Below are 72,089 nucleotides of genomic sequence, written 5' to 3'. Positions count from 1 at the left end.
CGCACAATTTAGTATAATTAATAAGGAATTTGTAGAGAGTAAAATAGGTCCCGGTGTACCGGTTTCAAATTACCCCCTCCAATTCTTACCCCCAGGTAGTTTGAAACCGGTTTCAGGCTACCGGGGGTTAACTTGAAACCGGTTTCAAGCTACCCTGATGTAAAGGATTCAAGCTACCCCCAGTTTCAAGCTAACCCCCGGTAACTTTAAACCGGTTTCAGATTAGCGGGGAGGTAGTTTGAAACCGGTTTCAAGCTAACCCCCATGTTTTCAAGTTACCCCCTCATCGAAATAGGAAATAATCTATGACAGTGCACATATGCATCATGCATTTATTACCGACTTCGCTGCAATAGAAAAAAAGTTTATTTTCGTATTTAAGAAAAAGAGTTGTTTTCTTTTATCATCTCAAATAGATGCCATTCATGTGCTTTAGGTGATGAGCTTTACAGGTCAATATGCGTGGAGAAATTGACACAAATATCCACAACGAGAAGTGTACTCTGTTGCTATACTCTTTCAAATTTACGGAGTTTGAGATGTACAGTCACTCATATAAATTGATGGATGTCCGGGTGTTTGAGAGAGATTTCCATTCTCACCCCTTTCTGGACGACAGGTGTCTGGGAGTGCGAGACCAGTCGAATATTGAACTACCTAACTCTGCTGTAGTAATTGTTAACTTTTACGAGTATGTTATTGATCTGTTTTTTTTTTTTTTTTCACGTAGATATAAATTACAGAGGTTCTGTTCTTTCCTTCTCTTCTGCCCTGTTGTTTTTCTCTCGCCTTTCTACTTGTAGTCAGGGTGAATTAAATGGGATGGTGGATCAGTCCAGAAATAATTAGCAACAAGAAGTATTTCATGACAGTGGATGGAGAATTTTGTAGCATACCATGAAAAAACCTCCCTCTGGATCTTAATTTTTTTTTCCAAAGACTCATTAAAAAAAATGCTAAGATGTATGATTTTTCCCTTTTTCAAAATTGGATTAAATGGGCACTGCTAGTCTTCTGTTATAAAGCTTGACTCTCTGAAAAAGGATTGTTCATTAAACTATTCCATTGGAAGCCTAATTTGATTTGCACAGGCTCACATTGTTAGCAGTTGTCTGTGTCATTTAGACCATTATGCCAAATGCTAGGATCTTTATTGTCATTCCACACTACTTACACCTACCCTAGAAATAATTTTTGATATACTGAAATTCAATTATCTAACGCCACGATCGAAATCAATGGGACTTGAACCCGGTTGTGCCAAGCAGTACACAGAAATTAAATCCCATTGTTAGTAATATTGATCGTAATGGCAAAGGACTTTGCGGGCATGGTGAAATGATGTATTTTTGGGGATTAATTTAATAAACGAAACATGTCAGAGTCAAGCTCTTGGGAGGAATGTATTGTATAGGCTGAGGATTGGCCATAGTTGGCCAAAGCACAAAATCTTTTCGTTTTTTTTCTTCTTTTGAGCGATATTCATGCACAGTTTAAGAGTACTTCAAGTTTTGCTTATTATAATTTTTACTTCTATGCTTGCTTTATCAGTCAGTTGAATTTATAGCTATTATTATTATTATTATTATTATTATTATTATTATTATTATTATTATTATTATTATTATTATTATTATTGCAGTTGTTGTCAATTACTTATCTTTTCAAAGTATTTGGTATTAATTTTCACCAACAGATTTCAGTTATGTTTAATTAATGATAATTTCTACTTATCCTCTTTTTTTTCAAATACTTTGGTAATCATTATTTGATGCTTCTACTGATAGTGGAGAAGATATCAGAAAATTTTCCGGAGAATCTTCTATTTCCGGAACCAGACACCAAAATTAGCACACAGACTCGTCAGGGATTGCTCTTTTTAATAAAAAGGATGCTATTGAATTTACAGAAATATTGCATTTCGCAATAAGATCGCAAAGACTTGCCTTATCTGAATGCTCTTGATGTCAAATCATACATTTTTTTTTTACTGCGTAGAATCTGAATTTAGAAATATGTACTTACCCATTTCCTATATAAGCTATAAAAACTTTAACAAAACAAGAGGAAGAGAAACTACATAGAACAGTGTGCCCGAGTGTACCCTCAAGCAAGAGAACTCTAACCCAAGACAGTGGAAGACCATGGTACAGAGGCTATGGCACTACCCAAGACTAGAGAACAATGGTTTGATTTTGGAGTGTCCTTCTCCTAGAAGAGCTGCTTACCATAGCTAAAGAGTCTCTTCTACCCCTACCAAGAGGAAAGTAGCCACTGAACAATTACATTGCAGTATTTAACCCCTTGGATGAAGAAGAATTGTTTGGTAATCTCAGTGTTGTCAGGTGTATGAAGTCAGGGGAGAATCTGTAAAGAATAGGCCAGACTATTCGGTGTCTGTGTGGGCAAAGGGAAAGTAAACCGTAACCAGAGAGAAGGATCCAATATAGTACTGTCTGGCCAGTCAAAGTACTCCATAACTCTCTAGCGGTAGTATCTCAACGGGCGGCTGGTGCCCTGGCCAACCTACTACCTACACACACACACACACACACACACATATATATATATATATATATATATATATATATATATATATATATATATATATATATATATATATATATATTAGTTTGCCTAAGTATATTATACATAGAAAATAATGGTGTCATTTGAAAAATGAAATTATTTATTACCTGGTTCTTTAATATCTTTAGACATTTTCGTCTTTTGAGACTTACTGAGGATTTAGTTAGACCCAACTTGTGAAGGTTTAAATGCTGTTTGCCCCTCCTTGCCTTATTGTTATATGGGACTTGAAGTTGACACTTCTGATTTTATAATTCTTATGAAACCTATAGGCCTAGAATTAAAATGAAGAAGAGACTGTGGAGAAATTTCACAAATCGTAACTTTATGCCCAGATAGACACCTTTCATAAATGACAAGATTTGATGCAAATATTTATTGTTGCTACCAGACATATAGCCATGCCCTAGTATGTGTTAAAGACAAGACGACAGAGCCATATTATTATTATTATTATTATTATTATTATTATTATTATTATTATTATTATTATTATTAATACCGTTGTTGTTGTTGTTGTTGTTGTTATTCGAGATACGTTGCTATTTTAGAATCTGCCCATTATAGGTGTGGGGGAATATGTCTGACCCGATTATAGCTTTCCCTTCGTAAATTAAAGTTGGATAATATAGGTAGATTTAATTGTATTTCTGGTACCGAAGATAACACACCACTTCGCTTATTTACTTATTCATTTATCATTATTACTTCTCCCTTAATATACTCCTCAAGAGATTAGACCTATATAGGCAGCGTTGACTGTTATCTAAGCTTTGGCTTGAAATAATTTATTGCAAGTTTCGAACCACGACCCTAATTACCTTTTGCTTCATACACAAAACGACATAAGGAAAATCAAGTAATAACTTTGAACTGATAACCCAAATGCATAGATGGTTATTATTATTAGACAACAGGACTAAGCTTAGATAATTTTCCCTCTTGAAGCCCTCTTTCCCACTCCGACTATCTACAGACACAGTTCCAGGAATAGTCTCACGGAATCAAGGTGTTCAGAGGGATTCGTGTTTCATTAATGTATTACTTTTTTTTCTGAAATATTATTGTAGCACAATTGTTTTAACTATCTAATATTTTTTCAATAATAAAATTTTTCATAACAGTTGAGCAACTTTGTGCATTCATACACATGTTTACAAAGTGAAATATAAGATTTATTACTAAGTGACAAGATATGTTCAACGCTGTCCAATGCAATAATAAATAAATAGCAACAGTCTGGCTGCATACTGTAGACGGGAATCCCCCCCCCCTGACCTCGTGCCCTTTATTAGTAGAGGAAGAGAAGAAGGAAAAGGATAAGAAAGGGTTACTAATGAGAGAGAGAGAGAGAGAGAGAGAGAGAGAGAGAGAGAGAGAGAGAGAGAGAGAGAGAGAGAGAAGAAGAAGAAGGAAGAGGAGAACTCAACACCAGACGAAAGTAAGCCTGTTGCTGTTTTGCTGGATAACCGGGGGACGTCAGTGGCAGGATACTATCTTTCTATCCTGCCTGTCTCGGAACCCCAAACCGAGAGGTAGTCCTGAATCGGAAGACACCCAAGAGGAAGGGTCCTCAACGGAGTCGATTTCTTAGGGCTTGACCCGACCCAGGACTCTCGGAAAACCCGAGTCTCTTTACTTTAGGTTATCCAGGACGATACAGACATCACTGCCATTACTTGTCGGAAAATATTCTCTATTTAAGAAGACTCAAACATTTTATGTAAAGTTTATAGATTTGTTGATAAATTCATAATTCTTTTATAAAGTTTGATAATTAAGAATTTAGTTGCCTTTCATTATAATCATCATTATAGCTATTTATGAATTTTGAATATTCTTCTAGCATATAGATCAGTATTTTGATGGCCATTGGTAGGCACCCATTGATACTATTGCGAAAGTTATTGGGTACTGTCAGATCCCTCTCTGGATAAAGCACATTTTCCCTTTACTTAATTTTCGAGTCAACACAATATGAATCTCTTTATTAACTTTTAAAGGACAAAACTGGATAATACTATTCCTATTTAAATATGATTTCAAAAAAATAGTTTACTTATAAAATCATTGATTAAAATTTTGTTTTAATGTAGGCTACTGTACAAAAGAGGAAAATCAAATAAATAGATTCGAAGAGTAGACTCGAGAAGCCGACCCGATTATACAATGGGAATAATGAGGTTGAAAGATGCAGACAGTTACTTGAATTGCTAAACTCTTCTAGAGTCGATGCTTTGCAATGAGAGTATAGCTGTTAGGAACCTTGTTTTCAATTATGGCTCAGCAATAGCTTATTAGGAAGCCGCGGGTTCTCGGGTGTGTTGCAAGAAGTCTTAAACGATTAAAACATATCATTATTTACAAGAACAATATCAAGTCGACCTTTCAGGGGTCGGAAGTTTAGTCTGAACACTGTGTCACTGAGATGTGCTTTAAAGATAAAAGACTTTTCACCCTCAAATTCAATACTCCGTATTTATTAGGCCTATAAACATTTCCATTCCTTAACCTGAATATCCAGCCTAGAATTTCCATCGAACAGTCACAAATAGTTTCCCAGATTTCACTATAACTATTGTTTGTTTGTTCGTAATTAAGACTGTCTAAGGTCCAAACAATATCAGTAGACCATGTTTGATAAAATTCTTTGGAAACTTCAATTTTACAGCATGTGATGTATGAAGTAGGAGATGATGAATGGAGAAGTATTGATTTAAAAGCTCAAGATGGAGACGGCTGGCGAAATGTAACCGGGGCCGTTAGGGTCAATAGGCCTAGGAAAAGATGATGACCATATATATAATGAATTTTAATTCAAACTCTTTAAAATATTAAGATATTAAAACTGGTCAGTTTAATTCATGAAAAGTAACTCATCAAAATAGTTTCTCTTAATTATTTTTTTCTCTTGGAATCTGAAGTTGTCTAAATTTCTGGGAAATTGCGTAATCGTTTGTACACTGAAATAGATCATATTTGCTGCTACTGAAGAAACACAAGAGGAATATAAATGCTTGATTTTAGAATACTGCACAAAAGCAACGATGTGCCGGTAATGTCAGGTAGGCCTACAATGCAAGGCTCTATAGCTGCAGAAGCTGTGATGTCATATAGTCGTACTATGCAACGCTTAAAACATGTAAATGCAGAAGCTATAATGTCAGATATGCCTACAATGTAACGCTTATAACATGTAGATGCAGAGCTGTAATGTCATATAGGCCTACAATTCAACGTTGAAAACATGTAGATGCAGAAGCTATAATGTCAGATATGCCTACAATGCAACGTTTAAAACATATTGATGTATTGTAGAAGCCATGACTCCGTTTTCTCTCTTTCCTCGGATGTTCTAATGGTATTTCTTTTAAAAATTAGTATGCCTTCACCTAAATGAAAACTTACTATGCAGCAAATGTAAATTAAGATAATCTGCCTTTAGGAGATATGATTATTGTGACAGACTAAAAGAAAAATGGCATCTCATCCGTCTGGGACTTTGACACCACGAAGGAAACGCTATCTCTTCATAGTGATTTTCTTTTTTCAGGTTTTTTTTCGTAACTCATTGATAAAGCCAAGGTCTTAGTAAGGTCTACAGATCTTGGTTAAGTAAAAATTTTGTTTGATACTGGAGGATCATCGGTGCCATGATGGTTGAGGAGGCTCTAGAGGTGGTGCTTTTGCTTTTCTATCCTCACTTAATATGCAGCATATTCAAAATTCATAAATAGCTATAATGATGATTATTATGAAAGGCAACTAAATTCTTAATTATCAAACTTTATAAAAAAAATTATGAATTTATCAATAAATCTGTAAACTTTACATAAAATGTTTGAGTCTTCTTAAATGGAGAATATTTTCCGAAAAGTAATGGCAGTGATGTCTGTATCGTCCTGGATAACCTAAAGTAAAGAGACTCGGGTTTTCCGAGAGTCCTGAGTCGGGTCAAGAACTAAGAAATCGACTCCGTTAAGGATCCTTCCTCTTGGGTGTCTTCCGATTCAGGACTACCTCTCGGTTTGGGGTTCCGAGACAGGCAGGATAGAAAGATAGTATCCTGCCACTGACGTCCCCCGGTTATCCAGCAAAACAGCAACAGGCTTACTTTCGTCTGGTGTTGAGTTCTCCTCTTCCTTCTTCTTCTTCTCTCTCTCTCTCTCTCTCTCTCTCTCTCTCTCTCTCTCTCTCTCTCTCTCTCTCTCTCTCTCTCTCTCTCTCATTAGTAACCCTTTCTTATCCTTTTCCTTCTTCTCTTCCTCTACTAATAAAGGGCACGAGGTCAGGGGGGGGGGGATTCCCGTCTACAGTATGCAGCCAGACTGTTGCTATTTATTTATTATTGCATTGGCCAGCGTTGAACATAACTTGTCACTTAGTAATAAATCTTATATTTCACTTTGTAAACATGTGTATGAATGCACAAAGTTGCTCAATTGTTATGAAAACTTTTATTATTGAAAAAATATTAGATAGTTAAAACAATTGTCCTACAATAATATTTCAGAAAAAAGTAATACATTAATGAAACACGAATCCCTCTAAACACCTTGATTCCGTGAGACTATTCCTGGAACTGTGTCTGTAGATAGTCGGAGTGGGAAAGAGGGCTTCAAGAGGGAAAATAATCTAAGCCTAGTCCTGTTGTCTAATAATAATAACCATCTATGCATTTGGGTTATCAATTCAAAGTTAATACTTGATTTTGCTTATGTCGTTTTGTGTATGAAGCAAAAGGTAGTTAGGGTCGTGGTTCGAAACTTGCAATAAATTATTTCAAGCCAAAGCTTAGATAACAGTCAACGCTGCCTATATAGGTTTAATCTCTTGAGGAGTTTATTAAGGGAGAAGTAATAATGATAAATGGATAAGTGAATAAGCGAAGTGGTGTGTTATCTTCGGTACCAGAAATACAATTAAATCTACCTATATTATCCAACTTTAATTTACGAAGGGAAAGCTATAATCGGGTCAGACATAGTCCCCCACACCTATAATGGGCAGATTCTACAATAGCAACGTATCTCGAATAACAACAACAACAACAGTAATAATAATAATAATAATAATAATAATAATAATAATATGGCTCTGTCGTCTTGTCTTTAACACATACTAGGGTATGGCTATATGTCTGGTAGCAACAATAAATATTTGCATCAAATCTTGTCATTTATGAAAGGTGTCTATCTGGGCATAAAGTTACGATTTGTGAAATTTCTCCACAGTCTCTTCTTCATTTTAATTCTAGGCCTATATGCTTCATAAGAATTATAAAACCAGAAGTGTCAACTTCAAGTCCCACATAACAATAAGGCAAGGAGGGGCAAACAGCATTTAAACCTCCACAAGTTGGGTCTAACTAAATACTCAGTAAATTTCAAGAGACGAAAATGTCTAAAGATATTAAAGAACCAGGTAATAAATAAATTCATTTTTCAAGTGACGCCATTATTTTCTATGTATAATATACTTAGGAAAACTATATATATATATATATATATATATATATATATATATATATATATATATATATATATATATATATGTGTGTGTGTGTGTGTGTGTGTAGGTAGTATGTTGGCCAGGGCACCAGCCGCCCGTTGAGATACTACCGCTAGAGAGTTATGGAGTACTTTGACTGGCCAGACAGTACTATATTTGATCCTTCTCTCTGGTTACGGTTTACTTTCCCTTTGCCCACACAGACACCGAATAGTCTGGCCTATTCTTTACAGATTCTCCCCTGACTTCATACACCTGACAACACTGAGATTACCAAACAATTCTTCTTCATCCAAGGAGTTGAATACTGCAATGTAATTGTTCAGTGGCTACGTTCCTCTTGGTAGGGGTAGAAGAGACTCTTTAGCTATGGTAAGCAGCTCTTCTAGGAGAAGGACACTCCAAAATCAAACCATTGTTCTCTAGTCTTGGGTAGTGCCATAGCCTCTGTACCATGGTCTTCCACTGTCTTGGGTTAGAGTTCTCTTGCTTGAGGGTACACTCGGGCACACTGTTCTATCTAGTTTCTCTTCCTCTTGTTTTGTTAAAGTTTGTATAGCTTATATAGGAAATATTTATTTCAATGTTGTTACTATTCTTACTTTTCATGTTTCCTTTCCTCACTGGACTATTTTCCCTCTTGGGGCCCCTGGCCTTATAGCATCCTGCTTTTCCAACTAGGGCTGTAGCTTAGCATTTAATAATAATAATAATAATAATAATAATAATAATAATATATATATATATATATATATATATATATATATATATATATTTATATAAGTGCATATATATACATATTCATATAGGTGCAAATATATATATATATATATATATATATATATATATATATATATATACATATATATATACATATATAAATATATATATATATACATATTATATAAGTGCACACATATATATATATATATAATATATATATATATATATATATATATATATATATATATATATATATATATATATATATATACACATTTATATAAGTGCATACACATAATATATATATATATATATATATATATATATATATATATATATATATATATATTATTATTATTACTATCCAAGCTACAACCCTAGCTGGAAAAGCAAGATGCTATAAGCCCAGGGGCTCCAATAGGGAAAAATAGCCCAGTGAGGAAAGGAAATAAGGAAATAAATAAATGAAGAGAACAAATTAACAATAAATCATTCTAAAAAAAGTAACAACGTCAAAACAGACATGTCATATATAAACTATTAACAACATAAAAAGCAAATATGTCATAAATAAACTATAAAAAGACTCATGTCCGCCTGGTCAACAAAAAAGCATTTGCTCCAACTTTAAACTTTTGAAGTTCTACTGATTCGACTACCCGATTAGGAAGATCATTCCACAACTTGGTAACAGCTTGAATAAAACTTCTAGAGTACTGCGTAGTATTGAGCCTCATGATGGAGAAGGCCTGGCAATTAGAATTAACTGCCTGCCTAGTATTACGAACAGGATAGAATTGTCCAGGGAGATCTGAATGTAAAGGATGGTCAGAGTTATGAAAAATCTTATGCAACATGCATAATGAACTAATTGAACGACGGTGCCAAAGATTAATATCTAGATCAGGAATAAGAAATTTAATAAACCGTAAGTTTCTGTCCAACAAATTAAAATGAGAATCAGCAGCTGAAGACCAGACAGGAGAACAATACTCAAAACAAGGTAGAATGAAAGAATCAAAACACTTCTTCAGAATAGATTGATCACCGAAAATCTTGAAAGACTTTCTCAATAAGCCTATTTTTTGTGCAATTGAAGAAGACACAGACCTTATATGTTTCTCAAAAGCAAATTTGCTGTCGAGAATCACACCTAATATTTTGAAAGAGTCATACAAATTTAAAGAAACATCATCAATACTGAGATCCGGATGTTGAGGAGCCACCGTCCTTGACCTACTTACAATCATACTTTAAGTTTTGTTAGGATTCAACTTCATACCACATAATTTGCACCATGCACTAATTCTAGCTAAATCTCTTTTAAGGGATTCACCAACCCCAGATCTACATTCAGGGGATAGAATTGATGCAAAGAGAGTAGCGTCATCTGCATATGCAACAAGCTTGTTTTCTAGGCCAAACCACATGTCATGTGTATATAGTATGAAAAGTAATGGGCCAAGAACACTACCTTGTGGAACACCGGATATCACATTCCTATAATCACTATGGTGCCCATCAACAACAACTCTTTGAGATCTATTACTTAAAAAATCAATAATAATGCTAAGAAACGACCCACCCACTCCCAACTGTTTCAGTTTGAAAACAAGGGCCTCATGATTAACACAGTCAAAGGCAGCACTAAAATCAAGGCCAATCATACGAACTTCCCGACCACAATCAAGGGATTTCTGTACAGCATTGGAGATTGTAAGAAGGGCATCACATGCTCCAAGGCCTTTACGAAAACCAAATTGCAAACTAGGGAGTAGATGATTACCTTCAGCAAACCTATTAAGACGTTACATATTTATATAAGTGCACACACACCTATATATACATATATACATATATATATATATATATATATATATATATATATATATATATATATATATATATATATATATATATATATATTCATAAAGAGTCGACTCTGTCGAGAATTAGAAAAGATTAGAACCACTAGATTACATGCTCTCATTTCATGTAGGCTTCCATCCCAATGCGTACATACTGACAAATAGCCCAACAAAAGTTTCTTTCCAATATAGGTATTTTCAAATGTATCTCTAATTATGAGAGCAAAGGTAAAGTTGCTCAAAATAAACTTGCAGGGATGATGTTTGTGACCTGTGCAAAGAAAGTAATACAGAACATTTTGGAACATGAAGAGAACTTCAGAGGACGGCCAGGAATCAAGGATATGGTTGGAAAAGCAAAACAGGTTGTCAAAACTAATTTCATCACAACCGAATTCAGGGTTAATGGGAATAATAAAATTACTCTTAAACTTACATCATGAAAGGCAGTTGTTTATGGTCAAAGAACGGAATGAAGTCTTGGAAAGAGGTCTAAGACCACTATAATTGTTTTAGGCTATGCATAAAATGTAGCTTTTATTAAAAATGATGATGGTTGATACCAAAAATAACAGACATGGAAATTGGAAATTTTTAGAGTAAAACCTATGCATTGAAAACTACACGCAAAATACCGATCAAAATAATTTCATAATAAATCGATATTAGAAAATTCTATGTGATTTTTTTAATTATAAAACCATCAAAATTTTATTTATTTTCAGAAATTAATGTGAATGATACGTTTGTAGAAATAACATATAATAATTATTAGGTGATTTTATTATTCATATTATATGGGATAACTAATTGTATAAGCAATTTTGTCCCTGAAATCGAGGAGGTAATTTGCTTGTGTGCAAGTTGCTCTAAAGTGAGAGGAGCAGAGGTAATCCCAAGTGTTTCAAGAATCTATAGACAATTTAAATACGCTAATTAAAGAATAAAATCAGTTAGATGAAAGCCACAGATAAGGAAACAAGGCAGAGCGCCAAAATAGAAAGAAAGGTTAGAAAATAGCTTACAACATTCAGTTAAGCGTCAGCTGCCTGACATAAGTAAGACTGTTTTGCCACCTCGTTCGGTTGAAGAAGATTCTTCGAATGCTCCTATATCAAAGCATAAAAACCTAGTCATGTTTTCCTTTTAAATGCTTTCAACTCTTTTGCGCCAAGGATTATGCTACGTCAACGAGATTTCAATTTTGTTTTTTCACTTTTTCCATCATTATTATTATCATCATTTCCAACAGGGGTTGCAGCAGATTAAGTGAGGATACAAAAGCAAAAGCAACATCTAGAGCCGCCTCAACCATCACGGGACCGATGATCCTCCTATATCAAACATAAAAGCTTTACTTAACCAAGATCTGTAGACATTAATCAAGACCTTAGCATTATCTATGAGCTACGTGAAATGACCCAAATTATGAAGAAAGAAAGTCAGTGTTAAGAGATGGCGGTTTCCTTCGTGGCGTCAAATTCCCAGACGGATGAGATGCCATTTTTCTTTTAGTCTCTGTCACAATAACCATATCTCCTAAAGGCAGATTACCTTAATTTACATTTGCTGCATAGTAAGTTTTCATTTAAGTGAAGGCAAATTCTCTCTCTCTCTCTCTCTCTCTCTCTCTCTCTCTCTCTCTCTCTCTCTCTCTCTCTCTAAGTCTTAAATTTGAATAAAGTGATCAAGAACAGTTCTCTTTATCTCTCTTTCACAAATTAAGAAAAAATTCACTAATGAAAGGAGTATTTTTTAAAAGAAATACCATTCGAACATCCGAGTAAAGAGAGAAAACGGAGTCATGGCTTCTGCAATACATCAATGTTTTAAACGTTGCATTGTAGGCCTATATGACATTACAGCTTCTGCATCTACATGTTTTAAACGTTGCATTGTAGGCATATCTGACATTACAGTCAGCAGGAACATCGTTGCTTTTGTGCATTATTCTAAAATCCAGCATTTGTATTCTTCCTGTTTCTTCAGTAGCAGCAAATATGATATATTTCAGTGTACAAACGATTACGCAATTTCCCATAAATTTAGATAACTTCAGATTCCGAGGGAAAAAAATTAATTAGAAGAAACTATTTTGGTGAAGTTACTTTTCATGAATTAAACGGACCAGTTTTAATATTTTCATATTTTATAGAGTTTGAATTAAAATTCATTATATATATGGTCATCATCTCTTCCTAGGCCTATTGACCCTAAGCCACGGTTACATTTCGCCAGTCGTCTCTATCTCGAGTTTTTAAATCAATACTTCTCTTTTCATCATCATTCGTCATCTCCTACTTCACACTTCACATTTTGTAAAATGGAAGTGTCCAAAGAATTGTATCAAACATGGTCTATAAATATTTTTTGGACTTTAGAAAGTTATAATTACGAACAAATAACAGTTATAGTGAAATCTTTGAAATTATTTGTGACTGTTCGATGGATATTCTAGGTTGGATATTCAAGTTAGGGAATGGAAATATTCATAGGACTAACAAATATGGAGTACTGAAGTTAGGGGTGAAAAGTATTTTATCTTTAAAGCACATCTCAGTGACACAGTGTTCAGAATAAATTTCCGACCCCTGAAAGATGTACTACATATTGTATTTGTAGATATGTTTCAATCGTTTTATACTTATTGCAACACCAGAGAACCCGTTGCTTCCAAATAAGCTATTGCTGAGCCGTAATTGAAAACAAGGTTCCTAACAGCTATGCTCTCATTACAAAGGATCGTCTATAGATGGGTTTAGCTATTCAAGTAACTGTCTGCATCTTTCAACCTCATTATTCCCATTGTATAGCAGGGTCGGCCGCTCGAGTTAACTCTCCATCTATTAATTTCATTTTCCTCTTTTGTACAGGACCTAAACACAAAATTTTGATAAATGATTTTATAAATAAACTATTCATTTGAAATCATATCAAAATAAAATAGTATTATTCAATTTTGTCCTTTAAAAGTTAATAGAGAGATTCATATTAAGTTGACTCGAAAATTAAGCAAAGGAAAAATGAGCTTTAACCACAGAGGAATCTGATATAGTACTATTTTGCGGTCGTCACAGTACCCAATGACTCTCGCAATGGCATCAGCGGGTGCCTACCCTCGGCCATAAAACTACTGATTTCTTTGCTAAAAAAAAAATATCAAAAATTCATAAATAACTATAATGATGATTATTGTTAAAGGCAACTAGATTCCTAATTATTAACCTTTATAAGAAATTATGAATTCATCAACAAATCTATAAACTTAGCATAAAATGTTTGAGTCTTCTTAAATAGAAAATATTTTCCGAAAAGTAATGGCAGTGATGTCTGTATCGTCCTGGATAACCTAAAGTAAAGAGACTCGGGTTTCCGAGAGTCCTGGGTCGGGTCAAGCCCTAAGAAATCGACTCCGTTGAGGATCCTTCCTCTTGGGTGGCTTCCGATTCAGGACTACCTCTCGGTTTGGGGTTCCGAGACAGGCAGGATAGAAAGATAGTATCCTGTCAATGACGTCCCCCGGTTATCCAGCAAAACAGCAACAGGCTTTCTTTGGTCTGGTGTCGAATTCTCCTCTTCCTTCCCCCCCCCCTCTCTCTCTCTCTCTCTCTCTCTCTCTCTCTCTCTCTCTCTCTCTCTCTCTCTTATAATTATTTATTTTTGCATTGGGCAAGCGTTGTTCGTAAGTTGCCACTTAGTAATAAACCTTATATTTCACTTAGGAGATGTGTGTATGTATGAAACAACGGTGGTCAACTGCTATGAAAAATTCTATCATTGCAAAATATTGGATCGTTAAAGAAATCGTGCTAGAATATTTCAGAAAAAAAAATAAATACGGTAATGTAGCCCGAATCCCTCTAAATACCGTGATTCCTGGAACTGAGTGGAAAAAGGGCGTCAAGAGGGAAAATAATTCAAGCTTAGTCCTGTTGTCTAATAATAACAATTTATGCATTTGGGTTATGAATTCAAAGTTATTTAATTTTGCTTGTGTCGTTTTGTGTATAAAGCAAAAGTTAGTTGGGGTCGTGGTTTCGAAACTTGCAATAAATCATTATAAGCCAAATTTCAGGTTATAGTCAAAGCTGCATATATACTGTAGGTCCAATCTCTCGTGGGGTTTATTCAGGGAGAAGAAAAAATGATAAATAAATAAAACTATAATTAATTCTACCTCTATTATTTAATTTTACTTCACGATTGGAAGTCTATAATAGGGTCAGACATATTAACCCAAAGCTGTAATGGGCAGATTCTACAATAGAAACGTATCTCGAATAATAGTAGTAGTAGTAATAATAATAATAATAATAATATGGCTCTGTAGTCTTGGCTTTATAACATACTAGGGCATGGCTATATGTCAGATGGCAACAATAAATATTTGCATCAAATCTTATAACTTAATAAAGGTGTCTATCTGGGCATAAAGTTGCTATTTGTGAAATTTCTCCACAGTCTCTTCATCATTTCATTTTTAGGCCTATAAGCTTAATAAGAATTATAAAATCAGAAGTGCGAACTTCAAGTCACATATAACAGTAAGGCGAGGGGCAAACTGAGCATTCAAACCTTCACAAGTCGGGCTAACTAAATAATAAGTAAATCTCAAAAGACGAAACTTTCTAAAGACATTAATGAACCAGGTAATAGACAATGATTAAGACTGATAATACAAATATTATTGTTTAAGTAAATAGTAGACAGCAACAATTCATTAAAACATATGTATAATTCTTTGTAATACATAGGCCTATGTGAATAATAAAACACGCAAATTCCAGTAAAACAATTAGAATAAAGACAATTTCATGTTTTAAAAGACGTCATTATTTTCTTGGTATAATATACTTAGGCAAACTATATATATATATATATATATATATATATATATATATATATATATATATATATATATATATATATATATATATATATATACATATATATAATATATAATATAATATATATATATATATATAATATATATACATACATATATATCTATCTATCTATATATATATATATATATATATATATATATATATATATATATATATATATATATATATATATATAGTTGTTTATCCTCCTGGGAATAATGTCAAGCAATCTATTACAAATATTTTCCTCACGCACAGACTCCCAAGATGATAAGCATTCGCTAATGATTGCTTGTCTACTATTGCGAACGGGAAACGATTATGAAAATGAACGCTTGGTTATAAAAATGAGTTAACTCTTTGTTTCCTTCTTCGGTTGTGTAGCTGTATACTGTACATATAGGCAGTAAGACTATACTTACTTGCCACATATTATTCATCTTGCTGCCTGAAATAGTACACTCTAAACCTCGTATCTGTAGCCGCACAGTGCTGTGTAGGTCAGACCAAAACAGTAGCATTCTCGTCGACTGCAGCATTCCGACTTGCACCTACAATTAGTCTGCTACCGGCAAATCTCTGCAATGGGTGGAAGCTTTGTCCAAATTATCTTTTCTTAGTCTAGCACAAGTTTAAGGGAATTTTTCCTTTCCTTGTCACCCTGAGTCTCACCCCACATCCTCGCTTTGATCTAGTTTCAGCTTTCATACTAAATGGCCAGTAGAAATAAAAAACAATGTCTGCTCTCTTGTATTTGGTAGAGTGTGCTTGTATTGTAAGAAGTACATCGAGCATTGCTTACTCTTCAAAAGTTTTTGAACTTCATGAGGGCCAATCACCCACTAATGCTACACCAGGGTTGTAACTTGGCTCTCAAGAATAGTAATGAGGTGGGATTTTTGACATGTGTGGAGCTTTCTGCTATCATTGGAGGGAAGAAGTCTGTGATTGGTTCTCATGACGGAAGAACTCCTTCAAGTCATACTCTCTGCCCTGGCATGATATGAACAGCTTGGAGAACAGACGATTGTTTGCTTTGAAGAGTCAACAGATACTGATACCTGTAGTAAAAAGTCAACCCTGTTCCTTTTGATTTGTTCATAGATGGTAGATTCTTCTTTACTTCCCCGTCTCTTAATAAACTCCTGGAAATTGACATTTCCTTTCTCAAAGTGTGCGCTAACCAGCTCTGAAAAAACTTCAGTGAGCAATGTTCTTTGCATCAAGTGAAAGCAGGTCTCAACTCTCAGCCTGGAGAAGATTGCTCACATATTGCATGCCTTGTGAGAGCTTTTATATTCTCTCAAGGAACACTGTGCTCGTTCTGTTTTGTCATGCTGGATGGTGTGTTTAGAACCCCCTTGATCCCACTTCTTGCCTCATACTGTGTACCCAAGTGGCTGACTTCAGTACCAGCTACCATCCACCATCTCAGTACTGATAGGTCTTCAGTCATGCCCATTGCACTCCCGCCTGCCTTGATGACAGTGATGGACCCAGAACAAAAAGCATCTCATTTATTGCATGGAAGAGGGAAATATTAGTCACATAGTGTAGCCATTATGTTTTTGTGGTTGTTATGCACATGGTGATTTGAGCTCTTCACTCTTCTTCTTCTGGCAAGAACAACAATTGCTTCAGTCAGTCTGGAATTTACAGCCCTGGGTCTGTTACTTGCCATCTTGGTGAATGGCATTCAAGGTATCATACTATGGTAATTATCTTTATTCCGTGAATCGAAGCCGAGGATTTATCCTTTTACCACCTTGATCTCAATCATTTAGAATAAGGTATGAGATACGACTAGGTTCGAGAATAAATATAAATGACTTACATCTAGCTTGATCGTTCATACAGTATCGTTCAAGTCATTTGCAGTCTGTTCAGCAACCAAGACACTACATGCAAAGGGCTATAGACCTGTTAATCTTAGCTCGGCTCTCCTGCGCTGGTACAACCGGTAATATATGGTTGCTTTTTGATCCAGGGCTTATTAGACAGCATCTGGGACGCTAAAATAATGATTTAGGCACACTAAATAATCATTCGGCTGATACTGAGCCCCATACTGAGGTTCACAACAGTGGTGCCATCCAGCGTGTCCTGATTGAGTGTTGACATTGCTCTACTGCAATGAGGAAGTCAATGGGTAAGTACATATTTCTAAATTCGGACTCTACGCAGTAAAAAAAAAAATGTATGATTTGACATCAAGGGCATTCGGATAAGGCAAGTCTTTGCCATCTTATTGCGAAATACAATATTTCTGTAAATTCAATAGCATCCTTTTTATTAAAAAGAGCAATCCCTGACGAGTCTGTGTGCTAATTTTGGTGTCTAGTTCCGGAAATGGAAGATTCTCCGGAAAATTTTCTGATATCTTCTCCACTATCAGTAGAAGCATCAAATAATGATTACCAAAGTATTTGAAAAAAAAAGAGGATGAATAAAAATCATCATTAATTAAAGATAACTGAAATCTGTTGGTGAAAATTGATACCAAATACTTTGAAAAGATAAGTAATTGACAACAACTGCAATAATAATAATAATAATAATAATAATAATAATAATAATAATAGTTATAAATTCAACTGAATGATAAAGCAAGCATAGAAGTAAAAATTATAATAAGCAAAACTTGAAGTACTTTTAAACTGTGCATGAATATCGCTCAAAAGAAGAAAAAAAACGAAAAGATTTTGTGCTTTGGGCAACTATGGCCAATCCTCAGCCTATACAATACATTCCTCCCAAGAGCTTGACTCTGACATGTTTAGTTTATTAAATTAATCCCCAAAAATACATCATTTCACCATGCCCGCAAAGTCCTTCGCCTTTACTATCAATATTACTAACAATGGGATTTAATTTCTGTGTACTGCTTGGCACAACCGGGTTCAAGTCCCATTGATTTCGATCGTGGCGTTAGATAATTGAATTTCAGGATATCAAAAATTATTTCTAGGGTGGGTGTAAGTAGTGTGGAATGACAATAAAGATCCTAGCATTTGGCATAATGGTCTAAATGACACAGACAACTGCTAACAATGTGAGCCTGTGCAAATCAAATTAGGCTTCCAATGGAATAGTTTAATGAACAATCCTTTTTCAGAGAGTCAAGCTTTATAACAGAAGACTAGCAGTGCCCATTTAATCCAATTTTGAAAAAGGAAAAAATCATACATCTTAGCATTTTTTTTAATGAGTCTTTGGAAAAAAAATTAAGATCCAGAGGGAGGTTTTTTTATGGTATGCTACAAAATTCTCCATCCACTGTCATGAAATACTTCTTGTTGCTAATTATTTCTGGACTGATCCACCATCCCATCTAATTCACTCTGACTACAAGTAGAAAGGCGAGAGAAAAACAACAGGGCAGAAGAGAAGGAAAGAACAGAACCTCTGTAATATATATCTACGTGGAAAAAAAAACAGATCAATAACATACTCGTAAAAGTTAACAATTACTACAGCAGAGTTAGGTAGTTCAATATTCGACTGGTCTCGCACTCCCAGACACCTGTCGTCCAGAAAGGGGTGAAATGGAAATCTCTCTCAAACACCCGGACATCCATCAATTTATATGAGTGACTGTACCTAAAGACAAAAAACCCACATGCCATATTTCTGTCATTGTGTTTCGAAAATAAAGAGAAAAGGTTGCAATTTGATGGTTATAATTAATGCCATAACTTTAAGTGTTAAACTTTAATTCTATAAAAACTCAACTTCAAACTGTTATCGTTTTGTAACATTATTTAGTCGTACTATAAAGAAACGAGACACAAAACTGCCACTTTTTGGATATAGTTTCTCAGGTCAGCGATGGACATTCGTTAATCGGCTTTCGTCAGAAAGCATCCCTTATTAAACCTCCTTGCCTTGCGGGCAGGTAATGGCAGGAACCACCTGCGACGAAAGTAGCTTGCTGCTTGCGCTGCACATCCAGATGTAGGAGAGAGAGAGAGAGAGAGAGAGAGAGAGAGAGAGAGAGAGAGAGAGAGAGAGAGAGAATTACAAACGAACGCTGTAACAGAGATGCCTCAAAGAATATAGCCAATCAAGGGAGACAACCAAAAAGCACCACAAACTTCTCGTCAGCTGGAATGTAAGGTCATCCATCCCCATACAGAGCAACAGTAGGGATACAATACATACTGGTCAAACACGAGAGATTGTTTATAATGTTTCGAAATATTTTGCCTTAGAAAAACAGAAAGGAGGTCCTATTACTGATGCTTGTAAAGCCGCCCCCCCCCCCTTTTTTTTTTGACACAACAGAAGCAACCAATGTAGGCAAAGCTACTATCACAGTTAAATGAACTGTGACGTAATTCTGGACAATAGTTCCGTAAGCAGTTGCTACCGAATATATTCCCATCTTCCATAATTGTAATGGTAACGCATCTTATCATAGAGAAAAATTAGATAAACCTCCAACAGCATCAAACAACAAGGCACAAACAAGATAATGGCTCATCAAAAAACCATATCACCAAGAGACAATATGCAAAAATTTAAACTTTTGGCACCGTGTGGTTTTGTCTTTAGATGCACCTTGACCTTCGTAAATTTAACATAGTATAGTCTTCTAAGATTAGCTTTTTCGTTTTCCGAAGCCACTTTTGGGTACTTGGTATTCACTACGTAGTCAAAAATTATATCGAGGTTGTCCGATTTCCGTTTAGCAGCCCTACTGACGACTTTTTGGACAAGTGATGCTGTGATCAGGTTAGCCTGGATTTATGTACATCCGAAAACACCAGAAATCAATGGCTTACTACCGCATACAAAATAATCAGATAACAAAAAAAGGGGGTTTGATTAGGGGACCACGGACGAGAAATGGTCATTATAACTATCGTCCTCTTTTTGGTCATCCCGACGAGTTAAGAACGCTGGACTTATATGCACTAGTGTTATATATCATGCAAATCTACTCACTGAATGTATCTTAAGTTCGTTTTGGAAAAAAAAACCACATAAATGATGGCCGTATTGACCGTGCTTTTTATCACTTGAAACCGCTTTCAAACTACCTCCCCGGTAATCTGAAACCGGTTTAAAGTTACCGAGGGGTAGCTTGAAACTGGGGGTAGCTTGAATCCTTTACACCGGTTAGTATCTTCCTTTGGTATGCCTATAGCTGCGAAAGATGGTTTCAATTATGTCGCAGATCTGACCTTTCCCAATGGACACAGAACTTGGTGTTTATTTTTTGCCATGGAAGGGTTCAGTTTAACTGTTGAAGTTCCTAAATTGACAAGTATTATTCAGAGTATGAATGATAATGATTTGCATATATATCCAGATTTTCCCAGGGTCAGAGGTGAAGACACGAAGTTGTTTGGTATTATAGGTAATGATATTCTCCAATATTTTAGTCAGTTTAGTTTACAGCCGGCTGTAATTTATGGTAAAAGCTGCAGGGTCATTAGGTTAGCTAATGGTTATATTCCAATGGGAAATGGTATGAATTTTATGCCACTACATGAAGAGCAGGATTATGGAAATAAGATCTGTTTAAGGTCGAGTCTTCCTTCAGTTCTAATCCTGTGGAAACTGAATTTCATAAGCTTTGTGAAGAAGAGAGAGTCTTAAAATTTAATCCTCATGAAATTAATTTAGAAAATAATTTAGAAACTCGGGTGTTTCATAATTTTAATATTGAGAAAAAACTAGTTAAATCTAGATAATCTCCCCAGAAAGGCCTGATAGACTTTATTCCTCCAAAGAAGTTAGGAAGAGAGGTTATTTGTTAATTTTGCAGTCAATCCTGTTGGTTACCAGTTTGACAACCTGCAAAAAATATTCTCTGACTCAAGCGTAGAGTATGGTTTAGATAATTCCTATAGTCTAGAGAGTATAAGGATACCAGTTAGTGAGTAGAATAATTTAGCCTATAAAAATGATCAAGTACAGAAATCTAAAGAGTCCATATCCTATAAGGATGAGCATTATCATATAGCTCTGCCTTGGAAAGAAGATCTAATTAAAAAAGTTCCTTCTAACTTGAAAATATCTTTAGCGGTAGCCTAAAGAGTGTATGAGAAGCTAGAAAGTAAGGGTATCCCGGGAAAATATGAAGAGGTATTCAACCAGCAAGAGGCATTGGGGATCATGGAACCTGTAGAAAAGAGAGTGCCAGGTCAGATATTTATTCCCCATCAACCTGTTATCAAGATGGATGAGTTGACTACCACAAAAATAACGCCTGTATTTAATTGCTCTCTGAAGGTCGGAAAAGCGCCTTCGCTTAATGAAGCTACATTTTCTGGCTTTGACCTAATGAACAACCTATTATCTTTGTTGATCTATTTTAGAACCAACGATTTTGTCCTTGCTGACATAATGAAGGATTTCCTTCAAATTAGACTCTCTCTTGATGGGGACAGATAGAGATTTTGTTTTTCGAAAAATTAACGGTAAATATGTCCCCTATAGGTATAATACCATAATATTTGGTTTTGTGAGTTCCCCTTTCCTCTTGAATTATATTGTTCAGCACCATCTGATGGTGAACTCCCACATTGAGGTATCCACTTTAATTAAAGATAAATTTTACGTTGATAATTTGATCTTTACAACCAACAATGTTAATGAGCTTAGTCATACAGTTGATAACATAAATAAGGTTATGAACTCTGGAGGTTTACCATTAAGGGAATGGTCTTCCAATGACAAGTCTATTCTTTCTCACCTTAAAGAGGAAGAAAAATATCTTTCTCCAGAGGTTAGTGTATTAGGATATTTGTACAATAAGGAAGAGGATTCTCTAAAACTTAAGGAGGCCTCTCTTAACTGCAATGCCTCAACAAAAAGGAAGATTTTGTTTTCTTTGGCCTCTGGATTTGACCCAATTGGAATATTTGCACCAGTGTTGTTGCAAGGGAAACTCTTAATAAGAGAGATGTGCCAGAAATTAATTGACTGGGATCAAGATTTAGATGGCGTAGATTATGCAAAACTTTCGAAGTAAGTAAGTAGTGTCCCCTTTAAAAGGAAGTCATTTAATGTAGACCTTCCTGTCAACTTATACATATTCGCTGATGCTTCTAAGGAAGCGTATGGGTGCGCTATTTATGTTGTTCAGGAGCAGAATTGCTCCCTCTTATTCTCTTAAGGTTAAGGTCTCTCCTATAATAGAGCGAACTCTTCCTACATTAGAGCTGTTAGCTGCTCAACTATCCTTGAAGTGTCTGAAGACAATATTTGACAAGGGTCAAATTTCTGGCTGTCTACTCCGTTCCATTGTAGTATTTGTAGATAGCAAAGTAGTTTTATGTTAGATTCTGGGGAAAAAACTCATAAAAAGAATTCTTTTGTAAATAATAGGATTACCGAAGTCAGCTGCTTGATGAACTAAAATGTAAATATGGCCAGGTGTCTTTTTCCTACATTCCTTCTCTTCATAATCAAGCTGACTTTTTGACTAAGCCTTGTACGGCTAAGGTATTTTTGGATAATTAAATTGGTGGACTAAAGGTCCTGAATGGGTATTATCACCCCCTCAGGGGTAGCCCAAGGGCCAGTTGGGATATATTCCCTGTGAGGTTAAAGGAGAGTTAGTGTCACCAGTGCTTAGTCCTGTTAAGGCTGCACCTCTTGTTGACATATGTAAATTTTCTAGTTATAGTAAGTTGTTTGAGGTTACAGTAAATGTCTTTACTGCTTCAAGATATAAGAAATCAAATGCTGACACTTCTGAGGCAGCTATTAATCATTTAGTAGGTTTAATGCAAGCTGAAGCCTTTCTTATAGAATTGAGTTACTTAGAGGATCCTAGATCCACAAGTGCTGTGCCTCAGTTAGTTAATCAGCTTAATTTGTTTTTGGATAAGCATGGGATTATCAGATCTAGAGGTCGTATAGACAAGAATGTCGATCTTGAGTACCATGTGGTAAATCCCATTCTCATGTCTAAACACCACCATTTGACTAAATTGTTGATTTACTTTGCTCATTGCAAAACTATGCATATGGGTCTGCAAGCTATCCTTAATTTCCATAGAATGCATGGATTCTGGATATTGAAACCCCGTCAAGCTGTGCTTAATGTACTTAGGGATTTTATAGCTTGTAAGAGGTACAATGCTCGGCCTGTATCTTATCCTTCACCTTCTTCTCTCCCCGCTTCCAGAGTTAATTGGAGTGTGCCCTTTTCTCTCACAGGTGTTGATTACACTGGTCACTTGTGGGCAAAGGATAAAGGGGGGAGAAAGGATGAAAATCTATATTCTGATTTTCACATGTTTTAACACTCGCACAGTTCACCTTGAGGCTGTGCACTCCATATCTACCTCTAAGTTTATTCTGGCTTTTGTGAGATTCGTAAATAGGTATGGAATACCGTCAGTAGTTTATTCTGACAATGCTAAGTCTTTTATTCAAGCTAGCAACATTATAGAACAGCTTTTAACTTCTTTAGAGTTTGAAGAGACGTTTAGAACCGCTTCAATTGGCCATAAAACTATTTCCATATATGCCGCATGGTACGGTGCTACATGGGAAAGGTTAATTAAAACTGTTAAACATTATTTGTTTAAAGTCTTAGGTAGGTCAACTCCTACCACTTCCGAATTTACTACCTCTTTGTCTGACATTCAAAAAATCTTGAACAACAGACCATTAACATATCGCTCATGTGTAAATGAGATAGACATTATTACTCCTAGTCACTTTTTGGTTGGAAGACCTATTCCTTCCATAGTTTTCGGAGACAGTGAACAACTCCCTGAATGGGAATATAATGAAGAAGATGATTACTCGACTTGCTTAGCTCGTGTCCTCAACCTCCGTGACTTCTTATTTGAAGAATTTAAAGATAGATGGTCGTCTGAGTACTTGGTGAATTTGAGGGAAAAAGATGGAGCTGCTTTTCGGAATACAAAGGTCTGGGAAGAAGGAGAGATAACCTTATTGAAATTGCCCTATAGGACTAAGCCGTACTGGCCACTTGTGCGAGTTGTAGATACCTTTCCTGATCAGGATTTTGTGATGCGCACAGTTGAAGGGGCAAAGTCAGATGGTAGCCATGTTAAGGTGAATGTTAAACATTTATTCCTCTGGAATTGTATTGCGAGTTGAATACTCCTAATGCAACTTCAGAGGATGATTCTAACACTTGAAAATATTTAAGTTTTTGAGCCCAGTGAAGAAGCTGATTCTTTATTTGAGGTACAGCCTGAACCCATTGACTTTAGCAGGACCTCAAATCAGACTAAGTAGGAGACCTACGAGAAGGACTGCTCAAGCTTCAAGAGCTCAAACAAGAGGTCTTACTTCAAAAGGTCTCTTGTAACTTGACCTAATTTTTATAGTGTTATATATAAAAAGCACTTTTCTTTTTCTTGTAGGGGAGGATATTTAAATTATTTAGTAACTTTATCAATTTTGACTATATCGTGCCTGTCCTTGATAAATTAACTTACCTCATAATGGAAATAAACTTTCTCTTAGAAGTCCTTTAGTTTCTCTTTTTTTAGTTCTATTGGTAGGTTACGATGGTTTTAACTAGCAATTGCTTGTTTTGCTCTTTATTGTATAGCGTTGGTGTTTGTCTATGCAATTTTTGATGTTCCTATCCATTTTGTTCATATTAATATGTTTAGTTTTGGGCATTATTGTTGAAAATAATAGTCTGGGGTTTTATTTCTATATCGCCACTTTCCTTTTCTCGATCGGTGTATTTCTTTTGGTTATAGTCCAGTTATAAATTTTGTTTACTGAAGCCAAGGTCATGCATAAGGTGAGGTTCTACGAAGAAATATATACAGGTAAGAAAGTGGTATGATTTTCTATATTTAATTGAAATGCATTGCATTAGGCATATAATCGTAATAATATATCATTGGCTGTTACCAGTCCACTGCAGAACAAAAGCTTCAGACACGTACTTCCACTTGGGTCTCTCTCTCTCTCTCTCTCTCTCTCTCTCTCTCTCTCTCTCTCTCACACACACACACACACACACACACACACACATATATATATATATATATATATATATATATATATATATATATATATATATATATATATATATATATATATATATATATATATATATATATATATATATATATGTGTGTGTGTGTGTGTGTGTGTGTGTGTGTGTGTGTGTGTGTGCACTTTGCCTTGGCTAAAGTAATGGGAACAAATTACCCACTTTATTGACGAATTTCTAAATGACATTTCGTCGAATGGACTTCATACCCTCTCGAGAAACCGGACTGTCGTTACCGAAGCATATGTATTTTATAAAAATGGCTTTTTCTTAAGAATTACAAAATCCGGCACCATTTTAAGGTTTCATAGCATAAAAATAGTAAAATTCTCAGGGAATGCTCGACTCTAACTTATTGCAAATAGTGTAATTTGTCTTATACGGAATAGAATTCTGTAACATAGTGATCATCTTTTTATTTCTTTACTTAAGAGCAATGCGATATGTTAAAAATACAGTGACTGTTTAAAACAACAGTAAATTTAAATCAACATTTAGGAGGTAGTATTTTGTGAACGAAAGTTTGTTTACAAACAAAGCGGCAATAGTATGACGTTGCCAACTAGTTTATTAATCACAATATTGACGTCTCGGTCATGTAGAGATGTTACCTGTCCCATTCACTCATGAATGAACTAAATAATTGACGCCGAGTCTCGTTGCTCTGTGAAGTTACGCAGGTGTATTGTGAACTTGAAAAATATAAAAAATCTAAGACAGAAATGCAGTTACTGAAAGCGGTATTCATTATAAGTGCAGTGGTAATCGGTGTGATTGCCATTCTTCTGCAAGTATATCCTAACGAAGAAATAACCGCATTCCTTTCGAAACCATCTGTTGCCGCTGTCCATAAAGTTATTCAGGGAGTGAAAGGAATTTTCCTTGGTTCAAATATTCAGAAATCCTCCAAAGAGGGAGCGAAGGATAAATCAGACAGACCGAGGCCCAAGGAAAGGTTGTTTACAGCTGAGGAGTTGAAACAGTATGATGGACAACCTGGTAGTAAAGGGATTTATTTGGCTATTTTAGGACTTGTATACAATGTTAAAAAGGGCAAAAAACATTATGGACCCGGTGGTGGATACGAATTTTTTGCAGGTACAGTATGTCAGTTTTGAGTTAGCGTAGATGGTAAATATTTACTCCTGTGCCCAAGCTAGCAAAACGGTAAAGTTTTAAAAGTCTACAGGGTATCAGTTCGATCAGAAAATATGTGTTTTCCTGTAGCAAAATATGTGATTTAACAGAATTTTGCCTTCATTTCAACCGCAAACAAACAACAACCAGTTTGATTAACTTCAAGTAGGCGAACTGGTTGTTATTGCGGTTGAAATGGACAGGTTAAATCACGTTATTTACAAGAGGAAAACATATATATTCTGTTAAAATGTTTAATTATAATGGCTCTTGTTCCACCGCGGGCTCGCTTCGCTCGCCAGAAAACAAAAACATCAAGCTCGTATCTACTGGCAAGCGGTAATGTTGAGCTGCGCACGCTAACATTAGCAACGCTAAGTATAATAGTTCTTGCTTCGCTAACATTAGCAGTTATGTTAACATATATATATATTTCTGAAACTATTAATTTCCGACAGGAACGAGTGCCATTTTCGAAGAGAACGGACCTTTTTCTATAGAAAGAAGTAGTTTTTTACCTAGGTTACATTACCCTGTAATAAACTACAATAAAACCAGCAAAACATCATAACTTCACAGTCCCACCTGCCTAACCTAGGTCACTATATCCTAACTAGTCAGGGTCTCTGAAACCTTACCTTTATTTAAACTAACCTGGGAGCTATTGTATATCAGCAGCCAGTTCCTCCTGCTTGCATAAATAATGGACATCAATTAACCTAAACTGTCTCTCCTAACCTAATCTACAAGCCATGTCCTTACCTACTTATCTAATGGGGGGCTATCAACCTCCTGCGACCTCCCTTAGACTGCCGTATTCTAAGTCGGCTGTCATCATACATGCAGGTGGCTGCTATCATACATACAACTCCCTAACCTGGAATACCATGCTCTTACTTATCAAGTATCTTGGTGAATGGCACAGGGGTAATGTTGTTTAAGAAATCTTACCCTATGGGGAGGATTAATTGCAATTGAGTTGTTTATTCTGAAATGGGAAATAAAGGTTTAGTGACATGTTTCATGTAACTTGAATTTTGATTCCTGACAGCTTATGAGATTCTCAATTTGGTATTTATTGCCATGAAAATGATTGGTTAACCAATTATAACCTTACCATATACAATAATCATTATGCCTCCTGTGGTGGAAAACTGGTTTATGGGGAGGGCAGAGGAATGAAGAAAAATGAGGGAAAACTACAGTTACCGAATTAAACTTAGGATGTTTGGGACCTACTTGATTAGTACTGCCCCTGGATTCCTCTCCTCACTTGACCTAACTCTCAGGTATGTCTTCTTAATGGGGTTTCCCCACATATTTGGTATTTGGAAATCAATTTTTAATTTTTTTCCAATCCCTTAACAAACTATCAGTTGTAGGACTAAATTGCCCCAAACTTTAGAATAATAATGTCTTTGAAAACTATTAAAAATTGGCTGTATGAAAATGGGTAGACTTGTGTTTCTTAGCTTTGTAGAGGAAGAAATGATAACAAATGGTCACACACAACCAAACAGTAAGTTAAAAGAAAGATGTAATTAAAGAGTTATGATTTCATCACATAAAAAGAACATACTGACCTTGAAAATGTTCTAAAAACAAATTAAGCAACGCTACGAAGGCAAACTATTGTACGTGTACCGTATACTGTACAATTAATTCACGAGTTCTACCAAGCAGTATTATTATTATTAGTATTACTTGCTAAGCTACAACCCTAGTTGCAAAAGCAGGAGGCTTTAAGCTCCGGAGCCCCAACAGGGAAAATAGCCCCGTGAAGAAAGGAAACAAGGAAAAATATATTGGAAGAACAGTGACAACATTAAAATAAATATTTTATGTATAAACTTTAAAAACTTAATAAAACAAGAGGAAGAGAAATAAGATAGAATAGTGTGCCCGAGTGTAACTCCAAGCAAGAGAACTCTACCCCAAGTATATATGGGAAGACTATTATTAGTGAATATGATGTCGTAATGCAGACAATGTACATGCTTACAAAGGGCATAAATTACTGTAGATAAGATGGCCAGTAAAGTTAGAAATTTTTTTCGGAAAATATTTGGAAATCACTAATAATAAATTACAGTACAGTACATGTATTAGTATTTTCCAAGAATTTATGGAAAGGAGAACAATGTCATCATTTTGCTCTTCCTACTATTTTATTTCTTTACTTTGCTGTTTCATTTTAGCATTTTACTGCTTTTCCTATTGGTACTTTAGGACTTGTTGCATTCTGTTTTTCCCACTTTGAATGCCGCTTGGCTTGTAATAATGGAATAATGGAATGCAATACTGTATATTAAAATCATTTTTGCATTCTTTTCTAGTTTATTATCCTTTTTGGCATATATAGCCAGTAACTATTTCATTTTTTTTAAATTTTATCATTTTAAGCCTAAGAACCTAACAACTTGAGGCTTTTAGGCTCCAAGGATTTTAATCTTACATATAATTTTACCTGGTAATAGGCCTTATTTTTCCATATTAAATATTTAATTGCTGTTCTACATACCTCATGATAATGTAGTAAGCTTTTTTTATGCAGTATTCTATTTCAGGTCAAAATGCAAGCAGGGCCTTTGCAAGTAGAGATATTTAGTGAATAAGCTTTTTTATATTCCATTTCAGGTCGAGATGCCAGCAGGGCCTTTGTAAGTGGAGATTTTAGTGAAGAAGGATTGATTGATGATATTACTGGTTTATCTGGCACCGACTATATTGGACTGGATGAATGGGACAAGTTCTATCAGAGTGACTATAAATATGTGGGTATGTATTTTATAATAAGTTTTACAGTACGTTATATAGCCTTACATTCTATCAGGAAATCATCACTAACAAGCTTTTTTTATCCTCAACGTACTAGTAAGATGCTTACAAACACTACTTGTTCCCCACTGTTGAGAGCCAACATATTTTCCTCATAAGAATTTAACATTAGTTTGGTGTAATTCCCATCAAGTTATTGAAAACAACCACTTGCAAGATTAAGTACTCAAAAACTTCATGTTAGTCTGGGATGATTTTTTGGTGCCAAGATTAAATGACGCTTTAAACCAAGTTAATTCAAAGGTTCTCTCCAGGATAGAAACAGTTTGAAGTCAATTTGGATAATTATAAGAGAAGAGAACATGAGAATTTCTCTTGACAGACAGAAGACTTATTTCTAGATTCTGGTATATGAAACTGTGAATTACCTTCGATTTTTATGGAGAGAGCAGTTTTCCTGTTAATAAGAGTAGCTATCATTAGTTTAGTTTTCAAATTATTAACATTTATCAAAGTCTACAAAACTTTATCCTTTGACTTATTTCAACAAAGCTCTCACAAATCAGCTGGGTGCAACTATATTAAATGCTGAAGTCAGCTAACACATCTTTGAAATACTGTACTGTATTTAAGAAAATTATCAATGTTAGACTAAGACACCTTTTTAACACAAGGTAGATTTAAAAAATGGAGAAATTTCGAACTTCAAATCTCAAACTTTCAATATCATGGATGAAGGACCAAAGAAAGCATGTTAGAATGCAGTATACTCTACTGTACTGTAGTACTATAGGATTTCATGAAAAATAAAAAATTATTACTTTACTAGTCTTAAAATGCCTAAATATATGATTATAACTTAAATTACGAAATGGGTCAGTATAAAGAGACAGTGTTCTATTCACTGGTTTGCTTAAAAATGAATCATATTAGTAAAAAATATGGCCCTTTCCAAAACTTGAAGGGCCCCTGAATGATATTTATTAAATTTAATGATCTTCACTTGAGGAATGTGAGGTAAGTGTATTGTATTCAGCTTTTTCTTCCTTTTAAATTTGGTATTTAAAAACATCTTGTGTTGTATGTGCTACAGCATCTTTTACACTTCTTTTTATTTACAGGAAAACTGATAGGTCGTTACTATGACCAAAATGGTGAACCAACGGCTTACAAAATTGAAGCTCTGAAGTGGATTTCAGAGGCATACAAAGAAAAGGAAGACAGCAACAAAGAGAAAAAACTTTTTCCCCCATGTAATTCTGAGTGGTCGGCAGAATCTGGTTCACGAGTTTGGTGCACTCCTCTCAGGTACATTTCAGGGTTTTTTTTTCTTTTTTGTTACTGATCAGTGGTATAAAGATTTGGTTTTCTACTAGATACAGTTCTATCCAGGTTCAGTGTACAATATTGACATTAGAAGAAATTGTAGCCCTTTTCAAATAGAAAGTTTTCATTTGAATGAATTTTAGCCTTTGGAAGCAAATAAGGAAAGATATTCTTCTTAATATATTTTTTTTCCTCATACATTATTTGACTTATGGACTTACAGATTAAGAAATTTAAAATCTTATATTTTTAAATATTAAACTTAGCCGGTGAATATATAATAGCTGCAACTCTGCGGCTCGACAGACAACATACTCAAAAAAACTCGCGAGCGATCGCTATGCAGGTTGCGGGTGTGCCCACCAGTGCCAACTGTCGGCCAGATACCACTCTTGAATGTAAACAAAACCTTCAATTCTTCTCTGTCGACGTTGACGACAAGACGTACTTATACTCGCTGTAGAACCTGGAGTTTTCCCATCATATTTGGTGAAGTACTTTATTTTGGTTTGAGCTTTCGCAGTACAGGTGTTTTTCCTCAACATAAACTCTTGAACTCTTTATTGAATCGGATTATTTGTTGATGACTTGGATTGTTTTTGGAATTTTCTTTGACTAATTCAAAATGGCTGACCCTTCTCAAGTACCTAGATTTCGAAAGTGTAATGCTAGGGACTGTAATAGGCGTCTTCCAAAGGCTTCTCTCGACCCTCATACCGTTTGTTCCAATTGTCGGGGTAAAACCTGTCAATTGGGAGATCGGTGTGAGGAATGCGTGGGCCTTTCGGAATTCGATTTTATCGAATATGATAAGTATACACGCAGACTAGAGAGAGATAGGGTAAGGAGAAGTTCATCTAGGTCCGTAGATTTTTCCTCTCCACATGCCCCTGAACCTAATCCTTCCCCTGTAGTGGTTGTTCCTAACCCCCCTTCTAGCACTCAGGAACCGTCTATGCAAGACATGTTACGTGCTATTCATGCCTTGGGGGAGAGAGTTGAAGCGTTAGCAAGTGACCGTAATCAACTCATGGCTGACGTGAAGGAACTTAAGTGCCACAGTGCCACGGCGGAAAGTGGGAAAGTGATTAGTGCGCAAAGTGTTGTGAACAGTGTTGCGACAGAGGGTTCGTCTGTTCGTGCCTGTCGTTCACCTAGTCCGGGACCTCTTGCAAGCTCCCAAGCCCAGGGGAGAAGCAATGTCGTACGACTTATGGGTTCGAGAGGCCTTGATCAGCGAACAGACGTTCCCTCTATGGTATCAGGCGTATCTCGTCAAGATCGCCCCTACCATAAGACGAGAGAGCCCATTTTTACCTCGTCTTCCGAAGGCGTTTCACGCAAGAAACCATGGAGCAAGGTTTCTAGGCCTTTGAAACGCAAGTCGGTCCCTTCAGGACAGGTCCAACGTCCCGGATGTAGTCATTGGGACAGTTCGGACCCGTTGCTGTCATCGGATGACTGCTCGCCGCCTAAGCAAGGCAAAGTTGTGCCGTCTCAGACGCTAATCCCGTCTGTTACCGCACCCGTTACCGTAGACCCTAAATGGGTTATACTGCAGGACATGCAGTCTAAGCTTGCGTCCCTTATGGAAGATTACAACGCAGAGAAGGTTTCCGTTGAACCTAGCCGTTTACCTCATGGAGATCCTGGCCGTCAGCCACCCAAGCGTTCTGTTGTGCGTCCTGTTGACGTTGGTGTAGCCAGCTCACGTCAACCAGTTGGGGTTGTACCACACCCGATGCGGTCTCGTGTGGACTTTCAACCGCATGTGGACGTTAAGCAACTCACTGATGCGCCTGGTGACGTTCAGGACATTCGCCAACCATCAGAGTTGACTTGTTTTGACGCAGTGCGTCAACCTCCGCAACCTAGAGTTGTTTTGACTGCACAACCCAGGCGGTCTAAGCAGTCTCGGGTGGACGCTGTGCGTCCTCACGCACCTGTTGTTGTTGTTGACAGTTCCCAGACTGTTCAACAGTTTCAGGACGCTGCGTCCTGCTCCACCACTTATGCACCAGTGCGGGCGGACGCTGCGTGTCAAGCATTGCCCCCCCCTTTGCTTGTTTCTCATCAGTTATCAGATGAGGAACTTTCGGATGAGGACGTTGCTGACCCTCAGCCTGAGGATCATCCTTCAGATATTGATGAGCCTAGAGCAGTTCCGCCATCTATGGACTTTAAAAAAGTCATGCTCATTTTTAAAGAGTTGTTCCCTGAACACTTTGTCTCTGTGGCTCCTCGTTCGCCGCCGTCAGAGTTTGTTTTAGGCGTACCTGCTGCCATGCCAGCCTTTACAAAACTCGTTCTCTCTCGCTCATCCAAGAGAGCTTTACGGCTGTTAGGCGATTGGTTGGAAACCAAGAGGAGTTTAGGGAAGACTGCCTTTGCCTTCCCTCCAACTAAACTCTCGTCTAGATCGAGCGTCTGGTATGCCACGGGAGAAGTTCTCGGCTTGGGAGTTCCTGCCTCTGCCCAGGGCGACTTCTCAAGTCTTGTAGACTCTCCCCGCCGCCTAGCCATGAGACGCTCGAAGATTAGTTGGTCATCCTCAGACCTGGACCATCTACTTAAGGGCATCTTTAGGGCTTTTGAAGTTTTTAACTTCCTTGACTGGTGTTTGGGAGCCTTGAGTAGGAAAATCTCATCAGCCGATAGAGATGTTTCCTTACTCATTATGTCCTGCATGGATAAGGCCATCCGCGATGGATCCAACGAGCTCTCCGCCTCGTTTACGTCAGGAGTCCTAAAGAAACGAGAGTCTCTGTGCTCTTTTCTGTCAGCAGGAGTGACGCCCTGTCAACGATCTGAGCTACTCTTTGCCCCTTTGTCTAAGTTCTTGTTTCCTGAACTTTTAGTTAAGGAAATATCGTTGTCTCTTGTGCAGAAGGACACCCATGACTTGGTTGCGTCCTCGGCTCGCAAAGGGACCCCTTCGTCTGCCTTGTCTGCTAGACCTAGGATAGACACTCCAGCGTCCAGGTTTATTCCGCCCTTTCGTGGCAGAGCCCCCAGCAGGGGAAGTACTCGTGCCGAAGGGAAGAGAGGAAAGAGGAAAGGAGCCAAGTCCTCGCGAGGCAGAGTCTGACTGCCCGCAGCTTCAGACAGCAGTAGGTGCCAGACTCAAGAACTTCTGGCAAGCCTGGGAGAAGAGAGGCGCAGATCAACAGTCTGTGAGGTTGCTCAGAGAGGGGTACAAAATCCCATTTGTACGCAAACCTCCTCTAGCGACGTCCCCCATCGATCTCTCTCCCAGGTACCGAGAGGAAGCAAAGAGACAAGCCCTGAAACTAGAAGTGTCTCTTTTGCTAGAGAAGGGAGCGGTGGTCAAAGTCTCGGACCTTCAATCACCGGGGTTTTACAACCGTCTCTTCCTAGTACCGAAGAAGACAGGAGGTTGGAGACCGGTGCTAGACGTCAGTGCTCTGAATGTCTTTGTCACAAAGACAAAGTTCACCATGGAGACCACGAAGTCAGTTTTAGCGGCGGTCAGAAAGGGAGACTGGATGGTCTCTCTCGACCTAAGAGACGCTTACTTCCACATCCCCATTCACTCAGATTCCCAACCTTTTCTGAGATTTGTGTTCGACAATGTGGTGTACCAGTTTCGGGCCCTGTGCTTTGGCCTAAGTCCTGCTCCTCTCGTGTTTACGAGGCTTATGAGGAATGTGGCAAAATTCCTCCATTTATCGGGTATCCGAGCCTCCCTTTATTTGGACGACTGGCTTCTCAGAGCCTCGTCCAGTCATCGCTGTCTGAAGGATCTCAATTGGACTTTAGATCTGACCAAGGAATTGGGACTTCTGGTCAACTTGGAAAAGTCCCAGCTGATCCCATCCCAAACTATTCTGTATTTAGGGATGGAGATTCGCAGTCCAGTTTTTCGGGCTTTTCCGTCGGCCCCCAGAATAGATCAAGCCCTGCTCGTAATCCAAAAGATGTTGAAGAGAGAACGTTGCTCAGTCAGGAATTGGATGAGTCTAATAGGAACTCTATCATCCCTGGAGCAGTTTGTCTCGCTAGGAAGGCTACACCTCCGACCTCTACAATTCCATCTAGCTTTTCACTGGAAAAAGGACAAGACGCTAGAGGCGGTCTCGATCCCGATTTCCGAAACAGTAAAGACTTGCCTGAATTGGTGGAAAGACAATATCAGTCTACGAGAGGGACTTCCCCTAGCAGTTCAGAAACCAAACCACGTTCTCTTCTCAGACGCATCGGATTTGGGTTGGGGTGCGACACTGGACGGTCGGGAATGCTCAGGTCTGTGGACCTCAAGTCAGAGGAGCATGCATATCAACGGCAAGGAGCTTTTGGCAGTTCACCTGGCCTTGATAAGCTTCGAGAGTCTCCTTCGAGACAAAGTGGTGGAGGTCAACTCGGACAACACCACAGCCTTGGCGTACATTTCCAAACAAGGAGGTACCCACTCCCTGACACTGTACGAGATCGCAAGGGATCTGGTCAAGAGATCGAGGCATCTCCCTAGTGACGAGGTTTATCCAGGGCGACTTGAACGTTCTAGCAGATTGTCTCAGTCGGAAAGGTCAGGTTATTCCAACCGAATGGACCCTCCACAAGGATGTGTGCAAGAGGCTTTGGGCGACTTGGGGTCAACCCACCATAGACCTCTTTGCAACCTCGATGACCAAGAGGCTTCCAATCTATTGCTCTCCAGTCCCAGACCCAGCAGCAATACATATAGATGCTTTTCTCCTAGATTGGTCTCATCTAGACCTATACGCATTCCCACCATTCAAGATTGTCAACAAGGTACTGCAGAAGTTCGCCTCTCACGAAGGGACAAGGTTGACGTTAGTTGCTCCCCTCTGGCCCGCGAGAGAATGGTTCACCGAGGTACTTCGATGGCTGGTAGACTTTCCAAGAAGTCTTCCTCTAAGAGTAGACCTATTACGTCAGCCACATGTAAAGAAGGTACACCAAAGCCTCCACGCTCTTCGTCTGACTGCCTTCAGACTATCGAAAGACTCTCGAGAGCTAGAGGCTTTTCGAAGGAGGCAGCCAGTGCGATTGCAAGAGTGAGGAGAGCTTCTACCATTAGAGTTTACCAATCGAAGTGGGAAATCTTCCGAGACTGGTGCAAGTCAGTATCTGTATCCTCGTCCAGTACCTCTGTAGCCCAAATCGCGGACTTTCTCTTATACCTGAGAAAAGTTCGCTCCCTTTCAGCTCCCACGATCAAGGGCTACAGGAGCATGTTGGCTTCGGTCTTCCGGCATAGAGGCTTAGATCTTTCCAACAATAAAGATCTACAAGATCTCCTTAAGTCTTTTGAGACCTCTAAGGAACGTCGTTTGACTACACCTGGATGGAATTTAGACGTGGTCCTAAGATTCCTCATGTCAGACAGGTTCGAGCCTTTACATTCAGCCTCCCTGAAGGATCTCACTCTTAAGACTCTTTTCCTGGTGTGCTTGGCCTCAGCTAAAAGAGTCAGTGAGCTTCATGCCTTCAGCAAGAACATCGGTTTTTCGACAGAAAAAGCCTCTTGTTCTCTTCAACTTGGTTTCCTAGCCAAGAATGAACTGCCTTCTCGTCCTTGGCCTAAATCTTTTGATATTCCTAGCTTATCAAAGATCGTAGGCAACGAGTTAAAGAGAGTATTATGCCCCGTTAGAGCTCTTAAGATCTATTTAGCTCGTACGAAGCCTTTAAGAGGTAAATCTGAAGCGTTATGGTGTTCGGTTAAGAAACCATCCTTACCTATGTCAAAGAATGCTTTGTCATATTTTATCAGATTGTTAATACGAGAAGCTCATTCACACTTGAGTGAGGAAGACCGATCTTTGCTTAAGGTTAAGACGCACGAGATTAGAGCTATAGCAACTTCCGTGGCCTTTAAGCAAAATAGATCTCTGCAAAGTATCATGGACGCGACCTTTTAGAGAAGCAAGTCAGTGTTCGCGTCATTTTACTTGAAAGATGTCCAGACTCTTTACGAGGACTGCTACACACTGGGTCCATTCGTAGCAGCGAGTGCAGTAGTGGGTGAGGGCTCAACCACTACACTTCCCTAATTCCATATCCTTTTAATCTGTCTCTTGAAATGTTTTTAATATTGTTTTTATGGGTTGTTCGGAAGGCTAAGAAGCCTTTCGCATCCTGGTTGATTTGGCGGGTGGTCAAAGTCATTTCTTGAGAGCGCCCAGATTAGGGGTTTGATGAGGTCCTGTTGTATGGGTTGCAGCCCTTGATACTTCAGCTCCTGGGAGTCTGTCAGCATCCTAAGAGGATCGCTGGGCTCCGTGAGGAAGACAGACTTACAAGGCAGAGTAATCGTCTAAGTCAACTTCCTTACCAGGTACCTATTTATTTTGGTTTTGTTATACTTTATTGATAACTGTCAAAATGAAAAAACTCTTAGCTTATACGCTGTAAACATATTAACTCTGGTCTCTACCCACCTCCTTGGGTGTGAATCAGCTATTATATATTCACCGGCTAAGTTTAATATTTAAAAATTATATTTTAATTATAAAATAAATTTTTGAATATACTTACCCGGTGAATATATAAATTAAATGACCCTCCCTTCCTCCCCAATAGAGACGCAGCGGGACGAGAAGAATTGAAGGTTTTGTTTACATTCAAGAGTGGTATCTGGCCGACAGTTGGCGCTGGTGGGCACACCCGCAACCTGCATAGCGATCGCTCGCGAGTTTTTTTGAGTATGTTGTCTGTCGAGCCGCAGAGTTGCAGCTATTATATATTCACCGGGTAAGTATATTCAAAAATTTATTTTATAATTAAAATATCATTTTAATGTTCAGTAATATACTGTATATTCTGTTAAATCTCATTTAAGAACTGAAATTGCTTGATGCTTAATGTCGTGGCTCCTCTAAGAACATTTCATTTTAAAGACAAGCCTGTGGTTTAACTCTTGCAGTTTGATTCTTAGCCTTAGTTTTGTACATTTAACTTTATTTTACAGTACAGTACTGTACTTGAAACAAAGTCATGATTAGAATCATGTCTAGAATTTTTTTCTACTTTGCCCGATAGTGGTTACCAATTGTAGTGCACAATGTATATTATTACAGTATTTTGTTCCTATGCAAAACAGACCTTTGTCATTTAAAATTGGTTTTCTCTGGTGTGAGCTAGAGACAGCCAATGAAGAATTATTGACGATTTGGCAGCCTCTTTCAACCAGTGTGTAGGATGGACAGGCTCCAACTCGCACAGGCAGGGGCAAGCCATTCTTACTCCGGCCGTTGTTCTGTTAGGAAGTGTGTTGTTGCATCTGGCCTTTGAAGTTTTTTTCTTTGTGTTAACTGTTTTTCTATTCATTTCAGTATGAGTGCAAATCAAGTTTGTATGATGAGAGCCTGTCCTGGTGAGGATGGTCATCATTGTGGAATGAACACGAGTCGTTTAAATGACAATCCTCATCCTCTGTGTCCGGCATGTAGGGGACATTGCTGCATGTCAGTCTTCTTGTGTTGTGTGTAGGAAGTAGTCGCCCTCCCATTGGGAGAAATATGATGTTAGAAATATAATCTAGACGGGATCAATATTCTTTGATGACTTCAACTTCGAAAGTGAGCAAAACATCTGAATCTCATTTTCCATTTTCTGAAATCCCCTTTCCTGCTTCAAGTCTTTCACAGGATGAGACGACAAAGGATGGTGGCCAAGTGTTTTATCAAGTTTTTCCTGACTGGATTCTTCTGCCTTCCATAGCCAAGCAGGAGACCCTTCGCTATAGGTTGATCCTCTTGCTGCATTTTATCCCCAGTCATTGAGCATGCTTCAACTGCAGCTTGCTGCACGTAGACTAAGAACCGCCCTGTTGTGCCATGGTCATCACCTCCTAGCACCCTAGCCTCCTATGATAATTGTTTTGTATCTGATCTGAGGTCAAACTGAGTTTTCTGGTTATTCACCTCATACATCGCTCTTTCAGTTGGAGAGCGACTCGCCTGAGCGCCCACCCTCGCCCTATATCTCACTTTCATCAGCGGGGAAGCCTGCACTTCCCCTTATGCCTAGAGGTCTAGGTATCCTTTACATAATCGACCCAAAGAAAACTATCCCTACGTCGAAGGCTAAAGGGAGGGAAAACGACGCTCGACAGGATTAGTGTTATGATGCACCTATTAAGACAATGATTCATCAGCATGATGGTAAAAGATGGGTGGTATGTCCGCCATTACACAGTTCCAGAGAGTGAGAAGCGTGTCCTCCAATCCGTAGTTCAGGGGATCGCACTATATTTCCTTGTGGTTCGCACCCAGAAGAATCATCCACGCAAGTCTCATGCCCTCGCTCTTTACAGTCTTGCCCTGTTCCAAAAGAGTGTCCTTCTTTCTGTCAGGATATTTCTTCTCCTCCTGGAGTTTTTGTGGAGTTGTGGAGAATGATGATGTGTTACCTGTTCATAAATGAACCCCACCGCCTCAATCTTGGATCTGGATTTCCCTCCAGATTTGGAAGTCGTAGCCCTGAAATTTCTTAGGGTGGTTCCCCAACCTCTGAGTTTGACAGCTAATAGTGTTAAGGCTAACAAGCCTTCTACTCCCAATTTCTGTTAGAAACCGACAGAAATGTGCGCCCTGCTGATCCACTAATGCAACGTCATTCTGGTACTTTATTATTAATTCTATTTCTAGTACTTTATTATTAATTCTATTTCTAGTACTTTATTATTAATTCTATTTCTAGTACTTTATTATTAATTCTATTTCTAGCTAAGCTACAACCTTAGTTGGAAAAGCAGGAATCTACAAGCCCAAGGGCTTCAACAGGGATAGTAGCTCAGTGAGGAAAGGAAGCAAATAAACTATATATGAGAAGTATTGAATAAAAATGACAAATTCGTAGAAAATTCCCTAACTAATACAAACTTACATCTTTCCATTGTTTTCTTCTATTTTAACAAATCTTCCCTAATGTTCACTTCTTGTTTGCATAGAAGCAAATGATTTGGCAACTATGTAGGTAAAAACAATTTGTTTTAAGTGGAATTTAACACTAGCCTGGGTAGTAACTATGAAACATCACCGACTGGTAGCGCTGACAGCACTGGCACTGTCTATAATCATTTTACTTTACGGTTATGTGACTGAGTAGTTGGAGTTGTATTTAACTATTTTTTTTTTTCTTTAGCATCATATTCCAAACAGCAGAGTGGTAATAAATAACAACCATTAAGGATTACTTATATAAAGAATGTACAGTATGTTCTTTAGTTATAAAGAATCTATGTTCTTTGGTTTATCTAAAATCAGATATTATTCGGGTTGTGATAATGCCCGTATTTGATCTTTGCTGTCTTTCAGCACAGTATCATAACAAAGCTCGCTATAGATCCTCATTGTAATGCAGTATCGGAAACTACAAAGAAGTGCAAAGGATAAGCTCTTGAAAACAATTGTACAGTATTTAAATGATCAGGTTAACAAGTAGTGGACATTTCTAACAGTTGATATGTCAATTGTAAGAGAGTAGAAAGATATATTATAGTTATAAAGTCCATTAAACAGCAAGAAGTCAATCGGAAGATTTCTCAAAAAGATAAAAAAATGATTGTACCTCTACACATTGAATCTTGCTATAAGATAACTTCAATACCTGCATATTCATTTTGATAAAATATGATACAAAGTTTGGCACTAGGTAATCTGTAAATTGTTAAGTTTAACAACATTATACTGTACTACCTATGGAACTTTAAACAAGTCAGTAGGAACTCATTGGATCTGCATAACACTAAGTAATTAATAAATAACTAATAAATCTTATTTGTTTCATACAAGTTTATCTTGCATACTTAGGATGTTGCCTAGCTTAGAGAAATTGAAAAAGATTTAATTTTCCTTTTTTGTCATTTTCATTCAACAGTGGAGGCATCGACCGTGACTGGGCTGGGGTTCCTCGGAAGTTATACACACCAGGCCAAGGCAATCCCAGATGTGCCTGCGTAAAAAACTTTGGGCCTCCTTCCCATGATCCTGAGAGAAAAGTCCACGATGACATAGGTGATTTAACCAACCCTAATTTGGAGGAGTATGAAGGATGTAAGCCTGAAGAAACATCATGCTATTTTACAGACAAATAACTACCGTACAGTACTGTACTGCATCTTTGAACAGGTAATGTTTGAAAGAATTTGCTTGCGTTCACATTATAAAATAACAGTCCAATCTTCCTAACGACTATAAATGACATAGGCTGACCAGTGTAAAATACTGCGAGTCAGTTCCATTTATTAATTTTGTTTCAAAATGTTTTTGGGCTCGGCCATGTCGTCCTGATGGAAGGTTCCTTTAAGTAGCCTTTCCAAGGGATATTTGCCACAGCGATACTCACAGAGAAATAAACCGAAGGTCTCCAGGATTCTAACTCCTGGCGTGGGTATCCAGTTAAGGATATCGCTAGGGATCGGGGACGTATTTTTTAGATACGACACATAGCAATCTTCACCCCGAATAGATTTAACTCTTTGATATAAGGGGGAAGAGTGACGAAAGAAAAAGGGTGCCGATCGAGGTACCCGGTGGACCTCCTATCTGTACTACTACCGGCCACCATTCCTTTTACTTGTAGCGTATAAGCTAGGTGTACCCCCGAAGTGTTCCCGGTGTTTTATTGCAAGTTTTCGGAATAATCATGCAATCTCCAGCATCTTCATCCTCTGGAAAGTTGAGTATTAATTCTTTCCTATGTATAATTTTAGGCTCCCTTCTCACAGTTAAATTTGAATAATTTAAGTGTGTTTGGTCGAGTGTTGCCATGACCAGAGGCGGCCAACTTACGACCGCTGTCGCCGAATATCATTACATTTTATTTAGTTAGTAAGGCGACAATTGCTGGTATTTAGCTATAATATTAGCTAGTTAGGCAAATTATACAAGTGAAGATCGTGCATACATAAAAATTATTATTCCTCTTCCGATTATGTAACTTTACTTTTCGTATTAGGCAGAAGCCCCGCCCGTACCAACCTTGCCGGGAACCCTGGCGGTACCAACATGGCCGTTGTTCCTTCCAGAGCTAGGTTAGCCTGGCTCATATATACGTTAGTAAAGTAACTTCCCACGTATAGCTTCACCCTATCATGCATTATTAATTCAGGTGATGATTTACATCCTCTGGAATTACGAATAATGTTCGATATTCTCTTTTAGAGAGAAGAAGCTAAACCCTTCCTCCCTCCCTGAGTACCACCGCCATTACAGGTGGCAACCATTGTCTTTCCTCATTGCTGTAGAGTAGAACTCCGGCTTTGGGTTAGATAGTAAGTAAACACCGTCTTTCTTCATTGCCGTCGAGTACTCGGCTTTGGTATAGATGGTAATTAACTCAGGGTGCCCTTGTCTTACCGCCGACGATGTCACCAGCAAAGGAATCATGTTTCCTCTGCCACCGACGACGTCGTCGACACAGGAAGCCACGCTTTCCCAGTCCACTGGCGGAGGTAAACGGCATACCTGCCGCCACCTCTCCTCCAGTGAACTACAGTATAAGACTCTTTCCCTTCCCCCTTCTGTCTAGCACAACATTCTTTCGCCGGTATTCTGACAGTCATCCTGGCTTGCCAGGTTGTCTGCGTTGCCGGCCGGGACCCTACCAGCAGCAGTTAGCCAGCCGCCTCAGCAACATTCCTCCTTATGTTCTTCCTTCACCGGAAGTGAATGTCACAGGGGAAGATTGAGCCGGCCCTGACGGCTGCCGGTGGGAAACCCAACATAACTTTGAGAAGTCTTTAGCCCTCTCTTGGTCTGCCATCCATAATTATTGCCGTCGGCAGTACAGCTGGTGGCAGGTCTTTTGTGGATGGATGGAAGCTAGAATCGGAAAGATTCTTACCCCTTCCATTAGAACTCTCATTCTGGCAAGGAGACAGTAGGCGGCCTGATAGTCCTACACTTCCAATAGTTGTGCTAAACCATAATAATAGGAAACTCTCCTTCCCTAATGCTTTCTCTCTCTCTATTGGTTAGTGCCGCCAGGTACTAACCTAACCCCGGTAGTACACCGGCTGAACTACAGTATACAAAAAATACCGTAGTACAATTATTTTCTAACATACTCTTGAGTTTCCTTTCACAGTCTATTGTTGGGACCACAATATAATGTTGAGGTTGAGTAATCCCTCAAGACCCAGATGAATCCTTTGATCATCGGGACCCTATTAAATCACCGATCAGTGTTAATATTGCGGGTAGATAATGTTAGTATAGCGCTTGCTAACCGTAATTCTAGTCCCTAGAGTTACTCTTACCTCGTATTCTCCCTATCAGGGAACTAAAATATTAACTACTGACGGAGGTCTCAGCAATGACATGTGAGGAGAAACACAGTTATGTGTCTTTTCTACTTCCTTTCAAGCTTACTATCCTAAGCTTTCATAAACGACAGTAATTACTATTGTTGATAAAAAGTGTATGCTTTTATATCACTGATATAAAAAATGATGTACTCATTAAGCCAATTTTCCTTTACAGGAGGAGCCAATGGAGAAGTGTGCAGCCTTAACCTGCAACCACAAAGGCAAAGACTTTTGTGGCCACACTAAGTGCAGGACTCATGCGCCCTGCTGCATCATGTCGGGAGTCTTCAAGAATTGGGACTCGAAGGGTTGCCCCACCAGTTTGACCCTGCTGGCCAACGGCTTTGGAGAAGCTCCCTCAGTCAACATAGAGTCTAGAGATACAGCGAGGGAGACCCTTCGCATATAGATAAGTAGATTCCAAAAGAAATTTTCAGGGACCGTACTTACCCAACGACTCCCTAAGGTGCCTACTGTTCCCCAAGGCTCTACCAAATGTGGTGGTGCCCCGGGAACAGGTCCTGTCTCCCTCATACAACTGAAGATCGACGCGGACATAGACAAGGCACTGGAAGGCATGGACATCCACCAAGAACGGATGTCAGAAGTGTCCACCGATACAGAACAGGACCTACTGCAAGAATGCCCTGAAGAAGACGTGGATCTACCACGCACTGAGGAAGAAGGATCCGTTTCGACGGTAACTGAGGACCCTCGGTTCGCCATGACGGCATACCACATGTGCCGTCAACCTCTTCAACCCCAACTCCTCAAGCAACTACACAGGTCGACAAGAGCGAAGCACTCCTCACTTCGATCCAGCAGATGTTGGAATCATTCCGGAAGGAACAGGAAGCGATGAAGCAATCCATCCAACAGAACAAGAGACAGATACAGGAAAGGGACCGCCCTGGAACGTCCAGGGGCTCTATTAAGCCCCTTAGAGTATCAGATCTCCCTCACTGCTCCGAAACCAACCCCTGGAGGTATGCGGAGCACATGCCCATGATGAATGGGAAGCTATTTGTCTCAGAGAAGTTGGGGGCCAAACTGTTCAAAGATCTTGAGTTCTGGCCCAGCTTTTGAGCCTATCCAGACTGTTACACGAGACTGCGGGATGACCTTGCGTCCCGTGAGGAAACGGTACCGAAGGAAGTCAATATCTTCGAACATGACAAGGCACAAGCCATCCTTGTGAAGTCCTTGAAAGGAGCCGGATACACCAACTCCAAAGTCTCAGTACTGAGCAAGAGGCATCCCACCTTTGTTGCTCCTTCCTCCATCCCTTTCTCCTTTTTGGAGAAAGCTCTAGAATTTGTCATTAAGGCAATCCAAGAGGGCAAACCCTGCCCATCTCTAAAAGAATGCAAACCATTCTCTCTAGCAATGCTTACCTGCGAGGAGAAGTGGAAAGACGTCCATCTAACCTTCTTCGTCTCGAAATTGGATCCAGAGATAGCAGGCCAGCAGTTCAATGAGAACCTCCCGAAGTTGCCAGACCATCTTCTGAGGAGAGAACAGGAGACGAAAGAGAAACTAGCGGCCTCCCTTTCTCATCAGAACTGCCTGGAAATGCGCGCAGGCCTACATAATGCCCCAGAAATGTATGTTTTCCTGGCTAAGTCTCACATGGATACCGTTGTGAAGGACTTATATGCTTTCATCAAGTCAAGAAGGACCTATAGAGAGCACATGTTTGCCTCGGCAACAGTGAAACACGAACCCAGGAAACTGATTTCATCGTGTATCTGGGGCAACAACCCTTTCCCACAGGAAGCGGTCCGAGAAGTCATAGCCAAAGCAGCCACGGAGAATAGGAACCTTCTCCAAAAGTGGGGCATGACATCAAAAAGGAAATCCTCCTCAGACAGAGGTCCTCAACCTAAGAACAAAAAGGTAAGGAAACCACGTAAACCTACGCAACTTCCAGCCGTGACCATGGCAACGTTGTCTCAACTGGTAGCACAGCCTCAAACCACCTTTCAGATGGTCCCTCAACAGCTGGTAGCCCAGTCGCCAGCATTTAATCCTGGCTTTGAGAGGCAGTCGACCACTTTCGTCCTTATAAAGGAAAAGGCCAAAGAGGAGGTTCCTCCGGAATCCCCTCACGGGCAGAGTAGGACGCGGTCACGGACACAAGTCCTCAGTACCCCCCAAGCACTGAGGGGTTCCAGGTAGGAGGCAGATTATACCACTTTCGGGATCGCTGGACCTTCGATCCCTGGGCCCACAGCCTAATCACGAGTGGACTCGGGTGGAGATGGAACAGAACTCCACCCTGCAAGTATCGAGGTATATAATTCTAGGAGATGTACTATCTCCCGTTGGATTGATAAAACAATACACGAGGGTAAACGGGGATAACATCTGAAAGTATACTACAGCGCATAGGCTAGGTAGCCTAGCGCGAGACGAGATCTCGGTTACCTAAATTGCCGAAACTCTTAACGTATACGATCGACAAAAGGAAGAGGAAATTATGCATAAAATATATATCTTTACTAGTATAATTGTGCCTAAATAGCTTTCATAATTTATTAATGCTATTACAACCAGGATAGTCGTTCTGCTAACTAAATAACACATGCATAAAGAACGACAGCGCCCATGGCGCCTCCGGTTACAGGCCTAGCTCCTTAACACAATAAATTACTCTAATTTCACTGTGAAGCAGGAGCTTAACATTATACACTGTAAAGTATAAATACTCAACTTTCCAGAGGTAGAAGAAGCTGGAGATTGCATATTTAATCCTCACAAAAGCAATCAAAAACGTTAGATCAACAGGGAAAACCACCGTGCGAATTCGCTACAAAAATAGGAATGAGCACCATCTTGGATACTCGTAGTAGTACGGGAGGAAGGGTAACCTTGATAACGGCTCCCTTTCTGTTTTTCGCCACTCTTCCCCCTCGAAACGAAAACGCTATTCGGGGTGAAGATTGCCATGAGTCGTATCAAGATATACGTCCCGATATTATGCGATATCCTTAAGAGAAATTTTAAGGATATTCGTGCCAGAAGTTAGAATTCTGAAGACCTAAAGGTCAACTCTCTGGGAATATCACTGTAGCCAAATATCCCTTAGAAAGCTACCTATAGGAACCTTCCATCAGGATGACATGGCTTGACCCCAAAAAAACAGTAATGTAAGAGTTCTATAATATACAGTGAATATTTATGATGCTTATGTATGGATCTGCTGCTGTACTTACTGCTTTTTACCAGTTCATAAGTTATTCAGGAGCATTAATTAGTGTTCTTTCTTTTTTTGTTTTGTTACTTGAAAAGAATAAGAATTTAGTGGCCTTTCAAATGCATACGACTTATCTTTCTCTTCACTTGTATAATTTTATTATCTAAATAAAAAATTTTTTTAAATCAAAATAACTTATTTCTATACATACTTAAGATTCATATTACTTCTCTCTCGAAGCTCGTCAAATTATTATTATTACTTGCCAAGCTACAACCCTAGTTGGAAAAGCAGTGTTATAAGCCCAAGGGCTCTGACAGGGAAAATAGCCCAATGAGGAAAGGAAATGAAGAAATAAACAAGAGAAGTTTAAGAACTATAATAACTTTAAAATAAATCTATCATATATAAACTAAAAATACTTCAAAATAACAAGAGGAAGAGCAACAGGATAGAATAGTGTGCCTGAGTGTACCCTCAAAAAAGAGATCTCTAACCCAAGACAGTGGAAGACCATGGTACAGAGGCTATGGCACTACCCAAGACTAGAGAACAATGTTTTGTTTGAATTTGGAGCATCCTTTTCCCAGGAGAGCTGCTTTCCATAGCTCAAGAGTCTCTTCTACCCTTACCAAAAGGAAAGTAGCCACTGAACAAAATTAAAGTGCAGTAGTTAATCCCTTGAACAAAAAAGAATTGTTTGGTAATCTCAGTGTTGTCAGGTGTATGAGGAAAGAGGAGAATGTGTAAAGAATAGGCCACATTATTTTGTGTATGTGTCGGCAAAGATGAAATGACCCGTAACTTTTAACTTTATTAAAAAAAATTATACATTTTTTTCTTTTTAATTGCCCGACCCCTCTAGGGTAGTGTTACAATCATATGGCAGTGTGTAGCAATACAATACTACAAAGTGGTTAGATCATATTCCTTTGCCTTTAGTCTCGAATTTAGAAAAAAAAAGGACTAAATCCTCTTTTTTCAATGGAAAAGCCTGAAAAGGATCTGCAGCTATTATCATTCTCAAATATAAAATTCTTTGAGACAGAACCAGAAGAAACTCCTTATACAATGACCTTTTCCAATAACCTAAGTAACCAAAGTTGCTGAACCTGAATCTTTTCCAAAGACTCCTCAGAGTTATCCGATTGTCCAGTTATAAAAGAACTATGGAACCCAGAAACCTTAGTCATTTTGAGATGGGAGTCATCACACTGGTGAATACTTTAGCAGTAGCCCTTAGAACAAAAATAGGCATTTGAATTGGTAAACCTTTGATATGTTTGTAGACCAAAGAAGATTATTGATTCCGGATGAATAGTAATGTGGAAGTAAGAGTCAGCCAATTCCATTAAAAAGATTCAATCTCTCTTCCTCACTAAAATTTGATGAGGACTGTATACTGTACCTGGTTAAGAGTTGAAACACTAAAAAACTAGCCTACATCACCCATTGCCATGGGTACTATGAACAACCTGTTCTGAAATATGGGGCATGGATTTAATAACTTTTCTATCGCATTTTTTTTTTCATCAAAATTTTGTAATCACTCATTTCAAAAGATGAGCTTTTGGTTGAATTATGTGAATAAATTCTGAATGGAAGCGAGTATTTGTGGACATAAGAATTTGATAACCTTCCTTCACTGCAGATAGGACCCAATGACTGGGTTGAAGGGTTTCTCAAACCTGATGAACCCCCAACTGGGACCTCTAGGGAAGGAAACAGAATGTCAAGAAGCATCGGCCATTGAATCCTATGAAGAAAAAAAACAAAAGTGACCTTTGAGAAAATTACCTTAAGCGTCTAATTGTGTTACGGATGCTACTGTACTTGAACTACCACATTAGTAATCCTATCTTGATCACCAAAGGGCCCCAATATAGAAGTAAATAAATTGAGTTTCTGCTCACTGGATACTGTCCCAACCTTAGAGCAACACAGTTGTTCTCTATGTTTAAGAATGTTTCATCAACCTTGCATTAGTTTCCTGAGAATCATCTGAAATAGTTTTATCTTAACAGGTTAAATAATTTAAAATAAGATTAAGATCTGGATAGTACGTAAATTTTTCTGTCCCAAGAGTTGAAATACTGTAATCCTTACTATAGACTATACAAAAGAAAAAAAAAAAAAATTTCAACTATCGCCATACTTCTTATTCTTTTACCAGAGAACATATTTCTTTAGTCAATATACTTTACAAAAATGGTATTCTAAGTCTTCCTATTGTTCAAATTAATAATTGAATGAAGAGTAGTTTTTTAAGAGCAACAGCAAGATTGTGAATTTGATTAGTTGCATAAATCAAAGACCTCTTTTGCGGGAAATTGGGTCTTGACAAAAGACAGTAAGAAGAATTAGTTGGCATATTTTCAACCTGAGGCAACAATTTATTCAATTTCCATTAGAAAATAAAAAATTTCAGATAATACATAATTTGAGAAATACAGTAGCTGCATTCACGGACATAATAGCATAGGTGCTATAAGCACTTAAAAGGGCCATTCTACTTGGATACAATTATGCACTAAGCTTTCTTTAAGACTGAAATAGACACCCAATTCAGCCTCTTCTGCTTCCTCCTCATCTTCATGTTCATATTCTGTATAATCTTCTAAACTGGAATCATCAAGCTTTTCTGTATGTTTACTACCTTTTGCGTTTGTTTGAGGCAAGGGATTCATTTTGGTAGTCGAGATATTAGCCCCCACACGATAGCTACTAAGGAAGTTTTGGAATGAGTTAGTGGCCGAGCCTACACAAGGCTGATCCCCTATGGTACTAAAAATATGATGCAACAAATTCTAAGCTTCAACTAAACCTTTTATAAGATATTTAACGAAGTATCAGTCATATTCTACAGGAACCATTTGAAATGGAACATAGTTGATAAAAGTAAATAAACGGATTTTGAGCGAAGCGAAAAACCTATTTTTGGGTGAGATGGCCATGTCGTCCTGATGGAAGTTCCTAAAGGGTAGCTTCCTTGGGTATATACAACTACGGCGATATTCCCAGAGAATTTACCTTAAGGTACCCAGAATTCTAACTCCTGGAGCAAATATCCCTAATAAAAGAACCAGGGATATCGCGAAATATCAGAGGACATATTCTTGACACGCCACATAGCAATCTGCACCCCGAACAGAATTAACACTTCAAAGGGGTCAATTGGCAAGAAAACGAAAACGAGAAAGAAAGGAGAGCCGCTCGCAAGGTATCTCTCCTCTCCCGTTTCGTAAGCGTGCATTGCGCCGCTCACGGCGCCATCTGTATTCCTTGTAGCGATACACGAGGTGCTACAGATACTGTATGTAGGGAGGGGAACTACAGCCCTTTAAAAGAAAGGGAAGGGCGGGTCCATCAGGACGACATGGCCATCTCACCCAAAAATAGATTTTTCGCTTCGCTCAAAATCCATTTTTTGGGCTCAAGCCATGTCGTCCTGATGGAAGTATACCAGAGCATTACTGTATCTGTGGATTCTCAAAACGTGCCGTACTCCCCGAAGGTATTTCCCGGCCAACTAGACCTAGAGACCTAAGATGTTACCGTCATACATCTTTTCAACTAACCATAGACCATATTAGTGCTTCCTGCCCCCTACAGGAAAGAGTCCTACTAGACTCTGGAAAAGTCTCGAAGAGTACATATACCTATGTATGAATAACAGACAAGCCAATATAGTGGTCTCACCCTATATCATGTAAAGCATAGTTTGTAAAGAACCACTGAGTCAATATGAAATATCGATCAGTTCTCCGTTCCATACTGGATTGGACAAAGGTTTATATCCGAGTAGGCGGAAAACTTGCATATCCGCCACCGTCCCCACAGGGCATGGAGTCCTCCCGCCAAGGGAAAGCATAAACCAATGCAAAGAATGCTTGCATAAAGGAATAATCTATTAGAATTATCCCAGATAAATATACATAGAACGTGATGCAAAATTATATCAAATAAATTGACACAGGTGAAGGAGACGCAAGGTTCACAAGAACCAGTTTATTGACAAAAAATAAATAAAACAGGTTAAACAACCATTATATAAATATAAGAGAAGGATAACCAACAAATAAGCATAAGCATGATAGTAAACAGAAACTTGTTCATCTGAAAGAAAAACATTAGCGCCACTTTTAACATACCGAGGTATCAAAATTATAAAAGTCTGTATTACTAATCAGTTACATTAGCGTTGGAAACGCTCGGCACACATGTCTGCACTTATGCTAGGTTCACCTTTGAAAGTGGAACAGTCAATGTGGGCAACCCAGTGCCCTCACACTTAGTTTGTAGAACAGTTCGTAACAACACACTCACCCCGGAATTAATCGTCCCAATTAAATCCACTGTTCCTCGCAGAGTTAAACAGCAGGGTTAACGACACAACCCACTGCTACCACAGACCTCTTTAGTTGCTCCACTTGCTTCGCATAGTGACGAAAGAACACTCTAGAAGACTTCCAGCCAGTGTATGAACGAAGACGTTCAAAATCCATACAATTAAAGAAATTTAAGGATGAGGCAACTTTCCTCGGATCGTGACCTGCGGGTGTACTGTCTGGATCCGCTCTGCGAATAAAATAGGTGATTTTCGCCCTAAGTTGTTTCAGTGATAAATTTGAGCCTGATGTTTCTCCCCTGAATAGTTGACCACCCCTGAAGTCTGAAGTTCTACGAAGATAGACCTTTAGGCATTCCACTGGACATAGAGATGCATCTTCTTTCAGAGGGCAGATTCTCCAGGGACCCCACCTGTTGGTGGGTAACTCGTTCTTGGCAAGAAACGTAGGATCCGGAAACAGGTTCAGTTCTCCCCCATCCAAGAACTGAATACGACCCTCCTCTCTCGAGAGGGCTACAATTTCACTAACCCTGGCCCCCGACGCGAGTGCAAATAGGAAAATAACTTTTTGGGTCAAATCCTTTAAAGCACACTCCTCATTGTTCAACAGCGAAGTGAAATGAAGAACTTTATCTAAAGACCATGAAATGGGCTTTGGAGGTGCTGATGGCCTGAGCCTAGCACAGGCTTTCGGAATTTTATTAAAAATATCGTTAGCGAGGTCGACCTGGAAGGCATATAAAATGGGTCTTGTCAAAGCAGATTTACACGTTGATATTGTGTTGGCTGCTAACCCTTGACCATGGAGGTGGATGAAGAAAGATAAGCAGAAGTCCGTCGAGATCTTTTGCGGATTCTTCGCCTTGACAAAGGCCACCCATTTCCTCCAAGATGACTCATATTGCCTTCTAGTAGATTTGCACTTATATTCCTCTAGGAAGGGACAGTATAAACGTTTTCTCACCGCTAGGGAGAGAAAATCATGAGCTGCAGGTTCCGGGTTTTCTGTGATGAAGCGCAGACAGTCGACTTCTGAACTCGCTGGGTCAGAACTGGATCTGGTAACAGTAGACACTTCAGCCGTAGTTCCAATGCCAGAGGGAACCACACGCTGTTCGGCCACTTGTGAGCCACTATTGCCGCTACTCCCTTGAAAGATCTCAGTTTGTTGAGGACCCTCAACAGAAGGTTGTGAGGAGGGAACAGGTAAATCCTGGACCATCTGTTCCAGTCGAGGGAAATCGCGTCCACTGCTTCCGCCAGGGGATCCTCGTACGGGGACACGTAAAGGGGTAACTTCTTGTTGTCTTTCGTCACAAAGAGGTCTATCTGCAGTTCTGGGACTTGACTCAAGATGAAGGAGAATGATCCTGCGTCTAGGGACCATTCCGACTCTATCGGTGTGAACCTGGATAGAGCGTCCGCTGTCACATTGCGGACTCCTTGAAGGTGAACTGCCGACAGGTACCACTTCTTTTCCGCCAGTCGAAAGATGGCCAACATCACCTGGTTGAGTGGTGGTGACCTCGATCCTTGTCGATTCAAGCATCTCACAATCACCTCGCTGTCCAGCACCAACCTTATGTGGATCGAGCGACGAGGGGAGACTTTCTTCAAGGTAAGGAGTACTGCCATAGCTTCCAGAAAGTTTATGTGAAATGTCTTGAATAGATTGGACCAAGTCCCTTGGGCCTTCTTCCAATGAGAATGACCTCCCCACCCCTTATTCGAGGCGTCTGTATGAATAGTCAACGAGGGGGGGAGGTGGCTGAAGAAGTACCGACTTCTTTAGTTGCCTGACTTGGGACCAAGGCCTGAGAAGCGTACGTAGACGAAGCGGAACTGGTCTTATCAGATCTCTTCGCGCGTTTGATGCATAACTTCTCCAAACTCCGGTTGCATCCTTTAGCTGTGCTCTTAGCACCGGGTCTGTTACTGAGGCAAACTGGAGAGAACCCAGCACTCTCTCCTGTTCGCGTCTTGATATCCTTTCGGAATCCAGAAGTCTCTTGACAGAACCAGCTATCTCCTTCCTCTTCTTCGCCGGGATGGAGAGTTGGTGTGACACTAGGTCCCAGTGGATTCCCAACCACTGGAACTTTTGAGATGAAGAAAGTCGAGACTTTTTTCTGTTGATCTTGAAGCCTAGATACTCTAGGAACTGGATCACCTGTAGGGAAGCTTGCAAACATTCTGTCTTGGATGCTGCCCACACTAGCCAGTCGTCCAGGTAAGCTACCACCTGGATTCCCTTTAGGCCTAATTGTTTGAGAGCTACGCTCGCAAGCTTTGTGAAGATCTTTGGGGCTATGTTTAGCCCGAATGGCATGGCTCTGAAGGCGTAGAGTCTTCGATGTAGCTTGAACCCTAGGTAGGGGGAGAGTTGACGATTGATTGGAATGTGCCAATAGGCGTCTGACAAATCTATGGAGACGGTAAATGCCCTCTTGGGCAGTAAGGTCCTTATGTGTTGCAGTGTTAGCATCTTGAACTTGCAGTTCACAATGAACTTGTTGAGTGGCGACAAGTCCAGAATGACTCTGATTTTTTCTGAGTCCTTCTTGGGAACACAAAACAGCCTCCCTTGGAATTTGATGGACTTTACCCTTCGGATTACCCTTTTCTCCAACAGTTTTTGAATGTACTCCTCCAGAACGGGGGTGGAGTGTTGGAAAAATTGAGGGCACGGGGGCGGAGTGCTGTACCAGCTCCAACCCAGTCCATTCTTGAGTAGGCTGTGGGCCCAGGGATCGAAGGTCCACCGATCCCGAAAATTCTGAAGTCTCCCTCCTACCAGTATCATCTCACTTTGACTGCTGTTGCCCTGAGGCCTTGCCTCCTTGACCGCGACCACCCCTGAATCCCCTCCCCCTTGAGGGGCGTCTAGAGGAACCTCTGGCTGCTCCTCTAGGCTTCGCTCGAAAGGTAGTTGACTGCCCTTCGAACGCTGGGTTAAATGCCGGAGACTGCGTCGACACGGCTTGGGGTACCCACTGGTACGTGGTCGGGGTTTGTGCCACCATCTGGGGCACTGTAGGCATAGGAAATTGCTGTTGCTGCTGCTGTCTGAATGGCTTGGCTGGCCGAGAGGGTAGCCTAGTCTTCTTAGTCTTCCTCTTTGGTTGGGGACCCTCATCCGGGGAAGACTTTCTCTTGAGGGATAGGCCCCACTTCTGGAGAAGGTTTCTATTCTCCATGGCGGCCTTATCTACAACCTCCTTGACCGCTTCACTAGGGAAGAGGTCTTTGCCCCAAATGTTGGAGGAGATTAGCTTCCTTGGCTCGTGCCTCACCGCAGCGGAGGCGAACACGAACTCCCTACAAGCCCTCCTAGCTTTGAAGAAGCTATAAAGGTCCTTCGTCACTGTGACTAGGTGTGTCTTAGCCACTACCATGAACATCTCATGGACCTTGGGGTCACTTGCCATTGTCTCCAGAGTTGTTTGATGAGACATTGAGGCAGCAAGTCTTTCTTTTGTCTCAAGCTCCCTTCGCAAAAGAAAGTCAGACAGCTTGGGGAGGTTCTCACCGAACTGACGTCCGGCAATATCAGCCTCCAACTTCCCGACTGAGAAGGTAAGATGGACGTCCTTCCAGTCCTTGTGGTCCATGGGTAGGGCCAAAGACAGAGGTTTACACTCCTCCAAGGAGGGGCATGGCTTACCTGCCTCGACTGCTTTCAGCACAGCCGTAAACCCTTTCTGCATAAAGGGGAAGGCTCTAGAAGGAGAGGACACAAAGGAAGGGTGCTTCTTACTCAAAGCAGGTACCTTCGAGTTTGAGAAGCCCCTCTCTTTCATCGAGCTTGACAATAAAGCTTGAGCCTTAGCGTGGTCCAAAACTATGACCTCCTTCGGCTCAGTTTCTTCCTTTGAGGCTGGTTCCTTCCTTAGACGAACATAACAGTCCAGATACGACTCCTTGCTGGGCCAGAATTCCACCTCCTCAAGGGGGACTGAGCCCAACTTCTCCGAAATGACGATTTTTCCCGTCGTCATAGGCATGTGCTCAGCATACTTCCAAGGGTTAACATCTGAGCACAAGGGAAGGTCTTTCACGCTGAGCTTCTTCTGGGGCCCACGTTATGCTGCAAGTCTTCGCATCTCCAGCTCCATTGCAGCCGCCTTCTCATTATTCTCCCTCTGCATCTGTTGGATCATTCCAACGATGGAGGAAGGGGTCTTTCCCAGCTCATCTGGGAGAGAGGACGATGTTGAGGGAATAGGTTCAGGGGCCTGAACCGGAGTAGCCGACACCTCGTCGACCTCTTCCTCTTCATTGTCTGGAGCCTGCTCTTCATCCTGGTCTTCTGCCAGAAGGTCATCTTCCAGACGCTCGGACACCTCCGACATCCTATCGTCCAATTGGATGTCCTGCAGGGCGTCCGCGACTTCAGAATCCACAGGGATCTGAACCACTGGTATCTCCACTTGAGGCTGGGGAATCACTGCATCAGCTGACGCCCTGGGGAAAAGGTAAGCCCTCATCTTCTCACTTGGAAGATAGGGCCCAGAAGTGTTCTTCTGAAAGCCCCTTACCCAGGTACGAAGCTTCTCCCTTGCTGCGTCCCTTGACTCCGCCGTCTTAGGGGAATCAAAAGCCTCAGTAATCAGGTTTGTGCACATGGTACATACCTGCGGGTCCCAATACCGGAGATCACCTTTGGAGACTGCGCATGCTGCGTGCCTCCTACACAAATCATGTCCGCAGAAGTTCTTGCTGCGGACGTTGCAGAAAACGCTTCCACACTTCGGATGGTCCTCCTGTAAAGAGAGGAAAATTCCATGAGTATCAAGTGAACTACGTATCACTGGATATACATAGCTTAGCACAACTAAACTAGAAAGGAAAGACACACACTTGTATTTCCCGCACAGTCAATTGCTGCAACCTTCCAGATAATAAAATTGTATGGTTAATCTATTCTAGAGCAACCAATGAATAATTTCCAGAGGAAACAGGTGTAGCTCACACCCAAAAAATGATTTTAAAATGCTGGATAGTAGACAAGAAAGAACTCACTTTCTTTATCTGTAAGGTTACACCAAAGGGTTGTGCGAGACAACACAAAAGTGTTAAAAAAACTTAGTGTTGTAACAAATACTATACTATAGTTTTCTCCCTACAGTATATACTATACTGAAAAATACTGGCTACAGAATAGAAGGTAATGTGCCGGCCGGCACACACCTTAACTAGTTCCAGGGTATACTACTTAAGAACTATAAGGTGGAAGAACGCTGGTTCAAATGCATGTGCCGGCCGGCAACTACACAAGATAGCACCCGGCTGCCGGCCACCAATCTTAGCGGCCAGCAGACAATGGTGTGATATATAGCCGGCCGGCAAAGGTATACAACCAATGCCGGCCGGCAGCAAAAGAACCAGAGAACTCCGACTGCCCGGCTGCCGGCCACTCAGGCCGGCAGCTGGGCTAGAGTACAACACTAGAAGAAAAACAGAATGCATGCCGGGATAAGAGACTGTACTACCTCATAACCCGGCAACCCGAAAGAGTGCACATAAGGAAGGGGAGAATATAACTTCAGGCTTCCTGACCAATGCCATCTGGCTCTACAGACAAACATGGATGAGAGACCAAGGGAGGTCTGGGCAGCACTCAAAGCAGAAGACCCTTGCCGGCCGGCACGCAATGCCGGCCGGCAAGGGACTGAGTCAACCCCACATCCTAACCTATGCTAGGTACAGATGTAGAATGACGGACAGGAATGCAATGGCTAGGCCATCACAAAGGAAAGAGGGGGAAAGGGAGAAGAGGGTCCTGCCAACCTTGCTCTAATAATGAATCACCCGCAGCCAAGAAAACTAGGGGAGATCCGAGGAGGGAGGCCAGCAATACTTGCCAACTCCCTCGGAACCAAAGCAAGGAAGGCGTTGTTATTCACAGAAAAGAGGATCTTATCCTCCACACTGAGAACAACAACACAGGACTAGTCTGCTAGATCACAAGAAGAAGGAATCATCTCGTACAGAAACCTTCGAAAGTGAACTAAGGAGGCTAAGCCTCCTATGTCTGTTGTCAGTCTAGCGAGGGAATCTCAACCACAAGCTAGACATAAACAGACTCAGACTAAGAACTCTGATGTCCTGCCCCCTCCCTGAAGCCAGACTTACTGGAAACAGGAAGGAACAGAAACACCCTAATAAAGTTGTATCTAAAGTCAATTCAGATAAACCATTAGGGTTAAGCCCAAGGCTTAAACAGAGGGAAAGGGATTGCACACCTTCTCCAAAGAGAAGAGAGCAACCGGGGAGTGTGGGAAAGTATATTAAGGCCCCATAGACAACTAGCCTAGGCGCAAAGAGAATCGATTACCTAAATCACCGAAACTCACTCGTATACTATCTTGGAAGAAATCAACATAATCTTAAATGTATAAAACTGCCTAAAGCTTCAATAAAATTTTAAAACTCTCGGAAATCTGAATATCATGCAGGAAAGTACTAGGGCCAAACGACTAGGCTACAAGGTCTAGCGTAGGCCAGAATCGGCAAATCCTTCGCCAAAACAAAAATACTAAAAGCATCATATAAAGAAATCCTATGTAACGCTAAACAGCTAAAATTATTAAAGCAAAACAGCCGGAAACGTCGCTCTGGCTAACTAAATAACTCATACCTAGCAAGCGACAGCGTCCAGGACGCCTCCGGGACACTCCGGTAGGCAACAGCTCTTGTAACACCGATATCACTATCAAATCACTTTTAAATTTACCAAGAGCTTACATTTATACATAAAAGAAATAATACTCAACTTATCAGAAGCAGAAGAAGTTGGAGAAAGCATTATAAGTTGAAATAATCCAAGAATTGCGAGAAACACAGGGAAAAAACACAGAGTTGTTGAGCTACGCAAAAAGGAATACAGATGGCGCCGTGAGCGGCGAAATGCACGCTTACGAAACGGGAGAGGAGAGATACCTTGCGAGCGGCTCTCCTTTCTTTCTCGTTTTTGTTTTCTTGCCAATTGACCCCTTCGAAGTGTTAACTCTGTTCGGGGTGCAGATTGCTATGTGGCGTGTCAAGAATACGTCCTCTGATATTTCGCGATATCCCTGGTTCTTTTATTAGGGATATTCGCTCCAGGAGTTAGAATTCTGGGTACCTTAAGGTAAATTCTCTGGGAATATCGCCGTAGTTATATATACCCAAGGAAGCTACCCTTTAGGAACTTCCATCAGGACGACATGGCTTGAGCCCAAAAAAGGTTCCTCATAAGCACTGACTCCAGTAGGAGGAGGAATATTTGGATCTAGGCTGCCAACCATGTCTTCTATCCTGGAATCCATTGTCGTTTTGAGTTTGCACAAGCAAAGTAAAGTCATTAAAGAGATTAAAAAGCTCATTAATATTAGTTCCGGCAAATTTGGTAATAGCCGGTGTAGTATCAGCTACCTCATTTACCCAAAAATCAACTAGCCTTTTCTTCTCTGGCTTTCCTGCTGAATTAAAAGACAGTTACAACTTGAATCTTTTATGTGAATATCTACCAAATGAAGATAAACTTTTTGATAGAAACTGGAGAGAGATTTACATTCTTCACAACTGTTATTCAAATCATACTTTGGCCCCACCATGGGACACAAAGAGAATGAGGATCATTATCGCCCAGCAATGAATCCCTTGAAAAACCATCACAAGAAGACATAGAAAATCCAGAAGACAACCCCGTAAATTGAACGAATAATAACTTTTCTATAAAACTTCTTAAAAAAGCAAAATTAGGTAACAAAAATGTAGTATACAGGTATTTCAAAAAAAATAAATGAAAATGTGAAGGAAATTATTATTAAAACAATTTACCATTGGTAATGTTAAGAGGACGCTAGAAGGATTCAGGTCATAGTTAACCCTTTTTTTCTTAAAAGTTTAGCTTCTAAGCCCTCTTAGAAATGTGTATTACGATATAAATTCTAATCTTGAAGTGCTTGAAATGACAAAAACATAATTTCATAAATAAAATTTGTGATTTCAATACTTACAACCCAACATTCATTTCGCTACACATTTTGCAAGCCTAGCTTGATTGACATACTCAAAATTAAGGAATAGTAGTGGGTTTGTATGATTATCCCTTATACTGTATCTTATACCTTAAGAACTACTACACTAATGGCCACCGGAGGCTGCCATCCAGAAACCATAAATAGATTAATTGCAGAATTTTCCCATAGTTACATCTAGAAACTGAATAGTGCCAGACCATATAACCCAAACTCTATAAATCAAAATAAAATCAAAGTTACAGAAGAATTGCAAGATAGTTTTCAGTAGGTATTGCCATAAGGAAGCCATTCTATTAGAGAGGAAAGTTGATTAAAGGTGTTTTACAAATGCCATTGCACAAGTTTAAAATCCAGAAGGATGTTAGGGCCACTTTGCTAGAGTTTCTAACGAGATTTTGTTCTTCTCTTTTCCTCTTCTTGAAACCACTGGAAGATTATTACTGTATACCTATGGCTATAGCAATGAGACTTATAGCTGATAGTTTGACTAATCATAACACAATACAGTGTATCTTAAAACATAATAACCCCTATGAAATGGAGTTAGCATAATCTAAACAAGTGGAGAAGCTAGTTCATTTGCAACAATCAGGAACACAGTGATAGCTTGGATATACCTCAGTATGCTGTACCAAAGACATTGGAGTCCAATATACAGACTACATTTAGAGAGACATTGGGGTCCAATATACAGACTACATTTAGAGAGACATTGGGGTCCAATATACAGACTACATTTAGAGAGACATTGGGGTCCAATATACAGACTACATTTAGAGAGACATTGGGGTCCAATATACAGACTACATTTAGAGAGACATTGGGGTCCAATATACAGACTACATCTAGAGAGACATTGGGGTCCAATATACCGACTACATCTAGAGAGACATTGGGGTCCAATATACAGACTACATTTAGAGAGACATTGGGGTCCAATATACCGACTACATCTAGAGAGACATTGGGGTCCAATATACAGACTACATTTAGAGAGACATTGGGGTCCAATATACAGACTACATTTAGAGAGACATTGGGGTCCAATATATAGACTACATTTAGGACACAATATAACAACTGAAACAGATACTGGCATTACAAACACATATCAACTTGAGACAGAGATGCAGAAACCTCAAAATTCTACATATCTGGAATACAGCAAGGGACCAAATACAAAATAGTTTGCTAGGTTTTTTGACAAAGCATAAGAATGAAAGCTTTAGACAGTAGAGAGACGAAAGGATTAACCATAACCAATTAAAGTATAACCTGTAACTTTGCTACCTTAATCAACATAAAAACACCCAAAATTAAAAACTATACATAAAGTTAACAGTAATATGTTATTTTCATTAGTAAAATAAATTTTTGAATATACTTACCCGATAATCATGTAGCTGTCAACTCCGTTGCCCGACAGAATTCTACGGAAGGGATACGCCAGCGATCGCTATACAAGAGGGGGGTGTACTCACAAGCGCCACCTGTGGCCAGGTACTGCAGTACTTCTTGTTGACACCACCTCAATTTTTCCTCGGTCCACTGGTTCTATGGGGAGGAAGGGTGGGTCAATTAAATCATGATTATCGGGTAAGTATATTCAAAAATTTATTTTACTAATGAAAATAACATTTTTCAATATTAATCTTACCCGATAATCATGTAGCTGATTCACACCCAGGGAGGTGGGTGAAAACCAGTGTACATGTATATCAAGAAGCTAAGTATCCCGTATTTCATATTATCAGTTATTCAAAATAACAATGAAATTATAAGTACCTGGTAAGGAAGTCGACTTGAGCCATTACTCTGCCTTAAATAAGTTCGTCTTCCTTACTGAGCGCAGCGTTCCTCTTAGGAGGCTGAACAACTCTAAGGTGCTGAAGTATCAAGGGCTGCAACCCATACTAAAGGACCTCATCACAACCTTTAACCTCGGCGCTTCTCAAGAAAGAATTGACCACCCGCCAAATCAACAAGGATGTGGAAGGCTTCTTAGCCGACCGTACAACCCATAAAAAGTATTCAAGAGAAAGGTTAAAAGGTTATGGGATTATGGGAATGTAGTGGCTGAGCCCCCGCCTACTACTGCATTCGTTGCTACGAATGGTCCCAGGGTGTAGCAGTACTCGTAAAGAGACTGGACATCTTTGAGATAGAATGATGCGAACACTGACTTGCTTCTCCAATAGGTTGCATCCATAACACTCTGCAGAGAACGGTTCTGTTTGAAGGCCACTGAAGTAGCCACAGCTCCCACTTCATGTGTCCTTACCTTCAGCAAAGCAAGGTCTTCTTCCTTCAGATGAGAATGTGCTTCCCTAATCAGAAGCCTGAATAGTAAGAAACTGAGTTCTTAGACCTTGGAAAAGAAGGTTTCTTGATAGCACACCATAAGGCTTCTGATTGTCCTCGTAAAGGTTAAGACCTTTTTAGATAGTACCTAAGAGCTCTAACTGGGCAAAGTACTCTCTCCAGTTCATTCCCCACCAAGTTGGACAGGCTTGGGATCTCGAACGACTTAGGCCAAGGACGTGAAGGAAGCTCGTTTAGCAAAAACCGAGCTGCAAGGAACATGTAGCCGTTTCAGATGTGAAAACAATGATCCTGCTGAAGGCGTGGATCTCACTTACTCTTTTAGCTGTTGTCAAGCACACGAGGAAAAGAGTTTTTAATGTGAGGTCCTAAAAAGAGGCTGATTGGAGAGGTTCAAATCTTGATGACATAAGGAACCTTAGGACCACGTCTAGATTCCAGCCTGGAGTGGACAACCGACGTTCCTTTGAGGTCTCAAAAGACCTAGGGAGGTCCTGTAGATCTTTGTTGGTGGAAAGATCCAAGCCTCTGTGGCGGAAAACCGCTGCCAACATACTTCTGTAACCCTTGATCGTAGGAGCTGAAAGGGATCTTACTTTCCTTAGATGTAACAGGAAGTCAGCAATCTGGGTTACAGTGGTACTGGTTGAGGAAACTGCATTGGTCTTGTACCAGCTACGGAAGACTTCCCCTTGAGACTGATAGATTCTGAGAGTGGATGTTCTCCTTGCTCTGGCAATCGCTCTGGCTGCCTCCTTCGAAAAGCCCCTAGCTCTTGAGAGTCTTTCGAAAGTCTGAAGGCAGTCAGACGAAGAGCGTGGAGGTTTGGGTGTACCTTCTTTACGTGAGGTTGACATAGAAGGTTCACTCCTAGAGGAAGAGTCCTGGGAATGTCGACCAGCCATTGCAGTACCTCTATGAACCATTCTCTCGCGGGCCAGAGCGGAGCCAACCAACGTCAGCCGTGTCCCTTTGCGAGAGGAGAACTTCTGAAGTACCCTGTTGACAATCTTGAACGGCGGGAATGCATACAGGTCGAGATGGGACCAATCCAGCAGAAAAGCATCCACGTGAACTGCTGCTGGGTCTGGAATCGGAGAACAATACAACAGGAGTCTCTAGGTTATCGAGGTAGCGAACAGATCTATGGTTGGCTGACCCCACAGGGCCCAAAGTCTGCTGCAAACATTCTTGTGAAGGGTCCACTCTGTGGGGATGACCTGACCCTTCCGGCTGAGGCGATCTGCCATGACATTCATACCGCCCTGAATGAACCTCGTTACCAGCGTGAGCTTTCGATCTTTTGACCAGATGAGGAGGTCCCTTGTGATCTAGAACAACTTCCACGAAAGAGTCCCTCCCTGCTTGAAGATGTAAGCCAGGGCTGTGGTGTTGTCAGAGTCCACCTCCACCACCTTGTTAAGCTGGAGGGACTTGAAGTTTATCAAGGCCAGAAGAACCGCCAACAACTCCTTGCAATTGATGTGAAGTGTCCTTTGCTCCTGATTCCATGTTCCCGAGCATTCCTGTCCGTCCAAAGTCGCACCCCAGCCCGTGTCTGATGCGTCCGAGAGGAGACGGCGGTCGGGTTTCTGAACAGCCAAAGGTAGACTTCCTTGAGAAGAAAGCTGTTCTTACACCACGCGAGAGAAGACCTCCTCTCTTCGGAAACAGGAACTGAGACCGTCTCTAGCGTCATGTCCTTTATCCAGTGAGCAGCTAGATGATACTGAAGGGGGGGGAGGTGGAGTCTCCCTAACATGATGAACAGGGCCAGCGATGAAAGTGTCCCTGTTAGACTCATCCACTACCTGACTGAGCATCGGTTCCTTCTCAGCATGCTCTGGATGCATTCTAGGGCTTGGAAGATCCTTGGGGCCGACGGAAAAGCCCGAAAAGCTCGACTCTGAAGATCCATACCCAGGTAGACAATGGTCTGGGATGGGACGAGCTGAGACTCCTCAAAATTGACCAGGAGGCCCAGTTCCTTGGTCAGATCCATAGTCCATCTGAGAATCTCCAGACAGCGACGACTTGTGGGAGCTCTTAAAAGCCAGTCGTCTGACGGAGCCGGACACAAGATCATGGTACTGCTGCACAGTCTGTGAACTGTCAACCATGGGGAAGCGAGGAAGTACAGTGACAACCCGAAGCTGTCTAGACTGTCTGGGTCGTACAGACAACTCCTTATCGGGTTGCTGAGGTTGCCGCACTGCGTCACAACAAGTCACTTCTGCTGGTTGTTGAACGTCTTCCCAGTGACACACTGACTCCGTAAACAAAAAAATCCTCTAACAAGGACTAAGCTTGGACTGCATGTCTTGCAACACAGCTCAAGGTCTATGGGAGCAGGTGTGGTAACAGACGGGGTTAGCGACTGAAGTGGAACCATTACCTTCCCTGGAAGCATGTTATGCTTAAATAAAAGTCCATAGGAGGCTACGCAGCTAAAGGCTCCTCTCCAAATGACAGAGTCCTCAAGGGAATATCAGAAGGAGGGAGAAAAGCACTTTCTCATCTACAGGGACCATATCCGAGAAAAGCTAAGTTCTCTCAGTGAGGGTTTCACTGGTGCAAAAGCAGCAGACTAGAAGGCAACGTTATGAAACTGCTTGACAGTCTAGTGAGTTGGCAACAACCAAAGATGTGTGACTGAGAAGCATGCGGTAAGGTATGCAGAGCATGCTGTATGCAGAGCATGCTGTATGCAGAGCATGCTGTATGTAGAGCATGCTGAAAGGTAAGCAGAGCATGTTGCATGGCGTGTAACATTTCTCAGAAATTCCATGACCAGTGCTGGATTGAGTAATATCGCATTACTGTCCATGAAAGTGCACGTGCCGAGGGAATTGATTTAGACTGTTTTGTTGCTGAATTTGATAGCCGGCATGATAATCGTAGAATTAAGCTGCACTAAATATACGTACTATAATCTACTTCACCTCAGGAAAGGGAAACTCGCCCTGTTGGCACACTGCATTACTTCATGCATGCTTGCATGGGGTTTTAATATCAACTTAATATTTACATTACATTCATAACTCATGATTCATTTTTGTTTTGAAGATATTTTTGCCATATTTGCGATTTTGTTAAAAATATATTGCAAGGAATACATATATATTTTTTTTTTTATTTAAGTAATACGAATAACCTCCATTATCATAATGTTTGTGTAGGCATACATGTATATGATTACAAATGCAAGTTATGAAAGTAATGAGGTGTTATTATTGTGATTTGTTATTTCAAAGTTGAATGGGAAGAGGCTCAAGTTGAGGAGAAAGTGGCAGATGCATGCGTTGAGGTGGCTGACTCATAGCATGAGGTTCCTGCCTCAAGAGTTGCGCTTGCCTCAAGGGTTGAGGTGGCTGCGCAGAGAGAGGCTCTTGACTCACGAGTTGAGGTTCTTGAGGTGTGAGCTGCGAGAGTTGAGGTAGCGGCTGCGCAGAACGCAGTTCCTGTCTCACGAGTTGAGGTTCCTGAGGAGCTAGCCTCAAGAGTTGAGGCTCTCGCCTTGAGGAAAGTTGAGGTAGCAGCTGCGAGAGCTGAGGTGGCTGCCTCAAGGATGGTAGAGGTTGTCGTACCTCAAAAGGTTGTTGCCTCGAAGATGGTCTAACTGCAAGAAAATCTTGCCTCAAGGCAGAAGACTCCTGCTCCCATTGTTGAGGTTGCCTTAAGGAAGGTTGAGGTTGCTGCACAACGCTGGTAACTGGCAACTCCGAACGCGGTAAGGTAGCTTGAGGAACCTCAACTTCGTACGCCTGGCAGACTGGACTGCGGGGAGGCGGAGCGCTCGCAGGAGGAGGTGTAACCTTCTCAGCCTGAAACTCACGCATTAAGACCGCAAGCTGCGACTGCATGGACTGCAGCAAAGTCATCTTGGGATCAACAGACGATAAGGTCTGTTGAGGCAAAGCCTTAACAGAAGATGAGGTCTGTTGAGGCATCGCCTTACCTCTCTTAGGAGGTGTGCAGTCACCTGATGACTGCGGAGAGTCAGAGCTAACCCAATGACTGCATCCGGGTTGTTGAACTCTAGAGGTCTGGACTTTACGTTTAAGAGGTCTTGAGACCTGAGTCCAGCGTTTTCTCCCCGAAATTTCTTCTGCAGACGAGCAAAATAAGGGCTCAATCGTCTGCGGGTGGGAGTGACGATCTCTGTAAGACACGCCCGCAACCACCGAGGATACTTCTGTGCGCCGATCAAGGCCTGCCGAACCCTTTTGCCCTTCGACATTGCTTCTCCCCTGGGCTTGGGAGCTTGCAAGAGGTCCCGGACTGGGAGGACGACTGGCACGCACAGAAGTACCCTCACGCACAACACTGACACACTTTGCGCTAATCACTTATCACTTTTGATTTTCTGTTTGCACTTATTTCACTGAACTCGAAACTTTAAGTGGTTTGTACCTGAAACACGCAATTCTATCCTTCCTTAAAAGTTAGTAATTGCGAAAACAGAATTACAATGTAACAGAAAAATCTAATGAAAGATAAATAATTCAGTGGCTGGAAAGAGACTAAACACTAGATCAAATAAACTACGTTTAAAATCTCTCACCGCATAAAGCTTGAGAACAAGAATAAAACTCTAGAAACGTTTACCTTCTTCCCCTAAAGAGACTAGGGAGAAGAGCAAAAACGATAACAACGTTACTCGCTTGAACGAAACGTTTATCCAGCTCTCTCTCCCTCCGTCTCTATCTCTCTCTCTCTCTCTCTCTTGACTTAGAACCTGAGAGAAGAGCCCAATCATATATATCGTTAAAACATATTATTGTTAAAGGAAAAAACTGAAATATTTCCCAAATAAAAAGTTCCTTTATTAGAATTAAAACCATTAAGCTAAGAAAGAATGAACAAAACGCTAGAAACGGTTACTCTTACTGCAACGTGACACCGTGAAAATTCTCTCTCTATCGTAACGATAGAGCGCAAGTTGAACGTACTGAACGTCAACAACTGCAGAGACAAAACAAAACGTTAGTTCAACTTTGAAAACAGTACGAGACTATCAAAGAAATTCTTTCAAAAACATTAAAATAGCATAATATGTTAACAGGTAAAACCGAAATGACGGGCTCAATGTTAATTAACTTCGGTACCAAGAAAAGACCGCCTACTATTAGGAAAGGTCGAATATAAACAAATATAAAAATTAATTTTAATAAGTTTATAATAAAAGGAAGTTAATCGAAGAGGCCTATAAAAGGCGGAGAGATATAAAATAAATCTATAACTTTTGTTAAGCAAAATTAAGAAAGAGAGTCTATACTCTCTTAGACACCAACACTTCCGTCTAAGGGAAGGGTCGGCCATTTAAAAGTGAAAGAGAGTTAATACTCTCTTCGTCACCATAATTAATCAAATTAATTCCAAAAGCTAGCTAAGCTAATGATAAAACTTCTGAATAGCGAAAGCTAAACTCTAGAGCAAATACATCACCAAATTGTGAGCAAAAAACTCCAGAATCAACAGCGTATCCATGTAGGTCTAGCCGGAGGCACGACAGAGGAAAAATTGAGGTGGTGTCAACAAGAAGTACTGCAGTACCTGGCCACAGGTGGCGCTTGTGAGTACACCCCCCTCTTGTATAGCGATCGCTGGCGTATCCCTTCCGTAGAATTCTGTCGGGCAACGGAGTTGACAGCTACATGATTATCGGGTAAGATTAATATTGAAAAAAAATACTGTCATTAACGAAGAACACACATTATTAATATACTTTTTTTTCTTTTTCAGGTATCCTGTTTTGTAATGGGATTTTCATTAAAGGATCTGCAAAATAATATTTAAAAGATCTGTCCAATTGATTTTAAGTACATTCCACTATTTAATATTATTAGCAATAAGTTAAATTGTTAAGATATAAGAGTGCAGGTATATTTTAGTAACTGCTATGAATAGAGGTGATATTTTTTCTCTGTGATTGTGGATGTTTGTAAGACATTCATGGCACTGTATTGTTATGTTTTATAAATTCTCAATTTCTCTATGATTTTATTTACCTAAACAAACCCTTTATATTGAAGAGGCAGTCTGGTTTTTTTTTTTTCTACATTTATATGCTGTAAATATACAGATTTAACTGTTCTCTTTTATTACAGGGAAAAGTTGAGTATTTATTTACAATATTGGAACAGAAGTATACACATCCCACAATGTCCCACCATTAAGGCTTACTGCATAGGGTACTGTAAAGACTTAAACGAAGTCCATCTTGGTCATGCTTTCATTATTGCTGCTTCACATATAGCTGGAGAGTGCAGTGTGGAAGAGTTGAAATATTTATTTTTCAATATTTAACTTAGCCGGTGATTATATAGCTGCAACTCTGTTGCTCGACAGACAACTCTACGGTAAAAACTCGCCAGCGATCGCTACACAGGTTGCGGGTGTGCCCAACAGCGCCATCTGTCGACCAGATACCCAGTTCTCAATGTAAACAAAGACTCAATTTTCTCTCTGTCGCCGTGTCGGCAAGACGTACTTTACTCGCTGTTGCTAAACTGGAGTTTTTCACATCTAATTGGTGAAGTACTATATTCTAGTTTTGAGCTTTCGCTGTGCAGGGTTTTTCTTCACACAAATCCTTGAACTCTTTTTGATAACGGATTCTTTGTTGATGACTTTTTGATCGTTTTTTGGAATTTCCCTTGACCAATTCAAAATGGCTGACCCTTCACAAGTCCCCAAATTTAGGAAATGCAATGCTAGGGACTGTTCTAGGCGTCTTCCGAAGGCTTCTATCGACCCTCACACTGTTTGTTCCAATTGTCGGGATAAAACCTGTCAATTGGAAGATCGGTGTGAGGAGTGCGTTGGCCTTTCGGAATTCGATTTTATCGAATTTCAAAAGTACACACGTAGGCTAGAGAGAGATAGAGTTAGGAGAAGTTCTTCTCGTTCTATTGATATATCCTCTCCTCACGCCCCACAACCTATTCCTTCCCCTGTAGTGGTTGCTCCTAACCCCCCTCCTGGCACTCAGGAACCATCGATGGCTGATATGATGCGTGCCATCCAGGCTCTGGGTGAGAGAGTTGAGTCCCTTGCTAGTGACCGTAATCAGCTCATGGCGGATGTGAAGGAGCTTAAGTGCCAAAGTGCAGTGGGAAGTGCTAAAGTGCCAAGTGATAGTGTTGTGGACAGTGTTGCGCTTGAGGGTTCGTCTGTTCGTGCCTGTCGTCCTCCTAGTCCGGGACCTCTTGCAAGCTCCCAAGTCCAGGGGAGAAGCAATGTCGTACGACGCATGGGTTCGAGAGGCTTTAATCAGCGAACAGACGTTCCCTCCGTGGTATCGGGCGTATCTACCCAAGATCGCCCCTACCTAACTAAGACGAGAGAGCCCATTTATACCTCGTCTTCTGAAGGTGTTTCTCGCAAGAAACTTTGGACCAAGGTCTCGCGACCGTTAAAACGCAAGTCGGTCCCTTCAGCACAAGTCCAACGGCCCGGTTGTAGCCACTGGGTCAGTTCGGACTCGTTGCCGTCATCCGATGACTGCTCACCGCCTAAGAGAGGCAAAGCGGTACCACTTCAGACAGTTACACCGTCTGTCGCCGCACCTGCTCCCGTAGACCCTAAGTGGTCTCTACTGCAAGACATGCAGTCTAAACTTACGTCTCTGATGCAGGACTTTCGTGTGGAGAAGGTTGCTGCCGTACCAGCTAGTGCAGTACCTAGCCTACAACCCTCCACGCGATCGGTTGTGCGTCCTGTGGACGCGGAGGTAACCTTCTCACACACACCAGTTGAGAGAGTTCCTCCACCCATGCGTTCCAGTTTGATCTGCCAGCCGCATGTTGACGTTAAGCGACGCACGGAGGTTGCCGTTGACGTTCTGGATGTTCAACAACCGTCAGAGTTGCTTTGTTTTGACGCGGTGCGTCAACCTCCGCAACCCAGTGTGGTTTCCACTGCGTACCCACATCAGTCTAGACAGTCTGGAGTAGACGCTGTGCGTCCCCGCGCTACCATGATTGTTGCCAGCTCACAGACTGGGCAGCAGTTCCATGACGTTGCGTCCGGCTCAGTCACGCATGCACCAGTGCGACCGGACTCAGCGAACCAGCCGTTACCCACTCCGTTGCCGTTTCCTCATCAGTTGTCGGATGAGGAACTTTCTGATGATGATGTTGCTGCACATATAGATGAACCACAATCAGAATTGGACGAGCCTAAGTCTACTCAACCCTCTTTGGACTTTAGGAAAGTTTTGGCCATTTTCAAAGAGCTGTTTCCTGACCAGTTTGTTTCTGTGGCTCCTCGTTCTCCGCCTTCAGAGTTTGTTTTAGGCATGCCGTCTACCACTCCTGCCTTTACTAGACTCGTCCTCGCGCGCTCGTCCAAGAGAGCTTTGCGGGTGATAAGAGAATGGTTGCAGTCCAAGAAGAGTTTAGGGAAGACAGCCTTTGCTTTTCCCCCTGCTAGACTCTCTTCTAGATCGAGCGTCTGGTATGCCACGGGAGAAGTTCTCGGCTTGGGAGTTCCTGCCTCTGCCCAGGGCGACTTCTCAAGTCTTGTAGACTCTCCCCGACGCCTTGCCATGAGACGCTCAAAGATATGTTGGTCATCTTCGGACCTGGACCACCTTTTGAAAGGAATCTTTAGGGCCTTCGAAGTTTTTAACTTCTTAGACTGGTGTCTAGGAGCCCTAAGCAGGAAGATCTCTTCGACAGATAAAGAGACTTCCTTGCTCATTATGTCCTGCATGGACAAGGCCGTACGTGATGGGTCTAATGAGCTTGCTGCATCATTTGTGTCCGGAGTCCTAAAAAAGCGAGAAAATCTCTGCTCATTCCTTTCTGCTGGAGTTACACCGTGCCAGAGATCTGAGCTTCTCTTTGCTCCTCTTTCCAAGTGCCTTTTTCCAGAAGTCCTGATTAAGGAAATAGCCGTCCCACCATTAAGGCTTACTGCATAGGGTACTGTAAAGACTTAAACGAAGTCCATCTTGGTCATGCTTTCATTATTGCTGCTTCACATATAGCTGGAGAGTGCAGTGTGGAAGAGTTGAAATATTTATATCTCCAATTACAATCTTACAGGTACATTTCATCAAATCTTGACAGCATGCAGCAATTGGTGAAAGTGTTGTCCAGTGTACTGTATTTGACATATTTATTCTTTTCCAGTTTCCAATTGGCTGGACCACTGTTTTCTTGGTTAGATGTTGGATGATGTTGCTTGTTCCCAAATGATCCCAGCCTGGTAGATTACCAACTTTATGTTCCTTGAGAGATGCTTAGATTTGTGGAAACGAATTATATGATCTCTTGCCTCAAAATCACCAGAGCAACTGAAGATCAGCATTGTGCCCATCTTTTGGTAATTTATTACTTGTCTAACATCCAGATTTCTTTACTTTACCACAAAATGCAAGCACAGTGAATACATGGAAGTTAAGCAAACCACTTGTTTTCTCACTTATTGCAGACATTACATCATGCACTGGAATCCATCAACCAAAACGTGTCATGAAAACCAAGCTCTTGTACCAGCAGTAGTGTACTCACTGCAATGACAAGTTTCGGTGGCGAGATACTTGCTCCCTTTTACAACTGCAGCCCTTATAAGCATACATAACCTCATATCTAACTCCTAATAACAACAGAGATATAGATTCTAGATTTACTGTGTTTTTTGATGGCATCTTTTGCATGATGAGAGGGCATGTGACTCAATCTTTACATATTTTCTCTGAGAGAAAATTAAAATACTCAGGTTTTTATCTGTCCTCCATCATAAAGCTTCACCAATTCACTGGGGTCCTACCCCAGATTATAGTTGGTGTTTGATATGAAACTAAACTTTTTGCATACATTAAATAAAGCATCAACTTGTTCAATTTAACTTGATTGAACTAGACTGTTAGCATTAAGTTTTTGATATATGTGCTCCATAAATGCACCTCCAGTGGTGCACTGTAGGTATCACTAAAATGTCTTTGCAGCATCCTTTCAGCCCCTAGTTGCACTCACCTTCTAGCCTTTGATATACCTCCATTCATACTTCCTTTCTTCCAGCTTGCTGTACAGCCTCTTAACTTTTCCTTCATTCTGCAACTGTGGGGTTTTCCATTGTTATACACAATGCTGAATGGTCTCCCAAACGCTAATGCCAGGTATTTGGCTCAAATTCTTAAATCTAATTCGATGCATGTGGAGGCAAGACACTGATCTATGCTGAACAATGTTTGATAATAGTATCTGGAGCTGGTTCACTGTCTAACCTTTTCGCTTGCTCTTTCAAATAACTCCAGCTGCTGACACATGTGAATTAGCTTTCCATAAGAAGATTGTTATTACTATTACTACAGGAAAGACACTTCCAGGTGTGGTTGCCTATTGGAAATGTCTCTGCCTGACGATCGCCGGACCAGGGTTCAAGTCCCACTCAGTGTTGATGGTTTCTTGTAGTGTTTGCAAGCTCACCAGCCTTGTGAACTAATGATGGGGGTTTTGGTAGAGCCTATAGGTTCACCAGCTTCTGAGTCATCAGCAGCCATTGCCTGGTCCTCCCTCTTCTACCTTGGGTGGAGAGGGGGCTTGGGTGCTGATCATATGTATATATGGTCAGTCTAGGGTATTGTCCTGCTAGCTAGGGCAAGGTCATTGTCACTGTTCTTTGCCTCTGCCATTCAGGAGTAGCCTTTAAACCTTTAAAGCTTTTAGCTTGACTAATCACAACACAATATCTTAGGACATAATAACAGCTGTGAAATGGAGTTAGCATACTGTAGTTGGAAAAGTTCTCCAATAGGGAAAATAGCCCAGTGAGGAAAGGAAATAAGGAAACAGATAGAATAGTATTCCTGAGTGTACCATCAAGCAAGAAAATTCTAACCAAAGAGAGTGGACGACCATGGTACAGAAGCTATGGCACTATCCAAAACTAGAGAACAATGGTTTGATTTAGGAGTATCCTCCTGAAGAGCTTTTTACCATTTAGCTAAAGAGTCTCTTCTACCCCTACGAAGAAGAAAGTAGCCCCGGAACGTTTACAGTACAGCAGTAAACCCCCTTGAGTGAAGAATTTTTTGGTTATTTTAGCTTGTTAAAAT

General features: G+C 40.2%; 1 protein-coding gene across 2 annotated transcripts; it reads left to right on the top strand.

The window, feature by feature from the left end:
• The first annotated feature begins 25,958 nt into the window (after window positions 1–25,958).
• LOC137625817 (neuferricin) lies at window positions 25,959–67,015 on the top strand. Of its 2 annotated transcripts, none has more exons than XM_068356690.1 (5): window positions 25,959–26,684; window positions 29,361–29,501; window positions 30,623–30,809; window positions 40,695–40,945; window positions 47,973–48,383. In XM_068356690.1, the coding sequence occupies exons 1-4, from the start codon at window positions 26,309–26,311 to the stop codon at window positions 40,909–40,911; spliced, it is 921 nt and encodes a 306-aa protein (XP_068212791.1). In that variant the 5' UTR covers window positions 25,959–26,308; the 3' UTR covers window positions 40,912–40,945; window positions 47,973–48,383. The 2 variants fall into 2 exon arrangements, with proteins under 2 accessions (XP_068212791.1, XP_068212790.1); XM_068356689.1 differs by lacking the exon at window positions 47,973–48,383 and adding an exon at window positions 66,767–67,015 and having other exon boundaries at window positions 26,137–26,684.
• Window positions 67,016–72,089: the final 5,074 nt, after the last annotated feature.

Source organism: Palaemon carinicauda, chromosome 33 (assembly GCF_036898095.1).
Source record: "Palaemon carinicauda isolate YSFRI2023 chromosome 33, ASM3689809v2, whole genome shotgun sequence".
Taxonomy (NCBI): domain Eukaryota; kingdom Metazoa; phylum Arthropoda; class Malacostraca; order Decapoda; family Palaemonidae; genus Palaemon; species Palaemon carinicauda.
The sequence above is the reverse complement of the archived record's forward strand: the minus strand, read 5'-3'. Positions and strand labels throughout refer to the sequence as shown.

Coding starts and splice junctions, on each gene's coding strand:
- LOC137625817 (XM_068356689.1), top strand. CDS start 26,309: ATGCAGTTACTGAAAGCGGTATTCATTATAAGTGCAGTGGTAATCGGT. Junction 26,685..29,360: donor TGGATACGAATTTTTTGCAG/GTACAGTATGTC, acceptor ATTCCATTTCAG/GTCGAGATGCCAGCAGGGCC. Junction 30,810..40,694: donor GTTTGGTGCACTCCTCTCAG/GTACATTTCAGG, acceptor TTCATTCAACAG/TGGAGGCATCGACCGTGACT.